Source organism: Phasianus colchicus, chromosome 3, assembly GCF_987193195.1.
Source record: "Phasianus colchicus chromosome 3, bPhaCol1.hap1.1, whole genome shotgun sequence".
Lineage (NCBI taxonomy): Eukaryota > Metazoa > Chordata > Aves > Galliformes > Phasianidae > Phasianus > Phasianus colchicus.
Genome location: NC_143438.1, coordinates 40,698,503 through 40,770,591, shown reverse-complemented (window position 1 = coordinate 40,770,591; position 72,089 = coordinate 40,698,503). Strand labels below are relative to the sequence as shown.

Genomic DNA, 72,089 nt, shown 5'->3' with positions numbered 1-72,089 from the left:
ACTAACATTATGAAGATGACTTTGAGTCAAGTTGCTTTTGAAATGTTCTCAGCAAGAATTTCTTTTCTTTCTTTTTTTTTTTTTTTTTTTTTTTGGTCATAGTTAAGGATCATTTAAAGAAAGACTTCCATTTTGTCTTATTCTCATGCAGCCAAATATGTTTTCAAGAACAATGAAAAAAAAAACACCCACAAATGTGTAACCTCATATCAACCTGCACTCTCATCCATTAAACCATTTTATTTATAAACATAAAAAAAGCCCACAAAATACTTTCAAGGTAAATGAAATCAAGGACAAAGTCACCAGGTTCTCAGCTCATATAAATCATCTAGTTCTACCAACGTCAGAGGAGCTATCTGTGAATACAAACCTAGTCTTGGTGTACAGTGTTGTTATTCCTTTAGTGATAATTTCAAATAAAGCCTAGATATCCAGGGTTCTTACTGATTCTAAATTTTATACAATATACCATTAAACAAAAAATCAAAAGCATAATAAATCCACAAACTAAACGCATGATAACATCCCAGCCATTATAGAACAGGCAGTAAATGTTACTGCTCTCATACTGAAAACGTAGCATTAATTCCAAGAGAAAAGAGTGCAGCTATATCGAATGCACTGACAAACACATACACAGACTATCAGAAGAGCTTCACAATTGAGGAATAACAATGTTGAACAAGGGAATATTTTTTTCTTGTTGCCTTGAAAAGGACATAACATTAAAAATTTCCGACAACATAATATATTCTCTAAAGCAAATCATAGCAGAATACAAATTATACACAATTTCAACATGTCTTATGAAGCAGGAGATGCACTCCATATTCTATATTAGCAGATCTAAGCACATCTGTCTCACACTGGGTTATGTAGGTGGAGTATGGACATGAATGCAAGAAGGGAATCATCACCTCAGTGTCTACTTTTTTTTAATTGAAAGCAACATAATGCAATTCCATGTAAAAATAGATGACAAATGTCTTGTAGACAAATGTCACTTATAAAGAATGCATGCTGACCTGAAAGAGCTTAAGCAGGTTGAGAAGAAACCAAGTAATGTGAAGACAACACTGAGCTAAGTAATGAGAATATAAGGAATGAGGAGACAAAACTGATTTAAAAAAATGAAGCTGTGAAAAAAAATAAGGCTTTAGGATAACAATTTATTTCTTCATCTCTGAAACTTGCAGTTTGAAAGTAGTTAGAATCAACTTTTTTTTACAAGGGTAGATAGTGTCATGAGAACGGGAAATAGTTTTAAACTAAAGGATGTCAGGGGGAAATTTTTTACTGAGTAGTGAGGTGGTGGACCAGCTTGCCTGGACAGGCTGTGGATGACTTGGTCCCTGGAGGTGTTCAAGGCCAGGTTGAATGGGGCCCCGGACAATCTAATCTAGTACTTGATCTGTGGCAGAGGGGTTAAAACTTGATCCTTGAGGTCCCTTCCAATCCAAGCCATTCTGTGATTCATTCAACTTTGTTATCAATTTCTTTCAACTGTTAGAATAGCAATTCCTCAACTACAAAATAAATAAATAAATAAATAAATAAATATAAAATCTATTTCATAATATATAAGAACTATGATATTTCCTAAGTTTCTTTCAAATAGATTTGGCTTAAATGTCTCTTAAGAAAGGTACTTACTACTGGTTTGAAAACACTCTTGTAGGGAAAAAAAAGACTCAGACAAAAAAGCTTGTAAAAGAAGTAACAATATTTAGAAGTTGACAGTCACATCTTAAAGTATTTTAATATTTCAATCTTAATATATGCAAATAGTAAAACAAATCTTCTATGAGGGAACTTTGTTTTGCACATTCTGTAAGACACTCAGACACTGTATTTCGATAAGTTATTAAATATTTGTTTCCGTAATATTACAAAAACATCGAACGTAAAAATGTCACTTATTTTTGCTCCTCAGTTTACTGTCAGTAATTTTATAAAAATTAATTGATTTACAGCAATCTAATAAAATTCTATTAAATATTTTGGTCAGTCAATGGCAAAAACTTCCTTTTTGCTACAGAAATTGTAATATCTTATTTCAGTATTTTACTGCATTGTAAGTTTCTTGTTTGTTATTAGATCAGAGTGGAAAGTGAGGCCTGCAAAACTAAAAGCATAAACACTTGATCATACTGTAGTTAAAGTGATTCAATGAGATCAAAGGTCATTAATCTCTTTCAGGCAATGCAAATTCAAATTTTATTTCACCTAGTAGTCTAATTACTAACACTATTATACCTTGAAGGTAAAACACACAATTTAGATAGCATGAGAGATAACTAGACTTCTAGGTAGTAAAAAAAAAATAAAAGAATCTTACAAGTTTGAAATCAATTCAAAGATTGTTTGAAATGAACCATGGAGATTTTTAAAATTTATCTATATAGATCCTTTAACTTGCAAGAACCCTTCTGAGAACTGCTTTAATCTTCATAAGTGCATTATGTGCTCTCAGAAGTCCTCCATAATTTGCACTCCAAATGCTACAAATCCCTGGCTTCAGTTTACTTTTAATTCACATTACAATTATCAACTGTAATGAAGAAATATATGCAGAGAGAAGTTTTGAAGGGCAACTAAGACAACAAATGTTATATGTTCAATCAGCACACAAAATTAACTGTTGATGGCTTATAGTAGAAAACCTATATAGGACAATATTTTTATAAGTTCCAAATATAGTCAAAATTATTATAAATTTTACCCAGATATTCATATTGTTCTCTATTGGTATCATCACTAAGAAGTAATTATATCCACAATATCTGGTCTAAATTCCATTTTATATTATGCACTCTAAATGTAAAACACTATACCACTCTCTATATCACTGTAAGTATGCTGATTTTGACTGTGGTTACATAAACCATATATGTACCAACATATACCATCTTTGCTACTAATAGAAGAAGAAAATTGCAAAATATTTTTCTCAGTTATTTTAATAGTGATATTTTACACTGAGTTTATTAGCTGCTCCACTGATCATGCCAGTTCGCTTCAGATCTTTTGGTGAATGTGTGTTAACCTTCACAAAACGTATCAGAAGTATACAGCATGAAACAGCATAAAGAAAATCTTCAGGTGAATACAGTTCCATTTCAAAGCTAATCTGTTGTTGTTCCAAAATTAAAGTCAGGATTCTTCATGCTAATAAGTAACCTAAGAGCAACTATTAGAGTGATTTTAATGGAAACTACATCATCTACAACTGAATTTATAGAATGAGGAGTATTTTAGAAAACAAACTTTTAGAGGAGCAAGATTGTTATAGCAATTCCAAGCTGAAATCATAATTAAGCTTAATTAAAGGGATTTTAATTAAAACCCAGATTTACTGTATGGTAATATTTTAGTACATGTTTTTGACTGAATTAATGTTTTGTGTTTAGCATGAAGCTTCACTTATTATTGAAATTTTAAGTTCCAGAAATTTCACAGTTAGTGCTTTCACATAGTTCTCATTGGAAACAAACTTGATGCTAACTTTATAAATGATTGCATGTACAATTGTATTATGTACCTTTTTAATTATGTCTAATCACATCTAGGATTAAAGCAATTTGTGGTAAAGCCTTATCTTTCAGATTATGTCAGGAGGATACAAATGCAAACTACGTGGCTAACACCTAAGTGGAGAATATTTCACACTCCAATGGGAGTAGGGCAAGGTACCTAACATAAAGAAAGAAAATAAGAAGAAAATTATCTTCCAGAATCTACAATGATCAAAAATAACTCCAAATCATCAGCCTGCCACCCTTACTTGGATTTCTTTCCAGTTCTGCCACTTACTAGTTACGATTTTCAAAGTACCCTAGCAAGTGTTTCATTTCATAGCTTTAGTACATTAATTAAACAATTTTAACCACTTGAAAAAAAGTTTCTCAGTTTCAGGAGAAAAAAAAATGGAAAAGTATATATTTTTCTTCTCAATGTTTATATGTGAGCATTTACAGACATTTCAAGTTCAGTTTGATACCACAATTGCTGACAGAATCACTATGAAACAGTAAGGTATGCCAGAGAAAATAAGGATACTTATTTTATAAATGATTTTTCAAAGCTTTCTTCTGCTTTAAGGAATTATAAAAGAAAGGGGGGAAAAAAAGAGAATTGAAAAAAGCTTTTATTATTTACACAGAGACAGGCTGACCTGCTTACATTTAATCTACTGAGCTTTAATCTTCCTTAGCAAACTTTTCAAGATTTCCACTTCTTCATATAACTCATAAAAGCATGCAAGACTGGATCTACTTGTTAGAATGTTCATCCCCTCTCTTTCAAATGCTTTTCACCTGAGATTGCTCATGCCTATCACAGCAGCTCCCTAATTCTCAAGCCTAATTTAAGAGTCATTCTCCATTTCCCAGTGGAAACCAAATAACTGCAGAAAAGAGCAAAAGCTTCACTGACTCAAGGAAGTAGAATAGGTGTGAAGTTGACTGATTCTGTGATGCAGTCAAGTAGTAAATTCTGATACCCCATTTACCCAGGAGTAGAGTCACTGACTTCAGAATATTTATTCAAATCTCAAGTATTTTACCTGATATACTAGGCTAAACAATGAGCACCGGCTCCTTTCAAAACAGCAAAGCAAAGCTTTTAATACATTGTGTGACCTTCTGGAACTGTAGGAGTTTGGAAGAAAGGATTCTTTTTGTTATTTTCCCCTTTAGTCAAAAGGATCTCCACATCATTCTTTTGTTTTAACTTTTACTCACAGAGAAGCACACAAGACCAGAACAAACCAGACAAGACAAGAGATGATTCAAGGATGAGGCCCAGGATTGTAGCTTCTCACATGAAGCAATCAGGAAAAATAACTTCAGAATTGTTCAGCTGATAGGTCTACAGCTTGCAGAAACAGTCATTGACTCCTGCAGAGTCAGTTCAATGGACTGAATTGTGCCTGGCTGTGATTGAAGCACCTGAGTTATGCAATAGTATAATTAAGCATGAAAAAATAATGAAAATCTCATGTAAAGTTGACATTTGAAACATTCACTGTTGAGTGAGTCTCTAATATGGCCACCATCATTTAAGGTTTTCATTAATTTGAACCATTTTGATTATCAAAAGTAATACATTTGATCAAAGCAGAAGATTAAAGCTGAATAGTAACAATATTTTAATTAAACTGAAGAGCATGTTTCTCACAGTGTCTATATACCATATATCAATAATAGCATTGCTCATGCAGATTTCTTATAGTTCATTCCTGGCCAGTCATCCCTCTCCATTGTAAGAGTTTGCTGTGTAATTTTTCTGGAGGGAAAAAGAAAAAAGACGACAACACTTCCGTTGTAAAGACCACATGCAATGTAGTCTTCTATATTGGATCAATAAACATCAATTTCTAGGTACAAGCCAGGAAAATTTCATTCTTTTTGTTAAGGGAAATAAAAACCCACTATTTATCATCATAGCTATATGTCCAGCTGTGTACTAGCATATTATATATCTAGTCCTTGACTGTGGTAACTGAATTTCAATGCAATCAACAAGACATATGGAAGAAAGAGTGGACAGTGCTTCAGCCATCCATCATGATACTGCAAGTTCTGCTGAATCACAAACAGCAAAAAGCTAAGGATCCTGAACACCAAATGCTTTTAGAGGGCAAGAGTGCTATTCACTTTGGCTGAAAGTGGAATTTCCTATTTAGAAAGAGAAGTGAGCTCACAGAAATTTGTATTTCTTTCAGACAATACAACAGAGGATTCTAAAATACAGTTTGATACTTGATTTCAAATTTGGGGTGGTCAGTAAGAAGCAATTAGACATTTTTACTCCTAATTATGAACAAGACATTCCACAGTAGACGCTCACATATTGAGCACATGCAAAATATGCAAAAATTATGGTGGAATGTAATATACATATGTGTCATTTGTTCTGTCTACCCAGCCTTTTAGGAAAAAGACTAATCACTTAAAAGAATGATAAAGAATGATAAAATAACTTATCCTGATGTTCTTTTCGTCCAGGTATTTGCATCAGTTATGGTACACAAATCTGTTAATCTGGCAGCAACTACACTGTTGATAGATAATAATATCTTAAGAGGTTTGTCTAGGATTGAAAAAATTAAGATACAAAATGATAACACCTTGACTTTTGTAGCAGGTAGTTCACCTGTAATTATACTATAGGAAGCTTTCATAACTGTTTCTTGCAGGAAAATTTAGGAAAATGATAAACCAATAAAACACATGGTTGCTATCATATAATCTGAGGTTCATTATCTAGAAATACATTTTCTGACAACGTATCTAAAAATTTTCTTTATGACAAAAAGAAAAGTGCTTCTAAAGATAGATCAGCAGTTACTGAATATCTAACTATCTGCATAGTAAGGAGCAGAATTTCATCATCTAGGGGCTTTTCTGGCTGTTATGTTGCTGTTTAGCTTTGGATTAGAGTTTGTGTGGTGTCAGGTGTTTTTTATTTTTTTTTTTTTCATGGGTTTTGTTTGGTTGTGGGTTTTTTTGGCAGGAGAACAAGGGAGCTGAGGAGTAACATGTACAGCATCATGGCAAGTGGTAATTAAAAAAATAAAAAAGACAGCAACTACATCCAATGATTTCAAAGCTTTAGAGTGCACCATCACAATATTTTACAATGCTACGTAGCATTTGCAAAATTACTAGAGGCCTGTTTCCTAATGTACAGAACACTTAATAATTATTAAGTATCAATACTATGATGAATCTTGGTAACTTTCTAAGTTGATCTATATTTCCCACTGAAATCACTAAAATATAAAGCAAAGATCCCCAGTGCATATCTACAGAATAGTATATAGTAATACTATATAAATATATTACTTTAGGTTCTTGTATCAATTTGAGCATCTTAGTAAGAATGTCTCCAGAGGTAAGGAATTCAGTAATTAATTATATTAACTATTAACTAAGAATTTCCATAACACACACAAACCATAGTGACAGAGATGACACATTTCTCCCAGACTGAGGAGAAGAGGAAGCTTGATTCCACAGGAAAATTACTTCTGTTTTATCAGGACAGTGATTTTAGACCCTTCACTTCATAAATGCAGGCCATACAGTAGTCTCAGGAAGTAGGTTACTGAGTAAATGCATTTTCAGAAAAGTTACCTATTATGACAGTACAGCCAAATCCTGCTGCCAGTAACAGTTACAGTTGCTGTCAAGAAAAGTTTTGTGGAGAAAAAGGAATTTTCCACTGCCCTGTACATCCCCAAGAATGCAGTGAGTCAAATAAATAAAATTCAGATCAAGGGATTGAATTAGTACTCCTATGTTACAGTGATTATTAGTCCATCATCAAATGCTTGCTTTTCTCCTTTCAAAGACTGTGCTGGGCCAAAAAAAAAAATTATATATGCACACATGCACTTTGACATCTGAGCAAGAATTTAAGACAAACAATTTTGACTTGTGGAAGTGAGGAGACCTCAGGAAGTTGTTAACAAAGCTTTCTTTCACTATCTTTTACATCAGTTTGACCAAATGTACTTATTATGAGAAAAAACAATGCTTGAGAACCACCCGAACTGAGAGTACATCACTCTCTTTACAGAATCACTCAAGACAGAAAAGACTCATGTACTTAATTTTAAAATCATGTAAGTGTCATTAGCATTTTAGTTTTTATTCCCAGCACTATCAATTTATGGAGTGTTCTTCGATTCACTCACAAGCTTCAGAAAAGTTTTTCTCTGCATCAATGTCTGGGTATCAATACAACAATCAAGCATACTAGGTCAAGAGTTAAACTTCTTCCAGAAATGCACAGTCCAGAAAAGGAAGTGCATTCAACATACTATTTCATGCATTTGTTTTTCTTTGAGAATTAAAGATTTCCAATCTGAAAATTTTAAACTAAAACAGCCCATCATCTTCTGCTACCTTTGTCATTGACATTATTTCACAAACAAAGTGAATGGAAAGTCCTTGTTAAGCAAATTTAATGAGGCTCAGGTAGCATAAATGAATATTGCCTCACTGATTTCTGTAACAATTCTTGCCATCAGTGAATAATAATACTACATACTGCCAGACAATTTTGAAGTGGTTTTTAAAACAAAGATGTTATCCAGAAATAACAAAAAAGGAAAAACTGATTGGATTACTTCTTCCAAAATAAGTGTTTTGTTACAATAGAATAGGAGTAATGAGAAGAGTGGGGGGGGGAAAAAAAAACGTTACTTGAAATGATCAGAAATAGTTGGCTGAATAGACTACAGAAAGCTTTTAATTCTAAACAGCTTATGTATAAATTAGAAGTTTATTTGATGACCCCATAAGATTTGCATATTCAATGAGCTAAGCTAGAAACTGCCAAATCAGCACCTTTATTTTTATTTCTTTTTCAGATGCAAATAGTTGTCATGTCCAGTGAAGCAAGAAGAAACTAAAGAATAAAATTGATAGGAGGGTAAGCAAGCACCTAAAGGAAACCAAAATCAGACCGGAATAAAGCCTTTCTAAAATAATTAGAAGACATACAATTTATCAGATGGCTTCAGATAACTTTCAGAAGCTTATTTATGCCTAGGGTCAGAGAAAGCCTAATTAAGACATTGTTTTCAAACTGTGACATGCTGCACTGGAATCATCACACTTCAGTATAAATCAAACTCCATCACAGTTAAATTAATAATGATCTGTTCTGCTTATGAAGATACGAATTGCTTCTTGGTGACATCAGGTAAAGTATTGATAGGTTCTTGGTGACACCAGGTAAAGTATTCACAGGTAGACCAATAATCATATAAAGAAAGAAGAATAGAACTCACTCCATCAGTGAAGGGACTCCAACCATACAGCACTCCTTCTCAGGAGGCAGCCTAGGTCCGAGAGCTGCTCTCCCATTCAGTGGCTGCCCTTATCTGAGCACAGCATGGTTACACCGAGGGTCCACCCCTTCTTGTCATCTGTAACTATTGACAGGGATTCTCAGGTAACATTGATCATTGTTTTGTTTTTTAAAGTACATATTCATTTTCTATGCAATCTGTAGTTAAGAAGAAACTTTCCACCAAAAAAAAAAAAGTCATGTTGGGTGGTCCTACGTGGAGTCAGCAGTTAGATTTGATGGTCCTTATGTGTCCCTTCCAACTGAAAATATTCTCCGATTCTATACTCTCAGTTGCCAGGATCTGTGATGAAAGCAGCATGTCTGACAACCAAAAAAGACTGACTTTTAAACAGCATTCAAAGCAAATACCCAGAACAGGTCAGAAAAAGAGAACTCTACTTAATTACTAGGTTACCTCTCAGCTAGCCCAAAACCACATCGGGAGTTTTCCTTTAGCTATATTTTACTTTATTGTCACTGATAAATCTGTTTACCAATGCTTCTTATTTGCAAAGCCAGTAGATCTGTGCATTATTTATCCTTCTTTTTTTCCCTCTGTCACATTTCTAAAAAGGAAGTGGAAGTTGAGCTGCATTCAGAAAGAGAAAGAGACTGGGAGACTATAAGGTCCAGACACAAAAAGCTTGCTTACAAGATAATGGTAAATTCTCAATAAAAGAAGCTGAAAATTGAACAAATTCAACTTCCTATGTGGTGGGATATCCAGGCTTAGTGAGAACATTGTGAGAGGTTCAATTTTATAATATAAATCATTTGATGGAAGGTACCCCCACCTACGAAATGGCACAGAACATGTTCAGTGCCTTCCATAATACTGCATTGTAGAAGATGCTTAAAGTGATTTTGCATACTGAAAATAGTGTAGTCATATTGATATGGAGTTCTACCTGAATAACATACTTAAATACTCATCAGTCTAATAAAGCCAGGCAGAAACCCCAATTAGAACAGCTAGACTACTTGTAAAACTGATTTAACTTTGCTCAGTGCTTGCCCTGACAGAGCATCTCCAGATGGCACAGTCACATAATGTGTATTTGGACTTCAGCTGCATGAACGATTAAAGTGAAATAAAATTTACAAAACATTTTAGTTGTTTATGTTTCAGGCAGTAGAACTAGGTAGACACCGCCTGTTAAACCATACAGAAATATATATATATATATTTAAATGAAAGTATAAATGCAAGTATAAGATTAAAAATTCATAAAACATCTGTAGTAAATATATATATGAAGAGTATTGCTGACAATAAAAATCATTTCTAGGAGAAACATAGATAAAAAATCCCTTTTATTCTACCTCTCTTAACAACCCTTGTTCTACCCCCTGCCCTCTAAATGAGATCTAGTTTTTTTTTTTTTTTTTAAATAATTGCAGGAGTGGGAAAAAATACTTATCCATTTTGGTGTTGCAATCATCCACTGAAACACTTATTGACTGAAAAAGCACCGTGAAAATTTTGATTGTTTTAACACTTTTTTCCTGGGAATGAAAGGGACAGGCTTTCTTGTTTCATTTTATGTAAAATTACAGTAATTGGTATCTGACCTTTCTGGAATAGACTGCTAAGCTTTACACTACTGGATTATTTTTTTCATTGAATCAATTATTTAAATTATGGCCATCTCAAAAAGAGCAACAAGGTGCAAATAGGAATAGAATATTTAAATGAACGTGAAAAGTGATTCTCCACTACTATGCCATTAACATAAAACATATTATCAGCTGAAAATCTAACCACTAAAGGCTTCTAACACTTGGATGAAAATTTAGCTTCTAAATAATCAAAGTAAACCAGCACAAATAAAGAAAAATGTATTTTCTAAATGAAAACACAAATGAAATGAATTTATAAATGAAAATACAAAGAAAAAAAGAAAAAGAAATGGTTTATTATAAGTGAAAAAATAGCTCAGGAAAATACATATTTTTTTTAAAAGGTCTAAAATAAGTTACTCTGTTCAAGCAACCATCAGCTTTTAAAATAAAGAAAAAGAGAGGGCAGTTTAGCAAATCAACACCTAACTGAAATGTTTTCCAGAACCATCACCAGTAAACTCATTCCCAACCAGTATTACAGAAGCAGTATTCTTGTTTCTCAATCCAGATGATCAAAACAGGAGAAAGGCAACAAAATTGCATTTTATATGGTAAAGTCATTAGAAACCAACTTGCACACAATTTTGTAGAAACTGCTTTTGGATAAACTGACCTTAAACCACTACTGAAACCAATTCAAGTCCATTAGTTTGACTTAAAGTAGTCTAAAACCAATAGCAGCAGAATTTACCATCTTTCTTTTTCTCATAGATAAGGAGAGGTATTCAGGACAAGATAATTTCAAAATTGTCTAATGAAAGATCAGAGAGTCATCATAAATTAGTATTTGCAGTCTCTTAAAAAAATTGCAAATAGAACTATTAAAACATTGACCTGGATGCACATTATCAATGAAAGCATTCAATCCTTCCATTGGATTGACCTTCCAATACTTGAAGGCAGCACATAAACAGGAGAGGGGGACTGTTCGCAAGGGTGGATAGTGATAGGACAAGGAGAATGGTTTTAAACTGAGACAAGGGAGGTTTAGGTTAGATATTAGGAGGAAGTTTTTCACACAGGAGATGATGACGCACTGGAACAGGTTGCCCAAGGAGGTTGTGGATGCCCCAGTCCTGAAGACATTCAAGGCAAGGCTGGATGTGGCTCTTGGCAGCCTGGTCTTGTGGTTGGCAACCCTACACATAGCAGGGGAGTTCAAACTAGATGATCATTGTGGTCCTTTTCAACCCAGGCCATTCTATGATTCTATGAATCCAACCAATTTATATGACATTTCCTATTGATTACAAAAGCCGGTTGGTAACCTTTATCCCTACAAATGAATTGGCGCAAAGTAAAATTACGGAATCTGGGCTTCACGCTGAAGTGAAAGGACATGGGAAGTCTCATACAAATCCAAAGTTCTGCTATGCAGAGTAAGCTAGTAAGTACTTAAAGTTAGGTGAGAATAGGTGACTTGTTTTCAGTTCACTTTAGTGAAGACAAACCATAAATAAAATGAAAGGTATTCATAAACCCCCATGATCAAATACTTCCTAGACACAATTGGTAGTTTACAGTAATTTCACCAGCTCTGTTTTCAGTTAACTACAACTCAAACTCATGCAGTCTGGGTTAAGCAGCCACATAACTGCTTAGTTTGATCCAGCATGGACTAGAAATGCTTACTACCTCTGTGCCACATCCTAGCAGTGGTACAGTCACTATTATTGTCACTCATGTCACACACTTATTACGCATGCTGGTTTGGTTATAGGACAAAAGCTACTCACTCCAACAGCCTTGCTCATGCTGGATAAACTCTGCATATACTTAACTACAGACTAGTAATATGCTTTACATGAATTTTGCACAAGCCATATAAGAATATTTTAGACCTCAAAACCATACAAAAATGATGTGGAAGCATTAGGGGTCTTAAAATACTGTTTTGTGTTTGTTTGTTTTTTCTTGAACAGGCTAAAAAGTTAGGGGGTGGTGGAGATTAATCTAAGTATTATATTAACATATATTTTATTATTATAATATATATTATATTAATTGTTATTCCTATAAGTCCTCCCATAAGGAAGGGGCAGCAGCTTCAGATGATCTTTTTCTGCCACACTAATATGAACCCAAGGAAAGGAGATCAGAGACAGTTTGGTAGCGTCCCCTGCCTGATGGCATCCTGCTTTAGAACTAGTATGTCTCAAAACAAAGAGATGCAAAGTAGGAGCAAGCATTCTGTTCTGAGTAACAGCTATAGTTCGTACTGCATCCATACTAAGACTGTTAGATGCAATCAAATATGCACAGTGAGACAGTGACAGAAGGGCTGGAAAGGTAGAAATTCCTTCTGGAGAGAGTCACACCTCTCATCTGCCAATCCCTCTAGATTAACCATAATCAAGTCTAGTCTCCAGCAACAGCAATCCTCTACGTGCAAAGAAACAAGAACCTGTGGGTCAGACAAATGTGCAACGCTATAGGAAGCGCTAATTTTCCAATGAGTCTTGGTCCTTTACAGCCAAAATCTGCATTCACAAGTAAGAAGAAGCAGTGAGGCACTATGGATTGTACCTCATGTACTTGAGGTATGTACATGTATTTCTTAGTGTTGGACATTCATGAGGGCTACTGTTTCACACGCCTCCATCTGTTTGGACCCTGCTGACATTTACTGGTTCTGCTCTTTCTCCTTTACCTACAGTCTGTCCACTATATTGGCCTGGCTCAGTTTAGAAAAGAAAAGCAGATGTCCACTGTAGATAACTCTTCACACCACTCTCAACAAAAGCCTCAATCTCTGGTTTGATATAGTGTCACTGAGCATGCAAGTCTTTTACTTCCACAGCTGAGCCCTTCAGCCACAGCATGCAAGCCACCACTTATTCAGGAGGCACTGAAAAGGCAGCTCTCCCCAGAAAACAGTAAGGAAAGTGTCTCCTTCCTGAAAGAAAAGTACTTAGAAATGCTATACTTAATGAAAACTTTTCTTAAAATAGCATTCATTTTGCTTATCAGCCTTCATTAGCATTCACCACAAATATCTCCCTTAAGTCAGAAACTGTTTTCCTCCCCAGCTCCAGGGAGAGTTTCTCATTTCTTTTAGGATCTAGTATCCAAATTAACACTCTCCCAAAGTAAATCCATGCTTTCCTCTGTTTTCTTCACAACCTGTGAAAGTCAAATCAATGTACTAGTGTTACATTTCAGATGCTTTGTTCAGAATAACCAAAAGTCAATTATAATTTGAAAAATATTTTCTATCCTTTTCTTTAAAGCTGACTCTAAATGGAACTCTTCCACTAACTATATTTAAAAATTTATTTTCTTGGAGTACTTACCAAGTATGTCTGCAAGGAACTTTCCTCACAGCAGATAGTATTGTGCTGTGTTTTGGATTTGTGGCTCAAGCAGTGTTGACAAGTCACAGATGTTCTGGCCTCGCCTGAACAGTACTTTCACAGAACCAAGACATTACTTTTCTTGCATTTTCTCCCTCTTCAGCAAGTAGGTCAGGAGTAGGCTAAAAGCAAGGAGAAAACACAGCTAGGACAGCCAGCCTAAACTGACCAGGTAGATATTATATACCATAAAACATCTTGCTCAGTAATTAAACAGGTACTTTTAAAAATAAAATTTAAAGCAGATATTGATCAGAGACTAGCTAAGCATTGGTCTGTTTGCCAGTGTGATGCACGACTGCCTTTGCATCAGTTTTTGTTTATTTTCCTCTTTTCTTTTTAAAAAGTCTTTATCTTGACTCATGACTTTTTATTTTGCTAATCCCACTCATGGATCTTATCTGCTGTCTGGGGACAGCTCACACCAAACTGGAAGCACTTCATTGGAGTATATACTTGCTCAATATGACTGTACTGAGAATGACAACAAAACTACAGCAGCACTAGGAGATGCATACACTGTAATCTTGACACTTACTATCAGGAAAAATATTTTTAATCTTTGCTACAATACTGGTTTTGCTACTCTTAATGATGAATCTAACTATAGAAATATCAAGCTGTTATCAGAAGGTCTGTCAGTAATTTCAGATGAAGTTGTCTTTCTGTTTAATAGCCTTGCAGTCAACAAGAAGCTTTCAACATCAGCAACTCACGGCTCACATATGAAATGCCATTTCCCAACATTACTCAGTTCAGCATTTTATCTGTTAGGGCACAATCTCCAAACAACTGAACAATGAAGTCATTTAATTTCTTAAAGTTACTTCGTTATCACATACTGAAACATCTAAGAAACATTTCAAGTTATCCATGCCACTTATTGCCCCTACAGCAATGAAAAAAAAACAACAAAAAAGACTCCTTAAAAATAAGAGAATGCCCCAGCATCCACACTAGAAAAGATAAGTAGCTTTTTCACAATCGCTTCCAATCTATCTTTTAAGAGCTTGCTATCAGTCTGTATACAGGCATTGATGAAATACAAAGACTCCCAAAAGAGCTTAAGTTCTATCACAGAGCATTATAAATGCTGCATGAAAAACAAATGAAACCTACAAGAAAAACATGTTTCAGTCTCCGGTCTGGTAGAGCTGGTACATTAGTCCTTCCCATTCAGCACATAGCTAATTTAACAATAAAATATTTGAGTTAAGCACTCAAGTTGAGTAAGTTTTCAGCTTACATCAAAAAGGTGATTTCCTGCTATGGATTATTCTAAACATCTTGTCTATAGTATTCAAGGAGCATGGATGTGTGTCCAATTGACACTTTGGCTTTTTATCCTAGAAAGCATAAAGGTACTGTATTAGGGGGAAAAAAAAAAGAAAAAAAAGAGTTATAGATGTATTTAGCAAATGAAAGGAAATTGTCACCTTCAGATGAACTTTGAACATAAACTCAATTTGTTATTTTATGACTTTCCAATACAGATCTTTGGAGTAGAATGAATAATTTCTTCTGATGTAGGGAAAACTATTTTTTTGAGTGTAGCGGCAAATGCTCTCTGAAACAAAGAAATTACACCAGACCTTATAATTTAGTTCAGTCTTAAAATTGCAATAGCTTGCAATGAAGTTATTTTTACTGTTGAAATTTTAACTTACAAAAGAATTCTGAAACAATATCTTTAAGATAACTAATTAAAAACATGTCAAAATCTGGTCTCTCATATTGCTGTTAGTACATTACTTCATGTAATTTTTGATTTACAGCCAGTTCTACTTGAACCCATTTCCTTGTTCTGGCATTGGAAGAGTTCTGAAACTCTTAAGTTAATAGAAATTACTTATTTCTTAAGAATGAGTTATTGTTTGCTTAGAAACTCAACTTTACACATAAAACTGCTTTCTTACTCTCCATTGACTGCTATCTTATATTATCTTCTTTAAAAAAACTTTTTTTTTATGCTATTGCAGTATCTTGTCAAAATATTAAGAACTGTGGAATTGCATGACTGTAAATGCATATGAGCCAACTCCTCAATATATTACTTTCCTGAAATATTTTTTCTTACAACTGTTAGTTGAATAAAAACTTTATCTCAAAAGACAACTATAATGAAGTTCAAATAAATTATTATAATATTAATTGCATTTACACTGTTTACTATTTTTTACTATTGCTTTGTATATTGCTACTCATCATGTTAAAGATGCTCAACTAGCATAACAAAAAAATTCTATTCTTATAAGAAGATTGTAATGGTTTAGGTAATTTAATACCATCCTGCTGATTCTCATTACTTATTGAAGATAATCATTTCCATTATCTTAAATCTTTAAACACAGTAAATCAATTCTAGTTGTAATTATATTTTATGCTCAAGAATGTCATGGTTAATTGCTCTTTTGAACATTGTGATTCATTATTCCTTTGTTATTCCTCTTATACAATGCACCTAACTTGCCATCTTTTTGAGAGTTCTAGATTTTTCTGTTTTATTAGATCAACTACTTTCAGCATAGTTGATAACATCCTGTAAGTTCAATTTCTCTGTTTTTAATAAAATTAACTGTTTTCTTCTCATTATACATCTCAATACTTACCGAAGAGATGTCTATAATATCGCTTTTGATTGTCAGGATTATCACCAAAACAAATTGTAAATAGTAATCTATTTTTGAATATTTTAGAATCAGTAGTATGAAAATCAGCTAATCACTAACAATCACATGCAAACATCTTTAACTTAAATACCATTTTCTATCTAAATCTGTGGTTACTTGGTATGCAGTACCTTAGAACTTGAAATCCCCAAACCAGATTGATCGAGATAAACAAGCAAGAAAGATGAGTCTGCATATTAAATGACAGACTGCAACTGAACTACAGTATTTAGATTGTGGGGGAAAAATAAATAAAACCTTCAAATCGCCTTCACTTTTTGAAAACTTGGTGCTTTTCACCATTATTTGGTGATTACATACTAATGATTACAACTAATGATTACAATTAACAGAGAAAGAAGCAATCTCAAAAGAAGAGTTCTACATTTCTTTTCCTTCAGCATGCTGCCCTTCATTTGAAAGCATATCTAGATTTTCACTCAGATATACATATTCAGCTGATTATTTTACACTTACTGACATGAATTTCATACTGGTGTAATTTTAATCTTTAGTCAAGTTGCTTTTAAATCCAACAGTATAAGTAAGGTTAAGATAGATTCAGCTGCTATCACCTGTGGAGTATTCATTTTTATCTTAAGCTTGACTCGTTTACTTTTGTTTGTAGAAGTCTGGGATATTGAATGACAATAAATTAAAACCATCTTTTGCTGTGCACATCCAGCTGTGTGTATAAGAACATACATATACAACTCAAGCATAATAGCAGTTCTATTGCACTAGCTTATTTTGAGCAAATGGCATAGAAGCTTTAAGATTTCACCATGGAAGGCTTGATACAGATGCATCAGTCTATGCAAAAAGCATCCTTCACATTAATTCAAATAATTCTCAGAAGCAGTGCAGAATAGGATAACAGTAAGTTCTATATGATAAAATAAAAACTCTGATAGATAGTATAACATCATCTTTATTTACTTTTTCTCTTGAAAATGTTGTTATATTCATCTCACAAATAAGACCTGAGAAACCAAGAAACAGATGTGCAACGTCAGTCAAACAGTAACCACTTAATTACTTAGTTCCAGAAGGCATTTTTTCTTAAAAGGGCCCGAGTCAGTTGCTCAATTCATTATAAATGCTTAAGCACATTTCAAAATTATGCCATAAGATGCTCATGACAGAATTAGAGCTTTTATTTCCCATAAAGAGCACTAACTTCCCCCTCTAAGAGGAGGAAATTAAGGAAAAGGAAATAACAAACACAAAATAACTAGTTGTGTGGAAAGAAGAATTACCATTTTTAGATCTTATTAATTCTGTTTTTCAACATGCATCAAGACAAGCAGCAGGGAAAACGTGAAACAAGTAATAGCTGTGTGTCAAACATAGTATCCTCTGTATCTTATGTCTAGATGCAGAAACCTCCAGTTACTGGACAGATTAAGCATTATAACATATTCATCCTTAACACTAAGCTCCATTCCAACACTTCTACCTCCTTTTTTATGACAGGTAATAGAGAAGTACATTATCAAGTGGCAACATAAAAATAAACAATAAGATCCAACTATGAAGGTAGATACAAGGTAGATACCTACCCAATGAATATCTACTGGTCTCATTTTTACTTTTTTTTTTTTTTTTTTTTTTTTCTGTTTTGCAGGTTACCAATACATGCAATAAAAAAAAACAAGAAAACATCAAGAATTCAAAATGAAAAATATAAAAAAGTTTTGAGCCATGCCATTACAGAACTGTTTTTTTTGTTTGTTTGTTTGTTCATACATAGCAATAGTAGAAAAACAGAAATCAGGAGGAAAAAAATAAACTGTTCCCTCTTTCAGAGCCTTCCTTTTTGTTCGTATCTGCATACACCATGCCTGTTGGTTTAGGACTGATCCAATATGTTGGTGTGCAAGATGAAACTGTCTTTTTACTTTTTGATGCCTACAACATCACACTGATCATTCCGAAGTCATTTGCTTCCTTTAACGTAACCCTCTCATTCACTAAATAACTTGCTTTGCATTATGTTTCTACTAGACTGTGTTACGCAAATTACAGAAACTGATGAAGCATAAATTCTTCTAATACGAAACCTATATCAGTAGAAATATATTATCTCAGTTATGCCCAGACACTAGGAACTGTTCTGAGCCTAAGATGTTTCTCTTTACTGCCAAAAAATTAAAATACATAGAATCAAATTTCTGACCTGGACAGTCTAAGCAGTATAGAACATATAGAAGCAGTATAAAATATATAAATCAGAATAAATTAAAAGAAACACTGCTAAACATCACCGTGAAAACACCATGCAGTTCACGTCTGCTGGAAACCACATTACTACTCAATTTAATTTCACACATGAAAAATACATAATTATATTGAAACTGATTCTATGTACTACTACCTAAAGCTTTTCCACTAAAATTAAATGAAACATTTTATCCCTTATGAGCCAAGCTCTGAGTTCCTAAACATTCAGTGACTGGTTCTGCTGCAACCAGTGCTAAGCAGGCACTGCAGTATAGCTATTTTGAGCTGTCCGTGTTATCACTGACTGCAGCAACCAATCACCACATTAAAACAAAGGCACAGTTATGTGCTGCTTAATTCTCTGTTCTAAAACCTTACTGAAAAAGAGCTGGATGTTGGGGGTAGAAATGATGGGGAAAAAAAAGAAAAAAGCAGCGCACAATCTGCAATCATCTCAGAGTGACAGTTATTTGTAGTATCCACAGTACACAACACTAGTAAAAAAAATCCCTAAAAATACTATCTTATTCCTCTTCTCACACCCTAAGTTCCTTCTCTTGTTTTCTGTCATGTTTAGCTGAATTTATTATTCAATATTAACCCATCTTTGCTATATATATATATATGTGTGTGTGTGTGTATATATATAGATATAGATATATCTATATATCTATATCTATATATAGATATACGTATATATATAATGTATAAAAATAAATTTGAATAGACAGCAATTTGAACCCTAGAATCCATATACTTTGCAGTCTTTATGTTTTAGAAAAAGGAAAAATATTCATACTGGATGATTTTCCATCATTCAGTGGTAAATAAGCCAAAGCATCTCAGTTCAATATCTACATTAGTGCTTAACTCTGATGTAAAATAAACATCTTAAAAAATTAAAAGAAATAAAAAGACTTGGTTCTTTCCTAGCAGAAAACAATCTACATTGTATTACAAAAACCTAGTTCATATGTCTTTTAAATAATATTACTATATAAGGAACTTCATCCCTGTTCAGTACAACAGAAGGTCAGAACTGATGACATTACCTGGTATTGTTATTATATTCATTTTCTACCCTTCTGAGCCTGCACTCCAACATGCATCATCATTATTTTCACAAGCCGGTATGAACAGTTTTGTTCCAAAAGATACCTCGGTGTCTTCACTAAATGTGAAAGTCTTTGCTTCTGACATAACAAATACAAACAATGAAGTGACCACTGGAAGAACTGCTTCTGAAATGCAGGTTTTCAATACTGAAAGAGAAGAAGTGATTCTCAACAGTAACTTTTACATGCTACTGTTTGGGACAAACCATTCAAAGATGAAATAGCATGGTCAAGAAGGTGGACCAAAAATAATTCCTATATATATATATATATATATATATATATATATATATATATATATATATATATATATATATATATATATAGAATTATATCTGTATCTATCTATATCTATCTAAATCTATAATATAATATCTATATATATCTATAATATATTCCAATATAATTCCAAAACGCTGATGTCTGCTTTTCCTTTTTAGTTCTTTATTTTTGTAATGGAAAACGAGTGAAGAATTTTAGGATGACTAAAACTATGAAAATCTTCTTTAAAAATTAAGTAGAATGAGAATATAGTATTTGGAGTCATTCTCATTACATGTCTGTCATTTGAGTAAAGATGAACAGCCACCAGTGGGTAAAATCAGGACTATTTCCCCAGTGTCTCGCTCTGATTTATAGGAGGGAGAGGAGGTTCTTTTAATATCTATATCCCCGGCGTGAGATTAAGAAACAACGGTTCAAATGTTGGTCCGACCAGTTTATTACAGATGTTAATTAGAGAGATGGTGAAGGGGAGGACGGACGCTATTATGAATTAGGGTAATGGGGAAGGGAAGGAGGGCGATAGAAAAGGTAAGAAAGAAGAAGCAAGGAGTCTTTATAGGAAGCAAGAGAGACATAGTCACCACCATGGATCCAGCGAGGTTCGTAGTTCAGTCATTGATCATCCATAGCGGTGGGTCATCAGGTGTTGTTCTGTTGACAACGATAACCACGACGACAACGACCATGGTGATGATGGCTCCTTTTCAATGCTTTCAAAGTGGTCGAGTCAGCTGTCTTTGGAGTGACAGCTCACATCCAAAGTGGTTGAGTCAGCTCTCCTTGGAGTGGCAGCTTCTGGCTCTGGGATCTCAGCAGAAACTCCATTGTTCCCACCTTCCGGGCCGTGCCAGCAGATAAGAGGGAGCAGGGATGCCCATCTGCATCCTGTTTTTCACAGGACACGATGGTACCATTCCCCAATTTTCCCCTACCAGGCTGGAGCTATTTAGTCACAGGCCAGATCTTCCGCCAGTAAACACTCCTGAGCACTCTCTTCCGGAGGTAAGCAGCTCTGGAGGAAGGGGCTTTCAAATGTTCCCAGAGGGATGTCAATTTTCACACGGTAGCACCCATCACTTGCCTCCTCAACAAATCATTCAGGGTCTTATCACAAGAAATACCTCAGGAAGCAAGCAAGCTTTGAGCCAAAAAACAAAGAAGGATTCTCACACCCAGAGAACATTGAGATCATTTTGAAGATATTACTGCGTGGGCAGTAACTGGATTTTCAAATATCATTCAGACACAGTAGGGGGGGGATGGATCTGTTCTCATTTGTCCAACCAAGATGAAATGCTAATTTCTAGTTAATGAAGTAATATTTAGAAAGTTCTAAAGAAATTTAACTTTAAGACTAACAAAACAAATAGCCCATTCATGCTGGAAGAATGCACAGGGATGCTGACCTCTCTCTTGCTGCTGCCATCACACCCCTCCTTTATTGATTAAAATAACAACAACAACAAAAAAAAGTGTCCTGGTTTGATTTTGTTAAAAAAGCTAACCAAGCTAATTTAAAAGATGCATTTGAGATTACCTTGACAACTTGAATATTCAATTTTATTACTTTTAAAATAAATGAAGGAAATGAGAGCTAAAAATGAAGCTATTAAAAATTTTAAGATAAAAGTGAGAAAGGGAATCTTAAGATAGAAATAAATGCTTACACTAACTGTATCAGAGGAAACAAAGATATAGTGGTTCATGAAATTTGTTTCAAAGCAGTTGATCCTGGTAACACATCTACAGAAGTATGGTTTATGTTTTTACTAAATTCATGAAAGTTTTGCATAATTTATTAGGAATTTAGTCATGAATACAGATTTTTTGGCAGTGGGAAAAATATCTTTATGATGAATATTTTGCAGCTTAATTTCCTTCTTCCCTTGTTAAAATGTGCTACTATAGCACTTTTGTACATTAACTTCTGACTTTATAAATTATAAACCAGCAGGGACTATTAAAGAAAGTCTCACAAGGTGCACGCTTGAGTTACATATAGATAGGGACATTTTACTCATAACCAATAAAATACCGTACTAAATTATAACATTTTCCTTAAGGTTCTTTCACCATATATAATTATTTTATTCATCAAGATGTAGCTGCTTTACAGCTTGTGGTAAAAACTAGAAAGACTTTTTCAAGAAACAAAAGCTTACATAAAATGTGATTATAGTTCACAGAATTTCTTTAGCCTTCCATTATTATACACTAGGGGAATGAAAGAACTGTCTTCTTTACTAACAGCTCTCAACTGCCCTCCTCCCCCCTTTTTTCTAAGTCTGAATATAATAGTGAATTGGCAGTATGAGCATTATTATTTTGGCAACAACATGCATCATTAACAGCTTTCAGCATGCTTTAGAAGCAGAAAAAAGGAAATATTTCACTAGTGTTGATTACCCACTTGTAATCATATTCCTAAAAACAGAAGAAAGTTACCGTTTGGAGAGCAGGGGTCAAAATCATGTAAGCAGTGTCACGATGCCATTCAAAGGTTCGTTTTAAATCTGTGGTCCAAGCAGCTACAAAAACAAGGTAAATAGAGAGAAAACACGCAGAGCAGTGTCTTCTTCTCAAACACTGAGATGAAAATCTTTGGATAATGGTTAATCCAAGTGCACAATTCACTTTCTAATTCTGTCCTGTGCAGTGCTATTTCCTCTAAAACATTATTTAAAAAAATCCTTTCAGTAACATTATATACATATTTTTAAAAGCATCTGGGAAGGGCTAACAATGATCAGGTGAAACAGGCATCTCTCAGCATACTAAAAGCTCTCTTTGCTTAACCCAGCAAAAAGATGAATTAAGAAGGAGCACAATTACTGTCTTGTAATTGCATTAGCTGAGAAGGGCTTCAGAGAAGAACTATTTAGCTGAAGAACAACACTAGCACAAACAAAAACAAACTTGTATAGATTGACCATGCATAAATTTAGGCTGACAACAAAGCTATTACAGGCTTACAAAAGCTGACAAGTATGGTAAAAGTACAATGAAAACTGCATTTAAGTGCGCTTAAAGTGGTATAGCTTGATTGCATAAAGGTAGTTCTTACGACAGCTCATGACTGGACTTCATCACATGGTAAATGAGGAGTACATAAATTATTTTATTCAAAGCACATCAGAGCACCGATCTGGAAATAAGTGGCATGCCAAATCTAGAAGGGCTCTTATTTAAAACAAACAAATCTCCTAAAATTACTTTAAAACATCACATACTTAAGGTGAAAGTCTAAGTGATATAAGAAACTGGGTTAAGCTTCACTATTTTAAACACAGAAAGAAAAGCTTGTCTTCTGTTTTCCACATACGCTACTTTAAGATATTCAAGTTAAGAGCAAAATATATAGATATATGCCATTCTAAAAACTAAACCCAGGAAAACCCAAGGCTGAAAAAGAAGATTAGATTTGTGATGAGTATGAAAGCAAAACAAAGGCTTATTTTGTACCGCAACACAAAGCCCAGTCATTCCAATGCTCAGTCTTTCCAGTTCCCTTCAGCCTTCTACTCCTTTTTGCATAAAGCAAAGGAATATTAGACTTTGCTCCTACTTTGATTGAAGTCTTTGATCTTTTTAAATCAGATTTAAAGACACTAGCACAAATGCCAATCATTATGGAAATAACCACACATACTGTCAGCCAAATGTTCCTTTGCTCATAGGTTCTATGTGCTGTTACTAAAAGCTGTCACTGGAAAACTGATCAGTATCAATAGGTCAATCTTTACACTCTCATAAAATCTGCATATATTTCCAGCATCATGCAAGTTGCATGGGAAGAAAAAAATACAAAAAAAGCCCTCAGAAATACTGTCTGAGGTATTCAGAAATACAGTTTCTCAATGTAAACCTAGGTCACACTTAAAAAAAGATGTTATTTGCATACAGATATCATTGTTTCATATGGCTTAAAATATTAATAAGTTCAGGCATATTCCAGGGCATTGACAGGGCACTGTAACCACAGAAGCACATTACTTTGTAGCAATTCATTTTTTATATATGCAATTTACTTTTTATATACTAATACATTGCACATATTTTAGTCATTTAACTGAGTAAACTAACCTGTCACTCATAAGTAGAGTTCACAAAAGTTCATATTTTATAAGGCTCTAGCCATTAAGCAAGTGCTAGAGAAGATGTAAACAGAATAATCTGTTGAGACAGTAGATTCAAGCTTGTTGTTAGCTGACTCTATGTTTGAGTATACAAATTATATATTTGAACACTGTCAACTACATGAATATCACAGTGAAAAAAGTTGGTTAAGAATACTATATAGTAGCTTTCCATTATAAGATACTATAGAAAAATCCATAACAATCTGTACTATTCAGAAATGCATGAACAATATTTACATTTGAAAAAAATTTATATGATACAGTGGCATATACAGTCTGTTTGCTGTTCACCTTCTTAGCCTTCAAGGACTTGAAATGTTGGGGAAGCAATAAGATGCAAGAAAATGGACATCAAGAACATCAGTTATGAAAGCCTCCATGCTCAGTTCCACCAACAAATCAAATAGCTTTCTCTCACACTAGTAAAGATATCTGTCCTTAACTAAGTATCAATAAATGAAACTCCTACTAGGAGTTTCTCCTAGGATGGAAGGCATGCCAGCAAGAGACAGGATAGAGATACTTAAGTGAGACTGTAATTAATACAGTATATATTTTATGGAAAAATACTGTGTTCCTCTTAATAGACTATAGGTTTGGGGGTTCCTTTTTTGTTTCATTTTGTCGGTTTTTCTTTGTTGGTTTTTTTCCTCCACATTTTAATAAGAAAGGAGGTAAATGCTTAATGAAGCCTTATGAATGCTGTTGAATAACAATAGGCCCGTGTTCAGAATAAATAGTTTTGAGTTTTTTTGGAGCCAGAGTTCCATACAGAAAGTGCATTCACACTAAGCCAATGCTAGTGCTAGCATGAACAATTAAGAAAATACACTACATCAGAGTTTACCACTAAATTAAATCTAGTCTTCGGTCAAGCCACCATGATACAGCTCTGTCTGACCTGGTCAGAGGAGAGCTAAGAAACAGGATGTGATGAAAGATATTATAAGACTTATAAAGGTTGGTCCTGGTATGCTTTCAGGGAATTCTGGAACAAAGTATTAACCAGGCAGTCCTATATATCCATAATAAGTTGTAGTTTGATAATAAAATAAAATGATTACAAAAATCCTGGATCCAACCTCCACAACTGAAAATGAAATGATAATAAAAACAGAGATGGGAAACATACCACATTCAATTCATAGAGCAATGGCAAAACAATGCAAAGGAAGCAGTTAATTTAAATATGGTATTCAATAGTGATTAAGAACACTTTCTACAAAAATGCTGCGTGAAAGGACAAAGAATTTTAAATGTCTAGGAGAAGCACCTCATGCAGACTGTGAAAGAGAAACATCAAGCTGAAAGAATCAGAACCACAGCAGAACTTGCCTTCATAGTCCTTAGGTATTGAATCATCAGTGATACGAAAAATGAAAAACAGTCAAAATCAATCAATGAGTAAATACATAAATAAAATCAAATGATTAAGAAGATGATTACATGACAGTAATAAGCTGAATGAGCTTAAAGAGGAAGAATAAGGATGACTGGGAACATCTATGCTGCCTCTGTGACACTGCAAAAGAGTTGTGTGCATAATACTACAGATAATCACTTTGTCAGCCTCAGGCTGCCAAAACCAATTGGGTGAATTCTGTCTGAAGGAACAGACACATAAATGAACAGATCCTACCTTCAGGTAGACACATGTTGATTGAAAGTCTTACTCCAGGCATTTTTCCTCCAGATTCAAGCTATCACTCCAGTAGTACAATCAGGGAATGGATAGAATCCTTCAGGTAGTAAGCTGAAGACACAAGTAGTGTAATAATAGAGGAATAATCCAAGTGCAATTTCGCACACACTAGAAGTCACTCCCTTTCAGAATGTTAATACCCGCGCTGACAGAGACCCAATCGTAGAGTTGAAGAGAGGGGCAGAATTAGCAAAAGAACTGAGTAATATTCTGTTAAAAAAATATTGCAATAAAAGTATTCATTGATCACCTTTCTAGGTAATAAAGGACGAGATCTTAATCTTTGAGCTTTTAAATTAATTTTTTTTTTTTTTTTTACGTTTATGATTTTTAAATTTTTCTGCAGAGAACATAAAACCAATGTCTTTCTACTCAAATAAATGAGGAATTATTCAACGCAGCTGGCAATATCCTGATCACCTTCAGCACACAGCAGTATTAAAATCATATTAGCTTTATAATGTACTGTAATTTGGATTTATACAAACTTAGTCAAGAGAATAATATTCGGTCACTATGCTGTGCTTCCTTTTAATGTGAAACTTATGGAAACACATCAAACAAGTGTGTTTTTTTCCTTTAAAAGGTTTTTTTTAAAAAAAAAAGTTTTTTTTTCTCTTCAATGATCATGCAACATTTTAGCTGTAATATTCATGCTATGTTTGAGAATGATGGACAAATGGAAAGGACTGTGAAATAAACAGAACTATTTATTAGCTGACAAATGGTACTTCCTAAGCAAGACACATGCAAGGACAACAAAACCACAATTAGAAAATGTGGCTGGAGCATTGGCTGCTCTGTGTTCTGCTGGGTCAAATTTTTCCTTAACATAAGACATAGATGATTTTATTATCAGTGAGGTTACCCTCAAACATGGAAAAAGAACTCTCAGGGGTAGCAGTTTGCAGACAAGCCCTAAGGAAAAAAAAAAAAAAAGCATCTCAGCATAATCCAAGCAATGCTATCTAAACATCTTAATATTTTGTTTCAAGCTTTTGCAAAACAGGGTCCTTGATCTGAAACAGTAGTTTTGCTAGCACACCGTGCTCTCAAGCAATGTAGGTGAGCAAAGTAAAATCTCACCTTTGTCAGAAAACTGGTTCCAGTTGAGAGCAACGTTGACACTTCAAGAAAGCATATGTGAGCTGCCAGGACTTTATTGCTTTCTAAATCTTAATTTTGAGGGTAATATTGTCATCTTTCTCACTTTTACAAGGCATCTTTTCCAGCTGAGTGAATGCTTGGCATGTCTGCGTCAGCAGGTACTTTAGCTGCTAAGCTGCACCAAACTCAACTCAGAGGGAGATGAAACTTCCAATTTGATCACAAGAAATCCTGCCCCTGCTGGGCTTTAAGTCAGTCTCAGCATAGAAGTGGGATATTTACTATTCAATTCGAAAAAAATTAAGAGAACCATGTGGACTCATAGGAAAAGAAAAATATCTATAGCATAAAAACCGTCTCAGATGTTGACATGGATAAGTTGTGGCTGTCTGATCAGCACTGATTGTGAATGAGTCCTACCACACAGTGCACCTGTTGAAAGAAATTCATAGCCTGCAAAAAAGTGTGACACATTGAAAAGCAACTGTTGCCTTGATGCTGACAGGGAACGTAACTCCAAGACAGCTAGTCTTACTTGAAATTATTTTTATTTTTCCTAGGACATTCTAGGTACATTTGTATTCCTCATGGAAATTAAACAACTTTGGGGACATTTCACTAATACATCATCTCTAACTTGTATAACAGAAAGAAATTCTAATTAAAAGAGCTTACATGTACAGAAAAACAGAACAGGAAAAAAATACAAAACAAACAAAAAAAACACCTCCTACAACTGCCTTGAAAATATTGCAGCAGGATTACTTTCAGCTGCCATTCCTTGCCACCACTACAGTAACAGGAATCCTTTCCCTCTTCATCAAATTCTTTGAGGTTATTCAAATTGCTCAGGGTCACTGCGGAAGTTTTCTAAACCACTTGCTTGAGTCCTACTGCTGTGTGCATGAGAAACCAACAAAAATACTCTTAGTTTCATCAGTGAGAGACAGGGAGGGAGGGAAGCAGATACAGGCTTCTCACAAACTCACGGAAAACACTTCCTACGTAAGATTAGCTCAAGATGCCTGCCTAGAAAAGCTCACAGTCATTTGCATCTTTCATATGCTTATCGAGAGAATTAAGTATTTCCTACAGCTGATAATACACTTTTTCTGTGTAAAGAGATAAAACCTGCTTGTTTGTTATCTAATTTATGGAATTTCAGCCTGCAATTTAAAACTTAGCGCATCTCTTCTGGTGATTACTGAGTTCTTTTCTTCATATTTGATCATGTACTAATGGAAAAACAAACAATGGCCTTACTTATTGAATTTGTAGCAAATTCAGTATTGTTCAATTGTGAGATTTGAAGGGTATAGGAAATGAAATGAATATAAATCAGGAAAAGAAAGGGAAAGACATTGAAAATACAATACAAAAAAAAAAAAAAAAAAAAGTTGAAATTAACCCAAATTAAATAAATAGAATCCTAGAATCCTTAGAGTTGGAAGAGACCTTCAGAGGTCATCTAGTCCAACTGCCCTGCAATGAAAAGGGACGTCCACAGCTAGACCAGGCTGCCCAGGGCTTAATCCAGTCTTATCTTGAAAGTCTCCAGGGACAGAGCATTGCCCACATCTCTGGGCAATCTGCTCCAGTGCCTTATCTACTCACTTGGTTGTTGTTTTTTTTTTTTTTTGTTATCTATTGCCATCCATTCCTGATTAAAGTACACGTGAAGGAAGAGAGCTTAATTAGGCTTTTCAAAAGCCTGATTTTATTTCACTACTCAATAAGTACTGGCAATTGCTAACTAGCCTGATTTGAATTAAAGGTTGTTTATTCCAAAGGCTACTGAAAGACAAAATTTTTAAAGATTTTTACTCAAATTTAACATTTGTCTTTAAAAATAACAGTAATAAGAGTCAGAATATTTCATAATAAATAACATTTGTACCTGCCTACAGAATTTTAATTGCAATTAGTCCCTAATGAAGCAAATTTCTGATAATAGATTAGAAAAGTAAAAAAAAAAAAAAAAGTGTAATTCTATTTTCAGACACTGGGAGTGTCCAGTCAAAGAATAAAGACATTTATAACTATTTAAGTTAATACCAAGCAGACAACATTTAGGAAAAATGGAATATTGTTGGTAAATTTCCTAAGTATAATGAAAAAAAAAATTGCAAGTTTTCTAAATTGATCAGTCTCTCTCTGCTTTTATTCAGCTTTAAAATTCATTTTATTTATCCATATCAGTAGCATCTAAATGTGTAAAAATACTGAGAACACCATAGCTTAGAAAATCAGTGAGCCTTCAGGGCTCTTTCTACACAGTCTGCTTCCAACAAAGAAACAGGAAAATGAACTTGCTATACACAAGACACATGCAGATGCACACAGCTTTCTCTTATAATTTTATAAATAGGATAGTAAAACATGATTGTAGTTTACAGTGCAAACAGCTTCCATCATTAAATGCAAGGCTATCTAGAACTCAAACAAGACAAAAATACATTTAACTTAGGTTTAGGTTTCCCAATATTTGCAGAATGTTATCTCTTGAGAAGATATATTGAATATATTTGTCCAAATAAATACAGTTTTAAAGGACTTGAAGATATTTACATATGAGCAAATATAAATATCATTCATTAAAATTGAATTATTCATCTATAATCTATTTTACTTAAAACTGTAAATAAACTGTACATACTTCAATTTTGTCACAATTTTTGTCTTTTGCTGATGAGATAAAGAAGCTCACATGACTAAAATATTTCATAAGAAAATTTAATTATGGTTTCACTAGCCAATAAAAGATCTGAAGCAACAGAATAGAAGAAGCTAATGCTAGGATAGAAAGATGACTGTATGACTTTGTAAGCTGAGCAGGAAGACCTTCATACTCATCTGCTTTCCTGGAGACAACATTCAAAGAGATTTCCCATCTTCACTTGTTCCTTTCTTGTCCAGCTATAAATACAAAAAGTATGCCAAGTCCTGTACTATTTTTAACTTATTTTTTACTATCCCAGTTGCAAAAATGCAATACATAAATAACAATAAAGAAAGAATAAATCAATTGTACTATTCATCTTATTTCTTGACAACAGAAATATTTACCTTCATGAAGTCTGTTGTGATGCACGCTAAGCACAGACAACAGTTTACAACTCAGATACAAACCAAATGGGAACAGATGGAGACTTTTAGGTGGAGGACACCATGTAAAAAGCATTATTATTTTATTTAGCTATCCTTATCAACTTACATAAGTAGTAAATGGTTTTCACTTGTTTTTCACTTGCTTATGCATATTAGTTTTGTAGAGTTTAGAAAAAAAAATAAGAAAAAAATAAGAAAAATCCACCAACTTTTTACATGTGACTCAATATTAAAGAAAAAATATATATATATTCATATTGAAAGTCAAATGATGTTTAGTCCAATCTGTTGAATAAGCACATACTGAGTCAGTTAAGCCCCATAAATATATGAACAGAAAATGGTACCTGACAATATCTATGTAACTGTGACATTTGGCTAGCCATTCTAAAATTGGTTCTAAATTATCTTTCAAAATTATCTGTCAAAAATGCATTTGTCACTCTTTATTTCATAGAAATTCATGGCCTAAATTTCATGGATACATCTGTAATGCTGAAACTATTGCTGCATAAAATTCCCTGGACAAACTGCTTCAATCCCTGTCAGTGTTCAGGACTGCAAACCCTACGAGACCTGTCCAATGACACTGTATAATCAGGTATCCTTGCTAGACTTACAATGATCTTCAGTTTCAAGTTAGTTTGAAAGGAATATTTCATCTTCTAATAGTTTGTTTCCCATTCAGAGTCTCAGAACACAGACGGGATCACTGTGTCCTGTTTTGTACTTTGGGTACATTTTTAGGATTCATCATAAACTCTGTATCATAGACAAGAAGTAGTATCTTCTAAGCAGCAGAAACAAGGAGAGTGAAACAGTTTTAGCAAAGAATTTCTACAGCAGCATAACGTCAAGCATGACTATGAACTTTAACAAATTCCCCTATCATCAGTACCTTCTCTCAGAGTTTCCTACTGAAATTAATATAGATGATAATTTAGATCTGAGATTGACAAAACAAAACAGAATGCAATCCTTATTCTTCAACCTGCTGCAAAACAAGTGCTACTATATGCAATATATAACCTACTTTTTAATTAGAAGTGGAATATTTAAAATATGTTAGAAGTAAAAATCTAAATGATAAACGGATAATTTTAGCATTTTTTTTTCTGGAATTACAGAATGAAGCAAATTGCATGCAAGAAAATGACTTTTTTCAATCATATTTTCAGTTATAATCTAGAAATATCACTTGTACAAATTTTCAAGTCACAAAGTATGTGACATTTATGGCCTAATTTATTCTACAACTGCTGTAGCTGCAAAAATCTGGCTAACTTTGCATTGAGCTCATGTACCACAGTAACATGAAAATAACATGAAAAGCTGCTTACAATATCTGCTCTAGCATGTTTATGGCATAAATGTACAACAGAACAGCATACCAGCAAATTAGCATGCTTACACGTAAAAATAAGAACTTAGTAGCAGTGATATTACAAGTTCTTTACAGCTAACAAAGAAGCTTTAAGAGCCATAATCCGTAGATGGAGAAAAAAATATACATTTCCTTTCACAGAATCATTTCACTTAGAAGAAGCCTTTAAGGGTCATTTACTACAGCTCCCCGCCTCCACTAATTCATAAAAGAAATTTTGCTTGACCAGTTCCAGACATATACAAGTTAAATAAGATAAATTTGTTTTTTCCCCATATACATAGATAGCATAACATATAAACAGTTACATATATATATATATATATATATATATATATATATATATATATATATATACACACACACACATATATATAACATATACATATATCTTTTTACAGGGTCTCAGTCTTCAAGCAAGAAACAGTTAAAGAAACAGAATGAAATTCTACCACAGCCATTAGCATAGAAAAATTCAATTCAGCTAGATTCAGTGTGCATCATTTCCTGTATTTTTAAGATTAAACTTCAATTCTGCACTGAGAACTGCTTTGACAAGCCACCCATCTACTCAGAGCTTTGTCAATTGCATAGGCTGCCAAGGAGCACAAAGACCTTGCTTTTAGCCAGTTGTATCTAGAACGAAGATTAAAGAACATTTTATCAGCGTCCTTCTTCTAACATAGAATTTACAGCACTGAGCATTTATAGCTATGAGATAAGACAGCTCAACCTGATTTTCCAACTGATATCCAACACATAGACATGTAAAATACACATTTAAATATATAAAGATGTTTAAAAAGTATAAAAAGTTTTCAGTGAACTAAACTTGTCTCCTTGATAAACACATGAAAGGAGGTAGCATTATCCCCGACTAGGAGAAACAAACCACTTCTTTCTACCCACCCAAAGATGAAGACCAAACCTGAGACTTAGAAACTTCACAACACAAATAGTACAAAACTGGAAGTGGGATGTTTCTTTTACCCTCAGAATATGTTCTCATTTTAAGCCATGTAGAAAAACTGTTTTGAAATAAAGCAAAAGGCATAAAGAAGAAATTAAAAGAAATCAGCAGACAATTAAAAATATATTTCCCACTGAATCATCTTCCTGTTTTTTAAGTATTTCATAAAATGCTGCTGAGGCTAATACTAAAATTACAGTAACTATCAAATATTTGCAGCTTGATAATGAATTCCTGTTATAATCTTAGATAATTCTCATTCCCTCAGAGTGAAAAACACGTGTCACTAAAACATTTTTACATAAATATTTTAATATTAAGTAAAATATTGACTTTTCTATTTTTAAATTAATATCCTGTAAGGTTATTTTCCTCCTGATGTTTCTCATCACCCTGTAACACTGAGAATGCTAACACATAGTCATATGTATGATAACATCCCAGAGACTTCAGGTTTAAGTTGCTTTCTACCAGAGAATAACTTGTTACTTTAAGCTTGTTGCTCGACAACAGGGGAAGAAATTGCAGCTTATTAATAATTATAATGTTAGCAAAAGCAGTGCAGACCTATCGCAACCTCAGAAGAGGTTTCAAAACCCACTGGTATTAAGTTGTGTTTCAGAAACTAAATGACTGGAGGGAGAGGTAGAGGGGTCAATATACTGCTGAGATGTTTCTGGAGTGCATGTGTATTTTTCATACACATGCACATACATGGTGATTAGCCAAATAAAAAGAAGGTCAATACAAAATTTCTCAAGTCAAGATTAAGAAGCCTGGGCTTGCGAGGTATTTATTCATGAGTTTAAAGCTCAGGAATATTTTTCACTAAAGCTATGTGGGTTAGAGTAGTCTCACAGTACAGTTCCCATTGCATTCAATGGGAGTTGAAATATGAGTTCACTGATATTGACATCAGAATGATGTCTTTCTGCAGCAAGTGCAGAACACACTGTATACTACTATTCACCGAATGCATTAGTTATGGTGTTTAGAAGCAGTACCATTACTGAGACACCAGAGAAATGGAGATTCTGTTGTTAAGAAAACTGGATTTAACCACTTACACCATTTTGTGTAACTAACAAATAGCACTTAATCTATTAGACTATTGCATATTTAAATTTTATATCTCCAAAAGCCTTTTATATTTTTAAATGCTAAGCGGTTTTTATAATTGCAGAGTTGGATAACTAAAAACCTGTGGCATAGCCACTGAAATTTCAAAGTCTCTTTGCTCTGATGCCTTTCAAAGCCTTAAAAACTAAATACAATTTAAATGTGACATCTGGTAGAGTTATTAAATCTAGAAGCAGCTGAGGAAACATAAAAGGATTCTTCTTTTAAATAGAAAACAAGCTGACATTTTGCAAATACTTATTCACTATTCCAGCTATAGTTAGAGTTAGTTATATTAGAGAAGGCTACAATAATCAGAAAGATTTTGAATGATCTACAAAACAAAGTGTCTAGTAAATTACAAAGACAGCAGATGTTTCAGCATTTATTCCTCTTTAAGCCCTCCGCTTTCATACATTCCCAGGTCAAATATTCAGTGCGTATATCTTTTTTCCTATCAATTTTCAGCTGCATATTCCATTCCATAGTACATATGGCATTTTGTTCCTCAGTCAGATCAGAGATCTGAGATGCATTCTGACATAGTTTTTGCCTTCCACAAGTAGGTCTTTGAATTTCAGGTATCTGATTTACATAATCATAGGCATCTTTATTGTGAAATCATAATTTTTTCTCCATACATCTTTACATGGCTATGACTAATTGTTGTAGAATAAAACCAGTACGTACAGTTCCACAAGTAGAATACCTTATGTGAATTCAACCTTGTTCCAGTTGCAGTCAAAACAAATTAACATTTGATTAACCTAGCTCTGTTTACATAATGTAGTATCTCAGTTTTTAATGAATGCCCATTCACTACAGAGGAGAAACACCAACTGGTGGAGAAAGAAAAGAGCTACACACTTATATTATTAATAATAATAATCATAAATAAAATTAGAAATGTCAGTGACTTGAGATAAATCTCATTCATTGTGGTCTGGAACTCATTCCCTAACCATTTTCTTACACCTAACAATGAAATGACTATTTCTGAAACAAGAGCATTGGAGATGCAGTGCCAAAATAGTCACAGTAAACCACATCTACAGGTTAGGGGGTGATCTCCTGGGGAAGGGCTCTGCAGAGAAGAATCTGGGTATTCTGATGTCAACAAGTTGGCAATAAGCCAGCTTGTCTAGGAATTCCAAAGCATCAGATGATAGAATAACTCATATTATTTACTACATAAAATGACCCCACTAAACTAATGCCAATTTCTCATAATTGGAAAGATGAAATTTTTATATTCATCATTAAATTTTCAGAATAATTCACATGATATTAAGTTCCTCAATTAGAAGACCAAGACTGAAATCATAACTGTAAAATCTAATTTCTCATAAAGGGCACATGTGGGAAAAAAAATATCTTTAGTCCAGGGAGTACCAAGCAACTTGTGCTGTTACACAATCATTTTATTCTAAGACAAAACTTTTTTGGCAACCACTCCTAGCCACTCACCCACTTCTTTTAAGCATATAATTTTTCATCTGTGACAATGCAACAACTTAGAAAGCTTCACTTCAAACTGAATGATCAAGATACTCCTGGTTATAACAGTAATTCATTTTACAACAGGGTCAGGAACAAAAACTTTTAAATCATCTCACTGCTGCCTCAGACCCAACTTTGAATAGTGTTTGTATGAAATGTCTCTCAGCCAACTCCCTGCAGATCACTTGAATCTATTGCCATTTGATAAAACCATCTGCAGTTTTACCAGGATTTAGGAAATGAAAGGGAACCTAACTGTTCTCACAAATAACAAATTCAGACACTCGAGAACCTGCAAATGCTAATGTTTTTGTTCAGTTAAGTTCTCTGAATGCCTAAATTCTGCTTTTCAAATAATTCTGTTTATACTTGTAAGCATATTAAATTGATTAAATAGTAAATTGATTAAATAGTAAAAATAGCACTCATTTGCCTTGTATATCAGAGAAATAAGTCTAATACAGTAGGAGTGATATGTCCAAGAAAAACATTTAGATACTACAGCATTAAAATCACTTCTCTGAAAATTACTGATCTTCTACTCCCAAAATAACCTTTAAATTTAGTTCTATACTTAAAAAGAGCTAATACCTAATACTTGGGGAAAAAAAAAAAAAAAAAAAAAAAAAGCATAAACATACCATTGTAAAAGTAGATTTACTTTAGCTGTACTAGAGTGTCACAAAAAAAAAGTATTCATTACACTATATGATTGAAAACTAACAGAAAATAAACTCTGTGTATGAAAGCATATAAAACTCTTCATATTACTTCATGCAAGTGATTAGAATGTGAAAGCTTCCAAATGGTTACAGCTAACATCAGCACCTGACTTTAAAACAGCGTTTCAGTAATAAATGATTATGGTAACCTTGGCTTGAGATGAGAAAGGAAACTAAGTTACATCTAAAAATGAGAAGTGATACAGAGAAGAGTGCAAATACATTAAGAACAGATCTCACGGTATGCATGTCTGTGATTGTGATGATGTAAGACATCATATGGAGATAAGAGACATAGCAGAATATATTTGTGAGTAACTATGGAAACCAGGTCATCAGCAACAAGGAATGGCTACTACAAGCCTTTAGTCTTCTTGCAGGAACCCCTTGGGTTAACAGCAGCCTGCTGGAGTTCTAAGATCTTCTAGACCCCTATCAGTAAAGCCTCCATAATGTACTGTAGAATGGTACTTACCGATTTGTAGTCTTACAAGAATTCCCCACCCTGAACCCTTGCCAACAAAAAAAAGAGGCTGTAAATTCTTTCTAGTACTTGTTATGGATTTTTTTTTCACTTGTTGCTGAGTTCCAATTCTATCTACATCATTACTGAGAAGAACTTATTTCAAATTTTGAAGTAGACAAAGGAGAGGTACTTCTACAGGCAGCATATAACAAAATAATATATTACTTGCCAAGTAAATAATTCTGGCAACACTAGAGATAATACGTAAAAAGTTCCTACCTTCTTGTTTGTAGCACACAAAGATTTCAATTAAATTAGGAACCCTTGATTATGATAGTATTCATTCTGAGATGTTTAAAGCAAATAATATTCTTGTTTTCTAGTTTGGTTTGGATTCCTTAAGTAAGTGGGGGAAAAAATCTTTTCTAAGTAAAGGTTTATATACGCATACATGTACAAAACCACAAATATATATGTAGTTATGAAATGCTATTTTCTTAACAGAAATATTCACTTTAGATTAGACAGTCCCTCTCCTGAAATCCTGCTTCATTCAATAATCAGTACTTGGAAGGCTATAATGGATTTGGGAAAAGGAAAATAATAGTATTACTTAGAGAAACAGTAAAATTGATGCAGAGCTACATAAATAGTTCCCCATGTTTTACTGTAATATCAGTAGAATATTAGGAAGACTTCCTTTTCTCAAAATTTGAGAGATTCTAAACTAAAGTATGTGCAAAAAAAAAAAAAAAAAAAAAAAGAAGTTAGGACAAAACATGGTTAAAACGCTAATACAGGTTTTAATCCCACAAACAGTATCTTACTACTTTTATTAACTTCTTTTTCTACCATGGTACAAGATATATTGAAAAAGTTAACTTTATACTTCTATCTGCTGGCATTAGAAAACTTTTTCCAAGGCTTGTATGTAAATTCTGATTATGGATTCATGCCGTGCAAATAATACTTTAAACCCATTTAGTTATTCTAACTAAATTAGAAGCAACCTTTCTGTTGAACATACACTATGACAGAAAAGCCTGAAAAATAAGCTACTGTTTTACCAGTTGAAATTAATTAGTTTCATGGGTGCCCCTGCCTATAGCAGGGGAGTTGGGACTAGATGATCTTAAAGGTCCCTTCCAACCAAAACCATTCTATGATTCTACGATTATTGTTCTAACTCTTCTTTCTCAGTTTTTATTCACAATACAGTGCTGCCCACAAAACAAATAAAGTTCATAAGCCTATGTTAACTACTGCGCTTGCCAGAACAGACCATACTCAAAGCCTTATTTTAGGCTACAGTGGAATCTCCCAAACTCAAATCAACTTTCTTATCCACTGTTCTAACATAGTGTATTCTCCACTCAGTATGTATATGCTGACTGTGGACTAAATTTATCATACAAACCAAGTTTAAAATATTTTTAATGTTACAATGATGCATTATTTAGAATCACTTTTTAGTACTACCATATCAAAATCCTCATGCAAAATTCATGCAAAACTGTACTTACATCCAGCTAATGTGTGGAAACATCAGCTAGTGAAAGACATTTATGAAGAGATCCCATATACGCACAGAGAGAAGAAATGAATTTCAGACCCTTTCCAGCAGTGTGTGGAGACTAGACAAGGGGAAACAGCCAGAAACTGCAGCATAGGAAGTTCTGCACAAATGTGCACAAGAACTTCTTTATGGTGAGGGTGACGGAGCACTGGACTAGGCTGCCTAGGGAGGTTGTGGAGTCTCCTTCTCTGGAGATATTCAAGGTCTGCCCGGACAACTACTTATGCGACCTGGTGTAGGGAACCTGCTTTGGCAGGTAGGGTGGACTTGATGATCTCTGGAGGTCTCTTCCAACCCCTACAATTCTGTGAAAGCAAAACCAGACTGATCATTTGAAACAAACTGCCATTTCAGCTATCTCACTTCTTATCAATATGCTAAAAAAGTAAGATAAAGCTACTTCAATGTAACTAATACACAAGGGAAAGAATGCATTTATTATCTTCACTAATAAAAGCAAACTTCTCTTCTTCTGTACACAATAAAGGAAAATAGATTTTCTTTTAAAAAAGGATTTCATTAGCAAACCTTTCTCAAGGAAACAAGATTAAAAATATTAGATTTAGCTTAGAAAATAATTATTATAGTTCAGAGAAGAAATTATATTACATAAACGCATTTTGCAGTTGAGTTAGTGGTACCACACAATAATTGTGTGTAGTCTTACAGAAATCCTGCTTTTGTGTTGACAGAAGAAAGCTACTTTTAAAATCAAATTGGAATTTTTATTGTATTAAGTCATCCCCTGGTGGCTTTAGAAGATCTTCAAGGAAGAGACTCCACTTCCTCTCTGGGCAACCTGTGCCAGTGCACAGGTCATTTACACAGTAAAGTAGCACTTCCTGATGCTCAGAACAAACCTCCTGTGCTCTAATTTTTGCTTATTATGTCTTGCACTGGCAGAGGGCACCAATGAAAATAAATGGGTTCCCCTGTGAGTCTCCTCTTGTGCAGGATGAACAATTCTCAGTCTTTTCTCATAGTAGAGCTACTTTAGTCCCTTCATCATCATGTTGGGTCTTCACTGGGCTGTATCAATTATGTTCATGTCCTTCTTGTATTGGACACAGTACTCCAAGTGCAACTTCAACAGCGCTGAGTAAAGACTAAGGCTCACCTCTCTTGACCTGCTGGAGATGCTTCATCTACTTCAGCCAACCGTAAACCAACAGACTCGATATCTGTTGAGGTAACCATATTAAGGATACTGTAATTGTTATAAATTTACTTTGAGGATATACCTATTAGCCAATCTTCTGAAAAGGTGTTTTAGAAAACATAGCATTATCTATGGGAAACAAATGTCAAGAAAACATGAACACAAGGCTTGATTATTCACCTACTGCAGTCAGTTGTACTGATTCTCTATATACACTATTTGCTTTCAAACAGGGATTAGGCTTGGTTTTTGTTTGTAGAGTTTTGCCACAGCAGGTCATATACAAATGCAGTTCTAGTTAGGATTGCACTTTCAAATCACATTTTGCAGTTATTGCTGACTTGTTATCTATGGAGTCATAATGTGAACAGTGTTATTTAAGGATGAAATAAAACTAGAAGATGTACTGCAGAATTTGGATTAGTTTGAAAATAATCCAAAGTAAAAACCCCTGAAATTTTATCTCATGAATTCAAGGAGGACCACTTAACTAAAGCAGGAAGAACCAAGAGAACCCATCAAGTGTTCAAATTAGAAATTCTACCCATGAAAAATCTTTAACTTTTCATGAAAGAAAAATCAATCAAATATTTTGATAGCCAAATGTTAGTAAAGGATAGACAACAAAGGAGGGACTTTCTAGCCTGAGGCTTCCTACTTTTATCTAAAGCAAGAAACAGTTTATAATTGACATTCTGGTGAATATTTAATTACACAAAGTAGAAACAGTTCAAAAGCATGGCTGGGAGTACTCCTCTGCTAAATGAAGGTGAGACTTCTTTAGAAAATACTGCTGGGTATCCTTACAATCCTGCCACACAATAGAAAAGAAGGTTGCTGCAAGAGCTGATTAGAAACAAAATACTCCTATGAGCATTCAATGACCTAAACATTTCAGTTCAGATTAGGAACACACTTACCTGCAAGCAAATCCTGATTTTTCCCACTTCAACTCTGTGGCTCACATCAGAAAAAAATCAATGTACATAAACAGCATTCCTTACAGAGGAAGTCAAACTGGAAGATGCACTCCAGAGATGAACAGAATGAACCTCAGCTCCTTCTGTGCCCTACAGAGGGGATCAGAATAGATATACTCGGAAATAAAGTTGTCAACAGGTGTAGCGTGGATCAACAGCACACTCAAAATCAACTGCTTCACTCTATAGTTTTGCTCCTAACACTCAACAATATTTATTAACATGGATGTACTCTGAAACATAGGTGTACTCTTCTCTCATTTTGAAAACAAAGACTCATTTCTGCTGTATACTATCAAATTTACTTAAGGCTTTTAATTTCTCACTTACACTGAACTCAAAAAGATGATTTTAAGAATTAAACGGTAGCAAACAAGTCTGCATGTACCAGCACTGTATATACACACAGTATTTTGCTCTTGACATTAAGTTGAAATAATTACCAGCTTCTGCACAGATAGGAAGCCTTCTGTCTTTCACTTACTTTTCCTTCTCAAAGCTTAATCAATGCATTTGTTGTTTCATACTTCTAGCTAAGTTTTTCAAAAGAAAATGAAACCCAGCAAAAGATAAAGCTTTCAGGAAACTAAGGAATGTAAAAATTATGATGAATTGGCATCTAGGTAAAAAGGTAGCTGAGCCATAAAGACTGGTAACACTAAGTAGAACATTTCACTTTATTTCTTGCAAATAAATGTAACTAATAGCTCAAATTTCAGTTTTATTAAGTGCATTTGGCATGCTTGAAAGGCTTTCTTTTTTAAACACTGGTAAGAAATAAGCTTTTCCCCTCAAGCTATTACACTCTCTGGAATTATATGAGCATGCTATTCTTCCTGAAGCCTAGCTTACTTCACTAGTACAAATGCAAAGCCATTTCCATCTTGATTGACATTTAACACTGATAACTCCTACTTATTTTACACTGCAGGACAGCTATTTAATTTTATTTTATAATTGCATTCTTAACAATGAATTAGACAGTTACCTCCTGAACAATTTGTATCAATACAGCCTGATTCACATTCCAGAAAAGCAAGGTTAAGTGCTAACCCTCAAATGAAGAAAAGCAGCTGAGGATGAAAGTTCATTTGAAAGCACAAACCTTAGGCTAACATACTAGCTTCTCCTTAAAGCAAGTCTTATGGGTTTAGAAACTGCCATGTATATAACGTTTAGTCACTTGTAAATCCAAGCCTCAGAGACACGGCACGTCAAAGGAAAAGAATTTCCAGTATAGTGACAATAAGTAGATGTCAACTGATGTCTTTTTTTTTTTTTTTCAAATATATTTCTCAAAGAAGCTAGTAAATCCTTTGAAGTTTAGGCTGATTTGAAAATTTAAGCTTTCCAAGTTCAAAGTCCTGCTTAATTTCTCAAACCTCACAAAGTGTCAAACACTTTGATCTTTTAGCTGCTTTACATTGGAACTTTGAGCTTCTAGTTCTTTTTATGTAACCAAAATATATGAGAGTTTGTGATGAAAGGCTATTTTTTCTAATTACATGTACAAAAATATAGGCCAGATACATTTCCAGAATGTAACATTTTGCCTGCATTTTTGTGTGCAGGTGTTTATGCTCTGGATTCTACTTTCAAGAGTTTTCACAGTACTTGATAATGCCCTAAACAGGCCTACTTTTTCAGACAAATTGATTTCCTATCTATTATGGTCATTATATGTCCCACAGTATATTTTTCAGTTGGATGCTCTGTATCTCATGTTCTCAAATAGAATGTTCTTGAACTGCACTGTGCCTCTTATTACTATCTCTCTGCATAATTTTCTAATAGAGAAGGGAATATTTTGCCACTAAAGTGGTTGTATATTACTGCTATGATGTTGTGCACAATTAAACAGCTGTTGCATAAGTAATGTCACAGAAGTGACTATATTTTATTGTGCTCTGTGGATATATTTTCTTGTATACATCTCTGATAAGGATAGACATGAGACAAACTGCATTTATTATGTGTCTTCTTACCTTCACTCTGCACACTAATCCACCTCCCTTGGAGCTATATCTAGTTTAAATGAACTTTAGCCTCAAAAAAGTCTGCTGGAAAGATATTCTTGGGGACAGTATCTTACTCTCCACAGTATTGTGTGAGATGAGTACAAAATAGAACTCAATCAATTTTCAAGCTAGCTTCTGAAAATGCATTAAAACAAAGGACACAAAACAACAGCAAAACAAATACCAAAATATCATCTAAATCCACTAGTGTAGCCTTTTATTTGGCTGAAACACTTTTCCCTTCAATAATTTTACTCCAAAGAAACGTGGTGTTGTGAAAAAAATATTTACATAACAATATTTGTGGAGTTTCTATACTAAAAAAAAAAAAAACATAATTCTGGAAGAAGTAATTTACTACTCATCCTTTCAGTGATAAATTACACATGAATAAAAACCCTTATATGCCATTAGTTAAGATAATAATCCAGGACTATGACAGAGAATTAAAATCAAATTTGCTCAAGTGAACATCTCATCCACCCAATCTACACAACTGAGTTTGCAGAAACAAAAACAAATTACATTTATTGTGCATTTTCCTAGGTCTCTCTCCATCACATGTGCAATAGAAAATAAAATTCATTAAGCATAATAAATGCCCTTAACAGAGGTTCCTGTTTGGAAATAATCATTTATATATGAAACATATAAATAGACACTGAAATAACTAGAATGATTCCACAACACAATAGAATAATTTTGAAAATACAGTTTAAGTCCTTTGTAGGATAAGGTGCAATTACATCTAAGTTTTCTGTTTTTCCTCGGTGAAGACTCACTGTCTTTTGGAATTAGAAGATATAAGTGTGTATCAACATACATTCCAAAAATTTGAGGAAGATAGTTTTAAAGAAAACTTCTCATTCATCTTTTTAATTCAAATGTTTAGTTTCGTTATTGTTTAACCAGGGATGTGGTTGAGAACCACATTGTTCTTGGCTCACTCTTCACCCCTTCCCAGCGGGATGGGAGAAAGAACTGGAAAAAGTAAAGTAGAATTCACAGGTTGAGAAAACTATTTACTAAGACAGAGAAAAGGAAAATTGTTATGACTATGTATGTGTATGAATGTATATAAACAGCGACACACAAGTAATTGCTCGTCACCCCCCAGTTGATTCCTAGTTAGTCCCCCAAGCAGCTGAAGAGAAAGAGAGATGAACTCCCACCTCTTTCAAAACACTTTCTGTATGATGTCATATGGTATGGACTATCCCTTTGGCAGTTTAAGTCAGCTGTACTAGTTGTATTCTCCCAGCTCCTTGGGCCCTCCACTGTGAATGGCCTTGACTGTACAGCACTGCTGAGCAGCAATTATAAACATTGGTGTTATCAACATTGTTTTTCTACTAGAACCACAACACAGCATTATACAAGACATTCTGAAGAAAACAACTTCATCCCAGCTAAAACTAAGAGAAGCTTCCAGCTCCAATTTCCAGTAATACTGGGAATACAGCTTACAGAAATTCATAAATAATCTTTTGGCTCTTTAAGTTTTGTTTTGTTTTTTTTTTTTTTTTAAATACAAAATGAAGAGTCCTATTAAATTATTTTGGTTAACAAAGCCATTAAAAATGCGTCTCAAAGAAAGAAATATATTTCTCTGGTCATCTTGTTTACGAGTAAATTGACTAAAAGAAACAATACAATCCCTCCCTTAAATAAGGACTTTTCTTCAGTCTTACAAACATTTCACCAATTATTCATTTTGTTTTGCACAGTATGTCATAAATAGGGTACATGATATATTTTTATGAGTTTGGCCCTTTGGAGTAAGCCACTAATCCACTATACTGTATGTCACTGAAGGCAGAGGAAAACTCTTCCTGTGTTCCGTCACATAAAGAATGAAGGAGGCTGAGTTATATAGGCAAATGAATAACATAATCAGTACAGTGCTTGATTTACTTTCATATAAATTCTGCTTACTGTACAGGCTGTCCCCAAACTTTCAATTTTGATGTGCTGTATAATTTTGCTCTGAAAATACTCACAACTCTGTTAAAGTTGTTAAGGGGAAATTTATCCCTCCGAAGAGTCACTATGAATTCTGAGAGCTGTATCGCATGCAACGCTTTTAGTACAGATGGGAGATACAATCAGTGAAATTCACGCACAACTGATTTTTCATAACAGTATGTATTAGAAAGCAGAAAGACAAGTGTCTACTGTAAAGGAGTTTCTGCATTTAACAACAGTATATTCTCCTAGCAGCTGTGCCAAGGACTGAAGCAATAGGTTATGCTGAAGAAGTCCTGGAAACCCTGATGTTTGGAAATCCAAACAGGTATTGTCTCTGTCTTCCACTCTGTTATAAGCACTGGGTGGGTTTTTTGGTTTTTTTGGTTTTTTTGTTTTTTTTGCACATAATAATCAAGCATTCTGTAGGCCTAACAGTGGACAAGGTACATATTGTCTTTATATAAACCTTTGCCTCTCTAATCAATGCTTCTGTACCATGAGAGATGTGCTAATTAGGTCTGAAGGGCAGTTGAAAAAAAAAAAAAAAAGATGACACTTATGTAAGTGAAATAATGATAACACAAACACCACATTATTTGAAAAGTCAGAAATACTTTCATGGGCTCTTAACTTAGATGTCCCTCCCTCAGAATGTTTTCTCCTATTTAAAACCAAGTTTTAGATAGGAGATTGCATATAATATTTCATTTCCTCTTCTCCTATGAATATTTTTTAAAAGACTGCAGTTTTTCTGTGATTCAAAAGCTCCCAACAGTCTTCGCTGTTTTTTAATTTTTATTCTAACAAACACATGAATATTTAATAAACAACAAAAAAAATATTGGCAGATGGAAGAATATGTCAGCAAGATATTCCTAAGAGCTTTTCTTCAGTGAATTTGGAATGAAAATACTGTTAGATCTAATAATTGTCCATTCTCTTCAATGATTGCTTATGAAAATTAGGCTTAGTAATCAAAGAACTGTCAAAGTTTATAAAACTAGGTGAAATAAACACAAACACTAAGAATTGCATTATTAACATAAACCTTGATTTTGTGGTGGTTCAAATTGCCAATTTTGGAATAAAACCATTAAGGATACCCTACTGCACTTTATGTTACGTGAAAAAATCACTCACTTGAGCTCCTTATCACACTAGTAAGTCCAAAGTAATCCACACAAATACACTAGTTCACTCCTTATCTAATTCATATACTTTCACTTTTCTCCATCCCTGCTCAGCTTCTAGGAAAAAGAAGAGGGAGAGTGAGGAAGTACATTGTTGCACAATAGTAACTCTTCAAAATGCACCAGTAAAAAAATATTTGGCTAAAAATCTCAACATGAAATAAAATATTTTGATTAGAAAAAGATTTAATTTATCCTTGTGACATTTATAGAATAGTTTGGGTTGGAAGGGACCTTCAAGATTATGAAGTTCAAAACACCTGCTATAGGCAGGGATACCTCCCACTAGACCAGGTTGCTCAAAGCCCCATCCAGCCTGGCCTTCAACGCTTTCAGAGAAGGGAAATCCACAACCTCACTGGGCAACCTGTTCCAGTGTCACACCACCCTCACAGTAAAGAATTTATTTCTAACATCTGCTCTAAATCTACCCTGCTCCAGTTTAAGGCCATTTCCCCTCATCTTGTCACCACATGCCCTTACAAGTAGTCCCTCCCCAGCTTTCCTGTAGGCCCCCTTCAGGTACCAGAAAGCCACCATAAGGTTTCCCTGGAGCCTCCTCTTCTCCAGAGAGAGGAGTCAGATCTCTCAGCCTATCCCTGTAGTGGAGGTGCTCATACTGGTTAAGAAGTAACCTCCCATGAGACAATTACACTGTTGACAAGTGAAAAATGCCTGTTGTGGATTGCTTATCTGTAATGTAATGTAAAAGGAGAATTACTTATAGGCTGATAAGCACAGATTTCTGCAGAGTAAAATCAAACCCTGAATTTTCATCGACCACGGAAGCAGCAACCTGCATATTAGGATCCTCTTTCATAGCATTATTTAAATGTATGCTAATTTCAAATATAAGACCTAAAGAAGTCAGTGAAACATTTACTGCATACAAATTTTAAGAGACTGCACCACACTACTGATAAAAGGATTTTCTCCCTAGAGGTTTCAGCCCTTTCATCTCTATAAATGCAGTATTAAAGAAAAATACCAAAATGTAGTTTTTTGTCCACATCAAATGCATTTACTGTTTTGCTCACATGGGCAGTCTTTACATTTACTGTAGATATGATGTTATACAAATCTACGGATAAAAGTTGGATTATATATATATATATAACATCATATATATAACATATATAACATATATATATAACATCATCTATCTATCTATATATATAACGTCATCCTTTATACATTACTTGGGAGTAGCAAAATATGAAATCACTATATCCAAAGAATCTGTACCCCAGGCTGAAATCAAAAGGGTCTGTGTATTTTAAACACAAAGAAGAATTTCTCATGAATAAATGGTGAAAATTCAGAAATCCAAGATGTGAGAATAAGCACTTTGTTGTTGTTCAGTTTCTCTGTGCTTTATTTTCTGTAATATAATATGTTGATGTACTTCAGCTTTCTGTCCAATGATTCAATGTGCTCCCTCTGCATCATCTTTTTCACCCTTCCAAAACCTAATATTACACAAGTATTTTCAAGAGATTTACTGATGAGTGTGTCCCTCATATGTTTTTCCTGATATGTTCCATTACCTCTGGAAATGCTTGCAATTAGGAGATAAAGAGCTTTAAATATCCATAGAAATTGCAAAATAGAATTAATGTTAGGCTATTTAAAAATAACAGAATTCCTGAACAGGGCTACATATTATTCTGCAAAACAATGATGGCAAGTACTTCCTCAGCTGAGACCTTTCCATTTTAATTAATTTAATCATAAGCATGCTCCATGCCTTGTAGTTATTTCTTCACAATATTATTGTAACTTAACAGCTCTATCAATTTTCTTGCTCAAATTAATATCTGTTTTATTCCAGTGACAATTGAATCTGTCATAATTTTTAAAAAGCAGGACTTAATCTCACACTTAGTCTCACATTTACATATATACACTCACGTTATTCACGTGGCACATTGCATACATTTCACTTACAGAAAAAGTGATACATGTGTGTATGTAGTTTGGTCTTAACCATCTTCAGAATCATCATGAGTCCCTGAAAAAAAAAAGTCTTAGTCACAAGTACTCAGAAAATTAAGTTGATATTCTTAATGTTCCCTATGCCTTTATTTCTGTTTACAGATGTACGTAGGTTGCTCCTAAGTACCACCTCCTATTTATTTCCATCATAATAGATAGAAAGAGCACAGTAACATTTGATGGAGAAAATTCTCAGCTACAAAATGATATTTTTTCAACACAGTCACTATCCTTAGCTATGCATTTTCACCAGTAATGAACAAGAGCCTGCATGCTATACTCCTAAAAATCTGCACGGCTATCTAGAAAGTAGCATGTATCTCACGTAGCTGCCTCTAAATCGACAACATATGGCCACAATATATTTTTTTTTATGTTAACTTTTCCACCACCAATTTCAATTAAAGGAAATGTCAGCAAATTATTGACTTCTGAGGAGCAAGTTGTTGTCCAGGCAATAGGATACTTTCTGTGCCTGATGTAGTCCCTGGAACTTAGACAGCCATGCTGAAATGTATGTAGCTGCTGCTCAAATGTACATTAGTTGCTGCAATGCAGCACTAAGAAAGCCTTGTATTCTTAGAATTGTCCTTCAGTGATCTGTTAAAACTTTCTTTGCTCTCTATACGCAGCAGGATTCAGTGGCCACCATCAAACAAATCATAGCAATCAGAGCATGTATGTGTAACCTCTAATATAAATAAATATTTTTGCTCCACTATTCACATTTCCCACATGGTCTGTTCAGACTCTTTAAGTCATTAGCATCTTTGTCTTGTTTACTCAAAAATCCAGAGAGGAAGTCATTTCAGAAATACTGAAATGCACAAAGATGGCAAGATTTCTTTATTATTTAGAAAGTTCATACTTATCTTTTGAAATAAGAGAGAAAAGAGGGTCCAGAGGAGGGCCACAAAGATGATCAGGGGACTGGATCACCTCCCCTTTGAGGGCAGGCTGAAGGAGCTGGGCTTGTTCAGCCTGGAGAAAAGAAGGCTGCAGGGTGACCTCATTGCAGCCTTTCAGTACCTAAAGGGAGCCTACAAACAGAAGCAGAATCAACTCTTTGAAAGGGTGAGTGACAGCAGGACAAGGGGAAATGGTTTTAGGTGGAGGGAGGGGAGATTTAGGTTGGGTGTCAGGGGGAAGTTTTTTACTATGAGAGTGGTGAGGTGCTGGAACAGGCTGCCCAGAGAGGTTGTGGATGCCCCGTCCCTGGAGGTGTTCAAGGCCAGATTGGATGGGGCCCTGGGCAGCCTGGTCTAGCATTAGGTGGGATGATTGGTGGCCCTGCATGAGGCAGGGGGGTTGGAGATTCATGATCCTTGAGGTCCCTTCCAACCCTGGCAATTCTGTGATTCTGTTAATCTGATAGCATTTCTGAATCCATTGTGTAAGGTATACCTATTGACAAGAAAATAAATTTGATTTTATGAGAAAAGGTATGCAAGCATGTCCCCACTCCTAGAACGAGAACAAAACCTGATATATCATATTAAGAAAAAAAACTAAGCAGCTCCCAAGAAACTTCCTTTTTCAGATCAAAAACGTAGCAACTTCATTATTCACATGCCTGCAGATAATTTAGTGCAACTATTAAGCTTCGTAACTCATCAGGGAGTAACGTTAAGTCTGTTTCACAGAAATCATTGTTATGAAGCACTCAGTGACAAATGCACTTACTTATGATTATTGTCATTCTCCTCCTAAACTCAAAGACAATGGAAGAACCCTAGAAGAGTATCTTATTTGAAACAGCATCAGGTTTAAGAAGTTGCACCACCTATCCATTTTGCCAGTCTACCAGAAGCCACTGTGCTCAGACAAAAAAAAAACTGAAATGCTATGTGCCTATTTAAGAGCCTGGAGGGCCAACAACAGTAACTTAGACATTAATCTGTCTTTGATCTTAACAACCATCTAGACTTCTTTTGTGCACTAATAGTCAAAAGCAGTATTTACTGCACTAACCCCAGGCCAACAGCTTTTGTTTGTTTTTTGTTTTGTTTCTTCTAAAAAGCTCTTTACAGCACTCCTCTAGTATTGCCTAGTACTATTCTCTGCTCTGGATTTAGAAAAGGCAGTTAGGCCTGAAAATGGCTTTTGGAGGGTGAAATAAAAAATTCTTAACATTGTAAAGAAAAATAATTTCAGATCAATAGTTTATTCACAATTGCATTAGTTAATTCAGCCTGCCATTGTCTCTATCCTTGCTGTACACATATACTTCTATGCATTCTTAAGTTACTATGTAATTAACATTTGTATTTTGAGTACAGCAGGATAAAAAAAAACAGCATCCAGATGCCTTTTCATTATTGGTCACACTATCCTGAAGACCATCTCATTCTGCTATCAGAGTAAGATAAGGATTTAAAGCATCAGATTAAAAAGTACTCAGACTTCTTGCAAGGACAGAGTGTAAAAATCTAGCTTGGTAGCTGACAAAAACAGAAAAATGTTTGAAGGGGTTTGAATGGATGATTCTCATCTAAACGAGAAGTCAGATAATAGACAGAAATCAGGTGTACAAGATGCTTGGGATTATGGCTTTCTCTGAAGATCATGAATTTCATATGGCAAATTTCTAACATCACTATCCATAAAAGAAATGCTAGCAGACATTTGAGACAGTGTCCTAGCTCATCCACAGACAGTTCACAGACAGATTTAAGGCTCTGGAAGAAGTGAAGACGCAACACTGACTGTAAATCCCAGTTAGAGAATATTCTTTTATCTGTATTGCTGTCTGAATATCCCTGTGTAAAAGGGAGAGGCTGTTATGACAGATTGCTCTCCAGATTCACCAGCTTTCTTCTTCAGTACTCTATATCTAGAGTCCATTTCTCTCTGTGCTTCACTAGATCATTCAGCTGTTCTTAGAAAGTACATTAATAACATGAAGACTCTTGCAAGGAGATCCAAAACATCTTTTGTTGGCCCTTTTCTCTTTCAGATACCTTTCTTCACAGACTGATGGTATTATGCATCAATATTATTTGCAGGCAAAAAGTGAAATGAAGTGCTATTCACTTTCCTGACATATAATAGAGAAGTGGCTTTTACTGCACCATCCTCCGGGAGTAATGTAATAGAAAGACCACTTTTTGGCTAACCTATTCAAATTGGCCCTCAGAGCCTCTAGATATATTCCTGACATTTGTATCTACAGACTTTCCATCCTTAACACCTAAATAAAATTTAAAATATAACCTGTTTAATTTAGCTGAAGGTAAATTTAATACTAGAAAATTATTGACTTGAGAATTTAAATTTAAACCTTCTCAAAGAAGCAGCACAAGATTTTCTGCAAAACACTGTCTGTGGGTAAAGAATGTGATAAATGTAGCAGAGCATTCCAGTCACTTTTTATGTGGATAATAACTCTGTATGATCAATTTCCACTCATTTATTTTTGTCACCGTGATATGTACATCTTGACTTTTTTTTTTTTTTTTTTTTTTTTTTTTACTTTTTGCCAAGGACCTCTATCTTCTCTACAGCACTGAGTTTCAGCATTATTAACATTTACAGATGCTTGAAAATGATTTCCAACTATACTCTTTCTTCAGTTTGCCACAACGATGTCATGAATATACATTCAAATGATTTATACTAAAAGGTTTCCTAAAGTATCAGATTATGTTCCCTAGTCATAGATACTGTCTCCCATTAATTTTTAAGAGACATTTCTGCTGAAGTTGTGAATATAATGTAGCATTTGCCTTACTATAGTCACATCTACAATAAAAAAATGAAGAGAACACATTACGGTAACAAAGCCAAAAAGACTGGTAAGAAAGAAGTCAGCAGTTAGAGATTTACTAAATTCATGTACATAAAACATTCATTGTTAACTAAATAGAAGAAATCTAAATATGTTACCAAAATGATAATTCATAAAACTTACATAATTTTTTTTTAGAAAAGTACATTTTTACATGCTTACTCATCCCTTAGTTGAAGTATGCTATATTACAAATATTTATGCAGGCTTGAGAGATGGAGAATAATTTACTTTCCTTTATCATCACATAAATAAAAGAAATCCCAGGAATTTCTATCATACAAGAGCAAGAAGCAGTCTAGAGTAGAATACTTGTATGGAACAGTACATAACTGAGAAACTCACTTCATTCCACTATGCTTTGACAACATCTTTCAAGCAAGTGCAACCCATCCCATAAGAGGATGATCAGCTAATTTTATGAAGCTATTTCCTATCCCACAATCAACTATTAAACTTGGATTTCAGCATCAGTCACTTCAGATTCTGCCTTGGGAGCTTCAAACATATGGTTCCCTACAAAACCAATTTTTTTTTTTAAAAAAAAGAAATCACCAAGATCCTGCCTGGACAATTTTTTGTTGGTTTTGTGGCTATCTGTACTCTTGCCAGTATTAGAAAAAGTTTGCCTTAAATGTCCACAAGTAGCTCTGCAAAGCAAGAACTTATAGCTAGATTAAAGAATAAAGCATACATACACCTTTTTTTAGCCAAGTACATAGAACTCAATTTAGCCTTTGGCTTCAAATCTTTAAATTAGATCATAGCTTCATGACATGAATTATTAATACACTAAATCTCAGGATGCGTGTGAAGAGCTACACCAACATGTCAAATCAACATTGCCAGAAGGTGGCAGAAAAAAGTACTAGCGGAGAATGAGTTTAATAGAAAAATTCCAGCACAAATGGAAACTGCAGTTAAAACACTTCTTCTAACACAACAGAATGCAAGAGTGCTATAAATTCTTGGCAGAAAAAAAAAAAACAAAAAACAGTAATGCCATTCCAATAACACCAGTAGGTCAATAATGTGTGGCATAATATGCTTTGTAGATTGAGGTGTGTTCATTGAGAATGTTCTTTCCCCATAGCAAGGGAAAGACAGTGCAAGACAGTGTTATACATAAACAGTCCAGGCTTTGCTTAAAAAACTAATGTACTTGAATTATTAGGGGAATTACCCATGAAACAGAAGTTACTTGATATCAGATCTGAAGGTTAATAGTCAGGCTATCAAGCATGACTATTCATAGTTTTCAGAAGAAACTTTAAACTTGATAGCTTTCTTCAGACTAATTCCAGCTACTCCAATTTTGTTCTAGCCTTTGAAATCCTCTTTCTCCCTCTTCTTCCCAAATATTTGCTATCTAATTTTAACATTAGGTCAAGTCTATTTTATCACCCAGTATACTGAATACTCAGGTGTTCAGACAAAAAAAAAAAAAACATTTTTATTTTTTAACATCTCACTGCCTTTATTGCTATTGAAATACAATTACCTCAACAGTCACAAGTGTCACCATTAACTTTTCTTGTGTAAGAATGTTAAACCTGGCCCAAAATATGTTATTTTCTTGTTTGTAAATACAAGGGGCTTTTTTTTGTTGTTCATTTGTTGGTTATGCATTCCTCTCCTCTCTACTGGACAGCATGGCCATGCACATATGCATTTTCCAGTTGAATTGCAGCTAATTTTCAATGATTCAAAGCAGAAGTACATTCTGTAGTCATTTTTAGTTCTTAGTTTTGTTCTTGTTATTTGCTACCACAAAAAAATCTTTTACGATAGATAAAAGGAAAGCTTTTTCATCATGGCACACATTAAAGCTTTAAAGCTTTTCGTTTGAAACTGCAGCTGTCTCCTTGATCTTGAACACTTTGGCAGCTGCTTTCATACTTTTTATTAAGTCAGCCTTAGAATTACCTTTTCCTTCAAAATTTTCAAACTTGTACAGAAAAAGAAGGCAGCCCACTTTGGAAATTTACAATGAAAACAGAAGCAAAATCATTAAAAATGCTGTCACTGATACTTTCCGTAGAACTTCTAAGGGCTGCTCCAAAAGTAATGCCTCTTGTTTTATGATGTTGGCTCATGACAGCAGAGATGGATGTTGGTGGAATGGCAGTAGATGCTGAACCTTTCCACCAGTATTCCATTACAATTTGTTGCTGTGCGACATACGGCAGCAGAGGTACAGTCTAACAAAAAGGCATCTGACAGAAGTGTGTATGAAGCAGAATTGTGTCACTGAATTCCTCAGTAAGGAAAAAATTGAACACATTGACATTCACTGACACTGGGTGTTGATGGAGACCAACCAGTGCATGTGAGTACAGTGAGATGACGGGTGGTCCTTTTTAGCAGGAAAACTGTGGGTCATCTTCGCTGACACAGATTTTTATGAACATAGCAGGCAGGCTCTTGTTCACGGATGGCAAAAGCACATAGCTAACAGTGATAACTATGCTGAAAAATGGTGTATTGTAGCTGACAATTTGCTCTATCTAACAATGTCATCGTGCTCACTGTAGTTCTTGTAGCTTCTGTGGAAATAAGTAGTAGGCATTACTTAAGAGCGACCTACAGATTTCTCCAATTCCATAAAAATCAAGCAAATGCTCCATTTGTTTAGTAAGATAGATCATGCATATCAAAATGCTGTTCTACAGTAAAATTCTCAAACATTTGTCAAAAGAAGATAATTAAAATGCAAACTTCTGCATTGTAACAGCTACTACAAAAATGAAAATATTCAGTTTAAAACGCTCTCTTCCTAAACAATTATAAAATTGTAATTCAGAGTTGTGCATACTTGAATATGTGCTATTATTTACAATACTTTTAGCATTTTATTTCAAGTAATTTTCTCATTTTATGTTAATGCTAAACCCTAATTATTATTATATTTGCAAAATATGAAGAAGGAGTACTAGTAATTAGTAGACCAAGCTACATGGCTAATTTAGCTTCCCTTGGCCCTCTGAAAATCCCTGAACCCTAAAATTTAAGTAATGTGAAGGACTGTAGCATCTTATAAAGTTAATAAATTACACAGCCAAGAGGTATCACCCTTCTCACTTTTGATTATCATAACACAAAATAGACCACAGGACTACAGCACATATATCAACCAGAGTACTGTGAAAGACAAAACTGTTTTTCTTTTTGTCTCAAAACTTGCTTTGTGAGGCCTTTCTGGTGATAAGACTCTAAGCGACAACTGCAACTTATCTAGGGGGGCAAGTGGTGGGTGTCACTGTGTCACAGTACATCTGCTCACGATTGTAAATATAAGCAGAAGCAATACAAGTCTGCTTGTCTTTCCAGGGGTGTAGCTTGAAGGAGCTGACCACAGCAAAAGGTGATAATGCTTGTGCACGGCAATGAAGGCACCACTCCCTGCTGGCTTATCTGCTGGGCCAGATATGTCACACTAACAGAGAGAAAAGAAAAAACCCAGAGAAATGGGGGATAAGGAGGCACTCACTAAACTAAGGATTTTGGAGAAGAGCTCCCAAAGCCTTTGACGGAGAATTCCCTGAGAGGAAAACCTCTTTGGAAGGACCACCCCCCTACCCCTCCCATCCCTGGGGCCTGCTTGCTGCAAAGCTTCCTGGCTTCCTCCCATCCCCCGCGGTGACCAGATGAGTTCCTGAGACCTTGCTGGACCCACGGTGGTGACTGTCTCTTGCTTTCATAAAGACTCCTTGCTTTTTATTTCCTATCTCTTTTTTTTTTTTTTTTTTTTTTTAATCACCCATCTCATTTTCCCTATATCCCTAGGCAACTAGGATTTGTAATAAACTGGTTGTGCTAACATTTGACCCATTGCATCTTAATCTCGCCATCATGTATACATATATTAAAAGAACCTCTTCTCCCTCCTATAAATTGGAGCGAGACAAGTATCACTTTCCATAAAATGTATTTTGCACTCTGAAACACACAACTTCACTGCACACAACTTCACTGGTTTAGGACTCCTCCTAAACCTTTTGCATATAATGTCCAAGTGCATTACTAACCCTTCTTTTTAATATGCATTTCATATGAGCATATCTAGTTTCTTGTAATTGCAGCTAGGTATGTTATCTTGTTTATTACTTAACTGCCCATTACATTAAATGGATGCATCTTCTTATCATTCCTTATAATCTAGACTAAGTAAATGTTTGTCACCACTCATACCAGCCACAGATTTATTACACCACACAAGTAGAAAACAACATCTTTCTGTCTCAATTTTATTTGTAGTTGGATGCCAAAGAACTTTAAATAACTTATTTTTAGCAAAATTGAAAAAATCTCACTTTTCCTTTTTCAGTTTTATTCATTAACTGAAACGGGTTTGAAATTGTCTTTGGAAAAAAAAAAAAACCATTATTTTGATATTTTTATTTTTCCCTTAACAAAAAGTGCATTCGTTCTGAATATCTTTATACACAATCCACCATAAGAGTGAGATTTAATTCCAGTTCAATATAGAAAAGGCACAACAGAGCTTAAAAAAATAAGTAAAAACAAAAAAAAGCAAAAAAAAATACACAACAGTAATTGGTTTTTTTTTTTTTTTTTTTTTTTTAAGGACAGTTTTGTTGAGATAAAATTCTGATTCTTAAAAATAAGAGAGCCATTGACTGAATTTTAGACTAAGCATGCTGTCTCAGTACTGGTAATACGTATATATTGTTTCAAATTATATGTCAGCTGACCTGAACAGCTGAAAGGAGGAAATGATTGCTTATCTACTTCAGCAAATTCTTCTCTCCAATGGATAATGACTATTATCAAATGAAATATTTTGAAAAAGCTGGATTAGTCACAATTAAATTCCTTGATTAAAAGCATTTTTTACTGGAAAGTTTCTATGCTATGACAAAAAACTGCAACTAAACAATAAATCAAGGAATTGCTAAAGGTGAGTTGTTCTTGACAATTAAAGAAATCTGACCAAGTTTTTCACTCAGTTTAATGTTTCTCAGATATAAATGCAGACTTTGATACTTCTCATCTCTTACCAAAACAGCAGCCCTGGGATAGGCATCGTGCATTTGTCTCACCTCCCTTTTGCTCATCTGCAGTTCGGTTCAAACAGTATTCCCAATATCCATACTTTAATCTAATCTCTTTCCTTCTTCATAAAACCCTTACTCTGTATTTAGACTCAGTTGATATTGCACCTAAACATCTGGTATACACTGGCACACAGTATGAAACATCTTAGTGAGCATTCATTTTCCTGGCAACCTTGAACACCAATAGGAATCTACAATGTGCAAAGAACACTCAAGAAACTAGGTTCCTTAGTGTAAGCACTAGAAAGTGGACCAAGGCAAACAGCAGAAAAGTTGGCCTTCACTTTTTATGGAGATTGCACATTTGAAGAACCAGCAATTTCAATTTTGTATTGGAAGAAAAATCAGGGCTTTCAATCATACACTTTCCAGTCTTCTGTGGTAACATGCTGAGACAAGCCATGTCTTTGCTGTTGACTATGTACACTCTCTGTTCCCATAATATTTTAACATGCTCTTGTCAAATGTGACACAGCAAAAGTGTTGAAATCCAGCAAGGTCTAACCTTGTAGTAGCCACTGATTCTGAGCCTGGACAGCCTCTTCCCCCCAGCTCCTCCATGCTCTCAGAAGCCTTGCAGTGACAAATCCACTGAGATCATAGGCGGTATATATATATATATATATATATACACACTCGCATTTGTTCTGTTATGAACTAACTACTCCTTTCTTGATGACTTATTCTGCAGATATGTTAACAGCAATAGCCATGCCTTTCTACGTCCAATGCCATTTTCTTAGATTTATTATCCATACAGGGAGAAAAAAAACCACCATGAATTCCCAGACTGAATTATTTCCAGAAGTAACATGAAAAACACCAGCAACACATTCCCCTGCTCTCCTTCCTCTTCCCCTTCTCCCTTCTTCCCTATGCACACTTTTTCTCATGGCTCCCAGAGCTATTAAGCTTCTTAAAAAAATAATCAGACTTGACAGTTCTGGGGTTAAGCATAATATCTTGTCCTCTTATGTCTCAGCAGACACACACTGAGCAATTCGTCACAGTCCAAGCAGCAGGGTTGTACTATCATATTAAATGCAAGAGCTTTATCTAAAAATGCGATCCAATGTGTGTTTTGTGAATTCTGTTTGAAATACTATGTATTTATTCAGATCTCTGTTTCAGTGTTAATTCTTCATTTGGCAGCACCTCCAAATTCCTCCTCTAAATACAGAAAAACAAATGCCATTTTATACTAATTAAAATGAAATATTTCAGCCATTATCTATTAAACCAACCAAGATGCTTGTAAATAAGGCAGAACCAGGGCAAGGGTATGGAGGGAATGGGAAGAAATGCTTCTATTATCTTATAAATTGCAAAATTGAACTGTAGACTTTTGTCCATAAAAATCAACGATTTATAAGAGCTAGTTATTTCCTCTTAGAATACATCATTTATTACAGATCAACTATGAACAAACAATAATTCTGATGCAATTATGAGTGTAATAATTATACCAAGACATAATATTCTTTTGTAGATAACAAAACAACAAAAATAATTTACTGTGAAAGGCTTATCCTGAACTTGACCAATTGGAGTAGCATCAAAATATCATTGCAGTGAATTTCTTACTGGATTACATGAAGTCATTAATTACATATTATTTTTATAGATCCTATGGAATTCCTATCTCAGTCTTCACTTCCACAGTCATCTCCTTGGACAGATACATAATGAAGTATATAAATATATTTATGTATATATAAACACATACCCACACACCTCTTATACAAAGAATGCACAGAATGTACAGAGTTTGACACTTGGATCCTTCCTGCCTATTTGAGTCAGGCAGGAAGAACACTATTTTGCACATCTCTCTCTGCTGTACCTTCCTTCCCTTTTAAAGACAAAAAAAAAAAAAAAAGCAACACAGTCATATCACCTACAGCATGAACCCTCACTAACTATTTCAGAGAAAGGGAACAACAAAAATCCTCTTGTCGCCTGAAGATGAAACTTCATGGTGTGGGAGAAAAGGTCATTTCCAGAGGGAGATTTTCAAGATCTTGGAAGACTGATCTAATTCTTAGGAGCATTCAAATTTGGTGAAGAAATCCAGACTGAAAACGAACCCTAAAAATCAGCCTGTTTATCTTCCTACCAGCCAGTACCTGCAGTCACATCAGTACAACATTTCTCTGCACCTAACCTATCTCTGTACCTCAGCAAAACACACAATATTATTCACCTGTAAGTTCAAGAAATAACTCACCTACATACCTACAAAATACAATGTATTCCTACCTTAAGGAACGTCTTCCTGAAACTAAGACTGAATTTATTCTTCTCTCCCTTTTCAGCATTACAATGCATTTAAATGCATCAGTTTGGCTGTGAACCCCCGGGTTGATTTGTAGCATCTATACTAGCTTCTTCTGGAATGCCAGTTATTAAGACAGGCAGGTACTATTTACTGATGTACTTAATTACACAAGGGAATAACAGAGATCTTTTGTTTTATATAAATAAGCAGTTAGACCATAGTGCCTGCTGTAGTTTAATCCACCATGCAGCTAAGCACCACACAGGCATTTGCTTGTTCCTCTCTCCCTCCACATGCACAGCGGAATGGAGAATCACAAAGTAAATGTGAGAACTCATATGTTGAGATAAGGACAAATTAATTTAAAAAGAAAGTGATTCACAACAAAATATCTCACCATCCGCCAACCAATGTCCTGTCTCCTAGCAGTGGCGGCCCCACCGATCACCTCCCACTACTTTTATCATTCAGCACAACGTTACATGGTGTTGAACATCCCTTTGGTCAGTCTCAGTCAGCCATCCTGACTATGTACCCTTCCAGTTCCTTTTGTACTCCCAGACCCTTGATGGGGGAGCAGGACAAGGAGCTGAAATGTTTGTGAGTTAGTGTAATGACTGCTCAGCAACAACTTAAACATAGATATGTTATCAACACTGCTCTTCTTCTAAACCAGAAACTTAACATTATACCAGTTACTAGCAAGAAAGTAAACTAGCTGAAGCGAGGACAGTCTCATACCGACAGCCATGAAAAGTCTTTGTTAACTGTTTTACCAAATCAATGGATCTTAGAAAAAATAGAGCTACATCATCTATCTCAATAAAAAGATATTTAAAGAACAAGACCACGTATTTTCCATTGATATACCTTCACTCAGGTATGTGAATGCAACTCAACTTTTTTTCCCCCGTGTTTGCCTGTAGCCAAAAATTATACTTATGAGTACATTTTTTTCTGTGTGAGTTCTCAATCTGCTACAGCTTTGTATAGAAAAACTGTAGATTGCAGTTGTTAGCATCAGCCAGAAAAACTTCAGATATTCTTTGTTTAGTCCTTGCTTATCTCTAGAGTAATACATTTAACTTTTTCTAGTAAGTCACTATACATAATGCTTTTACTGTTTTCAATTATATCAGTATTTTATGTTTTAAAAGCCTCTTATATTCAAGCATATTTTATCACAGAGTGACTTCGTGCTAAATCCTGCTGCACAGCACAGTATTACACTGCAACTGTTGTCATGTGGAAGAAAGCACTGAGGAAGTTTCTAACAACTGAACAATGAAGAGATCAATACAGGGAGCAACAGTTAAGAACGCTGAAAGAGGATCAAATTTGATACTTGAAGGCCAGGTAAGCAGAGAAGCTACAGCAGTGAGTGAGAAATAGTCTGGAAAGTAGTTACAATCTTACTATAGGCCTGAGGGTGAGAAAACTGTTCTTATGTCTGTGTTTGGTCTGTATTTCTACAACACTGTTCTGACTGAACACTTGAATTGGTATGACCATTGTCTTTTTCTTCAATGTTTGACAATTTTAGCACTGTTTTTAATAGCTTAATTCATCTGAATTATCTTAAAGCTCTTTGGGGAGCCTTATCTATAAGCACTGTCCTAAGGCGTGAATTTTAGATATATGGTCCCTACCTGAAGGTGTTCAAGGCCAGATTGGATTGGGCCATGGGCAGCCTGGTCTAGTATTAAATGGGAGGTTGGTGGCCCTACCTGTGGCAAGGCGGTTGGAGATTCATGATCTTTGAAGTCCCTTCCAACCCAGGCCATTCTGTGTGATTCTGGGAAATCTCCAGCATGAAATATGCACAGATCATTGTATCGTAGTTTTCTCCTTGTATAATCAATGAATATACAGATGTTACAATTATGAAATAAACAAGAAAGTTTTGGCTAAGCAGGTTATTATACCAAAAAGAGAATAGATAGAGTGTTTACCCTCATCCTAGGCTTGCTGTAAAACTCCAAAGGAAGGATCTCCAGAAAAAGATCCTTGCCCACTGGTAGTCAGCTCTTAAATGGGTCTAGGAGAGGTGGAGCCAGGCTCTAACCCTTCTGGCAGCACAGGTGAATTGCCTTCACCTGTGCTCCCAGGGCTGACTCATTGCTCACCTCAGGTGATCAATCAGAGGTTCAGGCCATGTTTCAGTTCCCATATACTCCTAAATACACTGAAATGACTGCAACAAAACATAAGATTTCACTGAATCCCCAACAGCAAATTCTGTCCATGCAAAGTGATTGCAAGATGGGAATTTAAATCATTGGCAAGGATTTTCAGTATCATTAAAAATTAAAGGTTGCTGGGGGATGATATTTAACTGATTTCTAGTAATATATGAAATGCAGAGAATACAAGGAGCTGAAAAATCAGTGTGAGAGCCAGAGTTGATAACTACAGCAAAGTGTATAGAAGAATTCAAATAACAAGATTAGTAACTGGGTTCCTGTTTAAATTATAGTTAGTTGGCTTACAATGAAAATAAAAGCGATTCAGGCATTTGCAGCCCTGATTTAAAGTGTCACACTCCCTTAAGGATTTAGATCAAAGCTTCCATAGACCTCTTCAATTGCTTTAAGGTAGTGAAAATGGTTAGTCATGTGCAAAACCATTTATCAGAATTAACGTACTAATGAAAAAAAAAGAAAAAAAAAATCCAGTGTAGTTTCCTTGCACTCTATGACAGGTAACAAAATGTGTTTATAGATAACAAAAAAAAAAAAAATCACTGCAGTGATATCAACTGAACCAGTATTTAATGAACCAAATGAAGACAGAGAAAGTAAGAAGTGGAAATACTTCCACGCTTTTATATCTCTTTTGACTTTCAACAACTGCAAGCAAAAGGAAAATATGTATTTAGAGACCATAATGTTTACCTGAATCCAGACAGAAACTAGAAGTGCATTACAGACTGAATCTTAGTCCAGACTTAAGAAATTTCTGGCTACTTTCTTTGCTCTGCTGGAAGATTTCTGTATGAGGAGCTTGTCTGTAGCAATGAAGTGTAATTTATCAGCAACTTAGACATGGTACTAGCAAGAAGATATTTTTATCCCACTCTCAAATTTTGCAGGTACCTTGCTGAGTTTTTTTTTTTTTTGTTGGTGGTGGTGGGGTTTTTTGTTTGTTTGTTTTGTTCTTGTGGTTTTTGTTTTGTTTTGTTTTTGCATTTACTTGCAGAGATTTGTCTTAATTTAGGAAAAAACATGATGATTATTTTGTTTCTTCTGTCCTGAGGGAGATAATTTAAATTATACCCAGAGGCAGTGAAGCAAAGTTTGACTAAAAACTGTTGTTCATGATTAGGACCATTCAAACGGGATTATATTTCAACAATTCAGAAAATAAACCCTCACATGAATTCACTTGGTATTTTAAGAATTAAAAGTAATTTCTAAAATTAATGCAACAAGTTGTTATTTTTGTGGAAGAATTTGTGGGACTATAAGATGTTGTTTATGCCTTCCTCATTCTAGAATCCCAGTGATTCCGTAGATTGACTTAATTCTTGATCCTATTAATATGACACATTTTATTCATGCCATTTCTTCTAAAGAAAATTTAATAGTTCAACTGAGGTTTGAGAATGATCATAGAATCACCAAGATTGAAAAATATCTCTAATACCATATAGTCCAACTGTCCACCTACAGCCCAGTATTTCCTCACTGAACCATGTCCCTTATATACAAGAGTATCTAAGTTTCTAAGCCATTTTTATAGTCATGTACAAGAAACATTAAACTGAGTGTGTCACTATTAACAAGCAGAGGCGAAGCATCCAGTCTATCAGTGAAAAGACGAACAGCAACAGGTTATACTGCACACATATTTGCCAATATTAAAGTTGAAATTCTAACTTCAGGAACAACGAAAATCCAGCCTCCTAGCACACAATTGAACAATGCTGGTATTAAATAAATGAAAGGGAGCTTGGTGGTTTTGTTTTTAGTCCATTAGTTACCTAACCAGAAGGCCTCAGTGCTGAGCTAGATTTTCAAGTATACCTAAGTTGACAGTCTCTTAATGGCTTTCTGTAGATCAAAAAACAGCTTGAAAAGAAACTTCAGGATACAGCATACAGAAAAGAGAACTGCAAAGGTAAAACCTCTATTTAAATTGAAACCACTGAGCTCTATGTTCCATATTTACATGTTAGGAGTTTTTTTTAAAAGGTATTATTTATATATAAATAATGCTTCTGGAACAGATCTTGGGAAATAGAAAGGAATTCTCTTGTGACCTCAGCTTTGAGAAATTCTGTAAGCTTGTAATGTATTCAGCACCTTTGATAACCACTGGACTCTGTATAATAAATACTGTAAAAAAAGCTGTTTTCTCTATGACTACAGTCCAAAGAAATAGATTTCAGATACTTAACATTTCACCTTAAAGTCTCCGAGTAATCACCACACAAACATCCCATATTTTAATCCTTGACTATTAGCAACTATTCTACACTATTAGCAAGTTACATATAAATTGTGTACTGTAAAACTGTAGCGTTTTACTCTGGCAGCAACTGTTTGCTTACTCCTCCCCAAGCAGGACAAGTGGAAGAGCTAGAAATAAAACAGAACTCATGGGCTGATACAAAAACCATTTACTAAGGCAGAAGATGGAAATGGAAATAATTATAACATATATTAAATATATTCCTAATATATTATATTCCTAATGCAATCACCCACTAATGAACATACAGCACCAATACAATGCACTACTAGCAACCCAAGGACTCACTCTCACTGACCAACACTCTACAATCCTCAATCAGCAAATAACTCCCAGGTAACTGCTCACAGCTTTCTGCCTATGTCACCTGGTAGGGTAGGCACCTTCGCTGGTTCCATGCCACCCCATTGTGGCAGTGGATTTCTCTGGCACTGTCTGGGCTGGAATGAAGACAATGACAAAAACCACAGAGTATATATATTTATCTGGTTAACTTGGAGTAACTGTAACATGTTCTGTATCAAGTCCATCATCTGTGTCTCCCACAGAATATTTCTAGTCATTAATGTCACAGCTGACAAAATAGATGGATTTGTGAGAGCGTATTTAAGATCTGAAAAAAGCAAGCCTTAACGGTGATCCACATGATTAAGTACCCACTCCAGTAAATTACAGACTTCATTTTTATAGTAGAAACATTGTAGTAGCAGACATACTATATTGGTATATATACTGTATTATATTTTTATAGCATAGGTACTTCCATTTTGATCTTCTGAGCTACTTCTACATACTCAGGTTGGATATTTGGAAAAAAATTTATTCTCCCCAAGAGCAATGAGGTACTGGAACAGGTTCCCAGAGCAGTGGTTGAGTGACCATACCTGGAGGTGTTCAAGAAACATGTGGGTGTGGTGCTGAGGGACATGGTTAGTGGGCATGGTGGGGATGGGCTGACAGTTGGACTAGAAGATATCAGTGTTTTCTTCCCAACCTCAGTGATTCTATCATTCTATGATCTCAACATAATCTTAGCGAGGAGCAACATTTTGGGTCTGACCAGACTTCCAATAAGAGCATGTGATTAATGCCAATACAGTAACAATCAGATTTCCAGAGGCACAATAAGATTTTAAATTGTCTCTGACAAAAATCTATAATTCAAAAATATTTGGTGAAATATCATGATAAGCTTAAAGATCTGAACTCTTCTCTCATTGTTTCTTTAAAAGTCTCTAAAAAAGTAAGAAAGGACGCCTTCAAAACTGCAATTCCTAATTTGATGTTCAAGTTTTATAAAAAAAAAGTTTTCATTCATCATTTTTGCAGACTCCTGAGACTGATTTTCCAGTTTTCAAAAGAGTGGTGCTGGAATTGTATATATATATATATAAAAAAGACTATCCAACATGTATAAATAGTAAGAAGCATTCAGTTTTAAAATAATTGCACAAATTAAATAATAGCTTTGAAAGCCTTTGTTTAAACGCGTTTACTTATGTGTGACTTTTTTGTCTTGCCCTGCCCTGGTCCTGTTAAAATAATGCCCATGTTTCCTTAAATGAAACTTATTGATAAAACAAACCTGTCCTGACATTCCCTTTGAGTGTTTAGGGAAATGAAAATTCATAGCAATTGATTGCCCTGTGCAGCCATGGCTCTAGTTACCCTTTCAAATATTCATAATAATCTTAAAGGGGTCCCTGTGGATCCAAATTGTCTGCTGTATATTTATATATCCTGCCAGTCTTCAGAAAAATTGTCAAACAAAAGTCACTTTTGCAGCTAGATATTATTGACTCTTTCTGCCTTGTAGACTTTTGTATTCTCGTGCTGTGTACTGTGAGTGAAAAAAATGGAAGATGAAGAAATGCTTATGAATATCATATACAGAGTCTTAAAAGTACTTCATTAAAGCTAGCTGCTTGTGCTCTGACAATAAATAGATGAAAGACGACTACAGAGGTGTTAGAATTTGAGTCAAGTGGAAAAAAGTCTGAGATAAAAAATAAAGGACAATAATGTCACATTTCCACTCAAAATCAGACCACTGAATTCAGAGTTATGTGACTGCTGAGCATTCAAAACCTCTTACTGAGATCAATGTGAATATGAAATACAAATATAAAGCCATTTTCTGAAGTTTAACTTTGTTTTAGAAAGTATTTCAAGAGTACCAAGTCTGTGAAACTTATCTTTCTCTCATTCAACTGGCTGTTTAAAGAGATCCTAATGAGTTATTCATTTGCAGATTCCTGAGAAAGTTGAGAACAACCTCTAAGCCCTTTTTAGATGCTTTATCTTACCTTTCTATTCAAAAAGCTGTTAACCAGAAAGAGTTCACCCAAACCCATTAAAAAAATCCATATCGGTTTGCAGGATAAAATTCTAGACAATGATTTAGGAGTTAGCAGGCAGTTTCCATTTCTGTCTTTCATACTTAATGAGAGTTTCAACTCCAGTTTTTTTCTTAAGATATCAAATGTATATTCAAAAAAAAAAAGTTCTAAACAGAAGAAAATGGAAAACTAAAGTGCTCTCTGAACTTTCCAGTTCTTATTCTGTTCCGCAGATCACAAAGCAAGCAAACAAGGCATTTCATTAAAAAAAAAAAAAAAGAAACAAAAATTGGGCAATTAAAAGAAACAAAATGGTTTGGGAGCAGTCATTTTCCAGAGCTTCTCACTGTCAGCATCCAGTGTCAGCACAGAGAACATTTGTGGCTTAACACGGCCTTCAGCAAAGCACCATACAGCGCTTCACTTCCTCCCCTCTCCCAGTAGGATGGGGAAGAAAAATATATATATACGTCTTGGGATAAAAATTTATTTCTTAAGACAAAAAAAAGAAAAATAATAGTAATGAGAATACATACATACATATATATTTACAAAACAAGGGATACAAAATATTGCTCACCACTCATTCATATCCATTAATTACCATAACCTTTCCTGTCATTTGATACACACTATGTATATCATTCCAGTGTTTCACAGGCTGTCCTTCTAAATTGTCTTTGGCCTTCAGTCAGTCCATGATTTGTGCTTCATCTGTTGCTGGACAAACCTCAGCCCAAGTAAAACTCCTAAATACCAATGAAGTGTTTAGAATGCATTACATTCTACTACAGTGTTCAATATGTAGGGGGTATTTTCACCTAACGCATACCTCAACAGAACAAAGGTACATTCTTCATATGCATTTCAGTAAATTATGACTACTTGTTTAGAAAAAAATCTGCAGTAGTTTTGATCTCGACCCCACCTCTTCCATTTACACACATTTTGTTAGTTCCAGCAGACCAGATAGATATGTTAATTTTCAAGATGCTCCTAAAAGTCAAATAGCCATACAGACAGCACATCTGTCACAACAGTCCTTCAGGGCAGAAGGTATGATAAGTAGTGTTGCTGGACTGTTGCATGCTGATGCTAGTTATGGTTCCATCAGAATTCATTCTAGTCCAGTCTCAGGCTGAGTCTTTATTTTAATTGATAGGAAAAAAAAAAAAAAAAAAGAAAAAAAAAGAAAAGAAAAGATTCTTAAGCTTGCTCTTGACTTGAGTCTGAAAATAACTGCTAGCCATTGTCATTTTATGTGCTGGGTATGCTAATTTCTCCTGTCACCTTGGTGGGCAAGCACCATTTGCTGAAACCAAAAAATTCTCTCTAGGACTATTAAATCCGAATGATGATAAAGTGGAAAAATTTGTCCTGAATACACTGGATAACAGTGTAATTGTTGGAAATTGCCTTGTGAATAATACTGAAAATTTCAGTAGATATTCTAGGATATGTACTGCAGAAGTTGCTTGTTATGCTCCAGTTCACAAGCTAATATGAAGACAAATGGAAACAAATGTGACTATCTCATCCTAACATAAATTCTAGAGGAATTGGTTCTGTTAGTTTCAATGTGAGAAATATCTGAGTCCAATAATCCATGCTCATGCAGAATTTGCTATGAATCACAATTTATTTAATGTTCTTGTAAGAGCAGATAACCTACCCAGTGTAAGCATACCACACTGGAAAGATACAGCCATTTATGACCCCTATTGCCCAACTGCAAGTGAACCCTTCCCCCTTTTCCCATTGGTACTTGTGGTTCATATTTTTCTTGACTCACCTATCATGCACTCATCATCCACTGTAGGTATCCCTTTGATCATGCATACTTTGTAATTTGGATTCAGAGTTCGTTACTTTGACCAACTGGAGTTATCTCTGTATCTTGTTTGACAAACTCAATTTCCCTTTGTCTTGTCAAGCAGATTTACAAGAATTGTCAAACTAGCATCCCCTGCTATATATCTGTAAGATAAGTTTGTTTAACCAATTCTCAGATTTACTTTGGAGGACACCTTACCCTTTCTTCTTTCAACTCAGTTCCCCCTTTTTCCTTTTTACCATTGAGTTGTCCTTGCAAACCTTCTCCAACAAAGCCCTTATTATATCTTACTGCCCTTATTATATTCTTCCTGTCATCACTCAAGGACACATATTCTATTCTTGGGGTCTAACTGAAAGCTGAAACTTACATTGTATCACAAACCCTGGTTTCACAATATTTTGTTGTTATGCAAAAACATCTCTTCCCTCACATCAACATGCTGTTAGCGACTCTCTATAACTCAGCAAATTGTCTGCCAAAAAGAAGTTGCTTCCTCATGGCAATAATTTTGAAGAAAAAAAAGTATTTAGTAAATGGAAAAAAGGAGGAGGAGCAGAAGAAAAAAATAAAATTAAGGCATTAAGTAGATTCCACCAGCAGAAATTTTATCTTCTGTATTTTAGGTCATACCTCCCCATTTCTTCTCCCTGTTTACATCACAGACATTAAAGTAACTCTAGTAAAAAAATTATTAAATTCATGCTGCAATCATCATCTACAGAGAAAGTTTTGTGATAAAAATATTCAGACAAACTATAAAAGAAAAAATTTGGAGTGACTTCCAGTACATGTGTAAATACACTACAAATTTAAATACATTTTTCTCAAACCTTTGAATTTCTGATTTCTAAAACAGAAAATAACATTTTCTTCAACTAAGAATGAAAGGGAGGAAAAAAAGAAAAACTGTATCAGCATCACAGATGGAAACCACACTCCTAAGAAAGAAGAGGGAATATACTTATTGATGGGAAATAGTGATGCAACAAAGTTTAATTGTTTATGTCAGCAGTTTGACAGGATTAGAGGTAGCATGTCACTCTTGATTACTTACATCATTGAGAGTAGAGTCAAACACACACAAGAGGCTCTCCCATTGATTCATAAAGTATTCATAAAGTTTGGAGTGAAGCCCACTGCTTTCTAAACTTCCTGAACCACAGAGATAAGGAGCCCAGGTGCAACTGAACCCACTCCTAATCTCAGAGTTGGTCAGTGGTTTATGTCTGAAGGATTACACGTGCATAACCAATCTAAACTCTAATCTTTGCTAAGATAGCAAAGCTTAAAGCTATTCGTCAATTACAAAGGATCTCTATCAGTAAGGAGCCTATTGACATCAAATTCTAAGGAAACTCCGCAGCAGGCACAAAGTCAAGAGGCATCCCTACTCAAAGGACATCCTGCCACTCAGCTACTTGCCAAGCAAGAGTGCTTAAGGGGCTTTCAGAATTCTGTCTATTTATGGAGTAAAATGACTGACTCACAGTCACGGTTTTGTTGAATGCTCAAATGGACTTCCAATACCAGACCAGGTTTCGTGTCTGCCATCAGTTCTTTTAGCAAACAATTTGAGACAGTATTTTGATCATCGCTTACATTAGCAATACCATGATTGTTATCTGCACTGTTCTGCTACCTTGAGCAAAGCTTTGGCCAGGTAGAAGCAACCTACTTAGACTCTTTGCTATGACTCATCATATTGTGACTAAATAATTAGATTTGAATAGTGGATGATAATCTATTCCTTTAGGAATCTAACTGATATAAAGTATTGCCTAGCAGCAGAATTAGAAGAAAATTGAAAAAAATACAAGATAATGGCAACTACCTTTTCTTTTTAAACACTTTCATGCTGTATGTATACCAGTGAAAATGTGAAATGATGTAACCATGAAATTTGAGAGCTTCTGAAAATAATCACAAGACAAGAGCTAAGCATAGTCCTTCATTTAAGCCACAGAGTTTGAGGAATTTTTTAAAAAGCATCTACTTAATCAAATTGAGAAATACATGCACGTTTACTAATTTCCAAAAAGCTTGCTCAGTTATCTTTATCCCAAAAAGAGACAGACAGAGGAGTCCTCAACTTTCTTTATTTGAATAAAGGGAGAGTCCACGGGGCATAACCAGGGGGACACAAAGACCCTCTTTTATCCCTGTACCCTGATGCTAGCGAGCCCTTTGCCCTTTCCCCATTGGCTGAGGTACTCAGGGTTCACATTCTCCTAGGTTCACCTATCAGCCATCCCCCCAGTAGCTACTCTCCCTTCATTTCCACTTGTATACGTATTTTGTAATCTGGGTTCATAGTTTATTTTGCCCAACTAGAACTATTTTTGTATCCTGTAAAGTCTATCACTCTATTCTGCCCAACAAACAGGACCTACACATAGATGCTAAGCTAGCATCTCCTGATATGTAAATTTGTATAACCAGATCCTTGCGACAGAAACTCTTCTCAGCTCTTTATTCATCTTGTTTTGCATAGACACCCCCCCCCCCCCCCCCCCATCCTTCCTTTGTTCTTCCAAAATTTTGCAAGGACATTTTATCCTCATTTTTCCTTCAGTACCCATTTTTGTCATTGATAAAATTATATTATTTTGCCAGGAAGGCTATGATTTCACTCTAGTGATAAGACTGATATTCAACCTTTGGTTAATGGTAGAAAAGAACTATATCACTCTTACCTAAGAATTCTGATCAATCACTTCATAATATTAATACTGCAACAGATATTAAGTGGCTAAGATTTTTAAGTGTTGTAAAATAGAGGTTCACTGCTGCAGAGGGTTTAGAAGCAGGTATTTAAAACAGCCTGATGCTTGTCTGTCATTCATTTAGACACTTGAAATTCTTTAGTAATTGAAGACATGAATGGAAAGAAAACTCAACAAAGAAAAATAGAAGCACGTGTCTAAATTTTACAGAATACTCCATAATAAAAAACTGAGTAGAAAAACACTGCGTAGAAAAGCACAGACTCTTTTCGTAAGAGGCAGCTTCCTACTCTCTTTCATGGGCAGATTTTACTGTCAGCATTACTCTATGCAAGTTTATAAATTGGTTTTGTGCAAGTTGATTGCTTTTATTCCTTACTCTATTATTACTAAAACTTTTTGTACAAATGCTAAAGTGACAAAAAAAGATATTGCCCTATGAATGGACAAATATCTATTCCAACATATCTGGAAAATCTTCAGAGTGCTAAAAGCTTAGTTTACTACAAAAGATCTAACACTGACAAAGACAACATTAGTAAGAGAAACTGAGTAATTTATTTGTGGCAAGGAACTGAAAGAGGAATTCTTGCACTTTGTCAGCCATTAAGTTCATAGACATTTTGCAAGGACATTATCACCTTTGGCATTTTATGCTCCAAACACCTAAGGAAGCCAATAAATTGATTTGTTGTTTCATTAGCACTCCTCATGTTTAGAGGAGGACATTAAATCTCTCTCACTAAAGGCAAAATAAAGCGTTACCTATTTAAAATGTGGTTCACTAAGACCAACATGGAGAAAAAAAGTAAGAACTAGAGGTCCACAGTGTTAGAAACAACTCTTGCACCCAGCAATTTACTATAAACTTAATGTAAACAACGCATTTCCCAAGCTTTTCAACTGAAAAATTATGTTACTGTGTCTGGTGAGAGAGAAGTATACATCTTACTCTGTCATTTCAAAGGAAGAAACAGATTGTACATATGTATTCAGTCCCTGACTCACTGACTTCTGCACATATTGAGCATAAATGAACTGATGTTTTCATATTTCTTTCAATACTTTTCACAGGTAAATACAATGCCCATTGAAAGTGTTTTGAAAAAATCACCATCATGCCTTTGAATTCAGTCTTCACAGTCTTCACAGTTACATTAATGATCTTAGTCCACTTGAGATTAAAATTTCCCATCTTATTTTTAATTTCATCATAAAAATAAATCACAGAATCCAGAAAATGGCTTCAATATAACTCTTTTGTTCTTCGTGATAAACAACACCAAATCAAATATGTTCTGATGCCACATGAGGGACAGTGCAGCAATATCAGCAGAACAGCAAGGCTAACAGCTACAGCAAGTGCTTAAATACAGCTGCCCTAGACACAAAAACAAAGGACGGAAACTACTTACCCTTAGAAGGCCTAAGGTAGGCAGGGATCTCCAGCAGAAAACTCTCACCTCCACTGCCAACCCTTAAATGAGGTCTGGGAAGGGATGGATCCTGGCTCCACCCATTCCAGTCTCTCAGGTGCATTGCATACACCTGAGCTCCCCTAGGTTGGCCCTGCCTTCCCACCAGGTGTTCAATCAGTGGTTCAAGCCATGACTCAGCATTTCCATTACAAGGGAGCAAAGTACAAGGCAATTATTTGATTTCTTAAATGTTTAGTCAAGAAAAGATGTGCATAAGATTCCATTAGATAAAATTAATTTTTAAAAAAAGCTGAGAGAAAAAGCTCTTAAACTTGTTATATACCTCCATGAATGTGTCCAGGAAGACAAAAAGAATTTATCAAAAAATAATTTTAAACTAGCTGTTGTAACAACTTCCTAATTATTATGATAAGAATCAGTAGTAGGGAAGTGGTGGGATTCCCTTTCCTTTAGAGTTTTCAGACTGCAGATTAGCATAAGTAATCTCCAAACAGACATTCTATATGAGGTTACAGGTAAACTGTAGATAATTACTATTAGTCATTATGAGGAAGTTCTCTTCTCTTGTGTTTCTTTGTAACCACTGTTAAACAGCAGCACCAAACAAAACAACAACAACAAAAATCAGGATATATTATTTATTATTGAATTTACACTTATTCACATAATAAAAATTAAGACAGACAAATACTAACTTATTTCCTTTAACCATAGAAATAACAGGCATTTCTATTTTAGAGATACATGGTAATATTCTCACTTACTTTGGTATGAGAAACTTAATTGTAGAAAACACAGAAGGTATTCATTACATCCTGTAAGCACTGACTGCATTTTCAGAGATCACTCTTAGAATGACATTTTCATTATGGATGCTGAAAACGTGATGCAGAATA

The 72,089-nt window shown here is 34.7% G+C and overlaps 1 long non-coding RNA gene across 2 annotated transcripts; it reads right to left on the bottom strand.

Annotated features, from left to right (window-relative positions):
- Positions 1-38,616: 38,616 nt before the first annotated feature.
- Positions 38,617-71,200, bottom strand: LOC149918531 (uncharacterized). Of its 2 annotated transcripts, none has more exons than XR_016465547.1 (3): positions 71,170-71,200; positions 40,009-40,158; positions 38,617-39,110 (listed from the first exon to the last, which is right to left on the bottom strand). It is a non-coding gene; the product is annotated as an uncharacterized LOC149918531 (long non-coding RNA). The 2 variants fall into 2 exon arrangements; XR_016465548.1 differs by lacking the exon at positions 71,170-71,200 and adding an exon at positions 47,192-47,256.
- Positions 71,201-72,089: the final 889 nt, after the last annotated feature.